Source organism: Crinia signifera, chromosome 4, assembly GCF_055691185.1.
Source record: "Crinia signifera chromosome 4, ASM5569118v1, whole genome shotgun sequence".
Classification (NCBI taxonomy): domain Eukaryota; kingdom Metazoa; phylum Chordata; class Amphibia; order Anura; family Myobatrachidae; genus Crinia; species Crinia signifera.
Window position 1 is genome coordinate 312,522,613 of NC_139220.1, and position 72,089 is coordinate 312,594,701.

The 72,089-nt window shown below is 50.4% G+C and overlaps 2 protein-coding genes across 2 annotated transcripts; one reads left to right on the top strand and one right to left on the bottom strand.

The window, feature by feature from the left end:
* Positions 1–5,309: 5,309 nt before the first annotated feature.
* Positions 5,310–57,279, bottom strand: LOC146075842 (NXPE family member 3-like). Its single transcript, XM_083185483.1, has 5 exons — positions 56,842–57,279; positions 48,174–48,394; positions 9,924–9,994; positions 8,573–8,788; positions 5,310–6,620 (listed from the first exon to the last, which is right to left on the bottom strand). Exons 1-5 carry the CDS (start codon positions 57,277–57,279, stop codon positions 6,088–6,090), a joined length of 1,479 nt encoding a protein of 492 aa, XP_083041609.1. The 3' UTR covers positions 5,310–6,087.
* On the top strand, positions 37,491–39,531 carry LOC146075841 (E3 ubiquitin-protein ligase TRIM11-like). The gene has a single exon (XM_083185482.1). The coding sequence runs from the start codon at positions 37,491–37,493 to the stop codon at positions 39,015–39,017; it is 1,527 nt and encodes a 508-aa protein (XP_083041608.1). The 3' UTR covers positions 39,018–39,531.
* Positions 57,280–72,089: the final 14,810 nt, after the last annotated feature.

A 72,089-nucleotide genomic window follows, 5' to 3' on the forward strand; every position in this document is an offset into this window, starting at 1 on the left:
AAATTGGTAAAAACCCCTGGGGGTTTGAAATGTACACTATACCCCTAGATCAGCGGATCTCAAACTGTGGGTCCTGACCCCAAAGTGGGTCCCGACCTTCTCGGCATGGGGTCGCGACTCCATGTTGCTGACCATCAGGCTGATGACTTTTCTAATCTCAGTCAGTGATTTAAGTAGTCTGAAAAATCTGTTGAATTGTCTGTTACTTTAGGCTCCTCCCATCACTCTGTGCCTCCACAATGCTGCCATGTATGTGCTGTCTGCTGACTACACACGTGATGTGATCACCTTCTGCAGTAACTTGCTGGGGGTCCTGTAATTATTTTTATTGTTTGATGGGGTCCCAGAAATAAATAGTTTGAGGACCCCTGCCCTAGATGAATTCCCTGAGGGGTGTAGTTTGCAAAATGGGGTCACTTGTGGGGGGGTTCCACTGTATTGGTGCTTTGGGGGTCTTGCTAATGCGACATAGCACCCACCAAAATTCCACCAGAATCTGAGCTGCAAAATACAAAAATCACTCCTTCCCTTCTGAGTCCTGCCATGCACCCAAATGGTATTTTTTGGTCACATGTGAGGCATTGCCGTACTCGGGAGAAATTGGGGCACAGATTTTGATGTGCTTTGTCTCCTTCATTCCTTGTGAAAATGAAAAATTTTGAGCCAGAACTGCATTTTTGTGTAAAAAAATGTAATTTTTCATTTGCACAGCCCAGTTGTATCAAAATTGGTAAAACCCCTGGGGGTTTGAAATGTACACTATACCCCTAGATGAATTCCCTGAGGGGTGTACTTTGCAAAATGGGGTCACTTGTGGGGGGCTTCCACTGTATTGGTGCTTTGGGGGTCTTGCTAATGCGACATAGCACCCACCAAAATTCCACCAGAATCTGAGCTGCAAAATACAAAAATCACTCCTTCCCTTCTGAGTCCTGCCATGCACCCAAATGGTATTTTTTGGTCACATGTGAGGCATTGCCGTACTCGGGAGAAATTGGGGCACAGATTTTGGGGTGCTTTGTCTCCTTCATTCCTAGTGAAAATGAAAAATTTTGAGCCAGAACTGCATTTTTGTGTAAAAAATTTAATTTTTCATTTTCACTGCCCAGTTGTACCACAATTGGTGAAACCCCTGGGGGTTTGAAATGTACATTATACCCCAAGATGAATTCCCTGAGGGGTGTAGTTTGCAAAATGGGGTCACTTGTGGGGGGGTTCCTAACTTTTAGCATCTTATGGTGCCTAGAAACCTACATGGTGCCTAAAAAATAATCTCATAAAAAGGAGGCTCCAAAATCAAGTAGGTGCTCCTTCTATTATGAAGCCTGTGGTTTGGTCAACGTGCACACTAGGGCCACATATAGGATATTTATGAAAACAAAAGAATTGGGGGAATCAATTTTTAGTCACATTTCTCTAGTAAAATCTACTGTGTTCCTTAGAAAAATGTATTAAAATTGCAAATCTGCAAAAAAAATGAAATTTTGAAATTTCACCTACACTTTGTTTTAATTCCTGTGAAACACCTAAAGGGTTAACAAACTTCCAAAATGCTGTTTTGAATACTGTGAGGGGTGCAGTTTTTGAAATGGCATCATTTATGGGGGTGTCTCACATACAAGTCCCTCAAAGTCACATCAGAACTGAACTGGTCCCTAAAAAAATCAGTGTTTGAAATTTTCTTGAAAATTTGAGAATTTGCTATTCATATTTTAAGCCTCCTAGTGTCCAAAAAAATTAAAAGGAGGTTGAAATAATGATGGCAACATAAAGTAGACATATGGTCTATGTTAGTTAATAACTATTTTGAGTGGTATGATTATTTGTCTCACAAGCAGAAAATTTAACATTTTGAAAATTGCTAAATTTTCCATTTTTTTACGACATTTTGGTATTTTTCACAAAAAAACACAGACTGTATCGACCCAAATTTACCACTAACTTGAAGTACAATGTGTCACGAGAAAACAATCTCAAAATCACTGGGATAAGTAAAAGCAAAAAAAAGTTATCACCACTTAAGTGATACCTGTCAGATTTGAAAAAAATACACCAGTGTCACCGAGTCAGACCTCGAGGTAACTGGTCTGTGAGATAGATTGTCAGTGTGTATCACAATTAGTACCGATTTCAAGTGTGGAACAAATTTCTCTTATTACACTTGTTGCAATTATTTGTGAATGAGCTGCTTGTACTTTAGTTTTTAGAACAAATAATTAAAAGTTAATTTTTATTGGCATCTAATTCCTATGGTGCATCACACCAAGACACACTTTCTCTTTCTTGTTTATTCAATCTCACCAGAGCCAGGGGAAGGTAGGAGAAGGCGGGAGGAGGGGGAGGGGAGGTGGGTGGCTGCGCGTGTCAGCAACGGGACTGATGACAGTAAGCTGGGGCCGCAGCTGCACCTGTCTTTATTGAACTATTAATAAGGTAATGCAGAATAGTTTTCGGGGGAGGGGGGGGGGGAATGGTATGTTCATATCTTTCCCTTATTCATCCCCCTATTACTCCCATCTCTCCTTCTTCAGGAGCTGAATAGCCCATCTATGTTAGAGGCACGGCTATCCAAACCAGTCCCTATCTGTGGTGAGTACTCATCACTGATGGGCAGGGTTCTCTTCCCTCATGTGCTTTTGTTCTCTTACTTAAACCATCTTCGATGGCACCAAATTCTGCAGTTTACTGCCCCCCTGATACTAAATTCAGTGGCGTCTGCTGCTGCAGCTATGTTTATGTATACTGTACTTGTCCTCCATTGTCTTTAACTGTATATGTGTGTATCTCTGGGGGGCCCAGACATATCAGCATACCGGGCCCCCAAAATCTCTGTTGCCGGCCCTGCCTGCCTATTGTGTCAGTCCCGGGCCCCGCTATTTCTGGTGGCAGCCCTGTCCAGCAGTGTCGCCCCCCCCCCCCCCCCCCCTCCCTGCAGTCTCCAGCTGCTGTAGTACTAGAAGAAGTGATCAGCTGTCTAACCTAACCATTGGTCTGACAGCTCCTATACCTCCTCCCGAGCATCACCTGACCCTCTGTCGTGCACAACTCCTTCCCACCTTGCACACGAGATACCATCCTCGCGATCAGCTGTTTGATTGACAGCTGGTGCGCTAGGGGGCTCTGGAATATTCATTCACTGCCACCAATGCACAGCGTCTATTCACAAGTGACAGGGGGGGGGGCACCCAACTGCCTCCCCCACCGCTGGACACTGCAGGCCCCAGGTGGGACGAGGAAATGTCCCACAAAACTGGGACAGGTGGGAGGTATGAGCAATGTCCAGCAACAGAGACAGTTGGCATGACAACCATGTGTCAGAATGTCAACATCAGTTTAGGCTTTAGGCAGGAGGGTTAGTGTTAGGCTGCAAGGGGGGTATTAGGATTGGGCTATGATGGGGATTAGGGTTAGGCTGTGGGGGTGTTAGGCTGCAAAGGTTAATTAGGGTTAAATGTGAAGAGAAAACCTGAAGGGGTACATAGGCGTGTGACTGAAATTTTGGGGGTATGGCATTGCGGCTGAGCGGGGTGGTCTAGTCTTACAGGTCTTCCGCAAGGCCAGCTGTCTGAGCTGCTGGTCATGCCCCCAGACCTGTGCCTGTCTGAAAATATGCTAGTCTGTGACATGGCAGGTAGGAGCTGATTGGCTGGCTGTTTATCACTCTCCATTTTATCACTTTTGAAGCTTAGTGCATCTGGCCTTATATATCTTAGACTGTATACACGGGGAAGCGGTACATCTGTCAGAACAGACTTAGGTCTACAGTCATTAGGTCGACCCTGGAAGGTTGACTGGCCCCAAGATCGACAGGGTTAAAGGTCGACATGGGTCAAGGTCGACATGACTCAAGGTCGACATGGGTTTAGGCCGACGGTCATTATGTCGACATGAGTTTTCACTTTTTCGACCGAATGTCGACACAGTCGACATGGACACAGTTGGAGATGCACCGCAGCCCCTCGTATCGCTCGCTTCGCTCGCAATGCTTCGGGCACGGTGCCTCGCTGCGCTCGGCACACTATTTTATTCTCCCACCACACCCTAGTGGATGCTAGGGCATGAAATACCTAAATGCCTGTCGGCACATGTCGGCTCAAAAAAAAGTGAAAAACTCATGTCGACCTAATGACTGTTGACCTAAACCCATGTCGACCTTGGCCCATGTTGACCTTAAGTCATGTCGACCTTGACCCATGTCGACCTTTAACCCTGTCGACCTTGGGGCAAGTCGACCTTCCGGGGTCGACCTAATGACTGTAGACCTAAGTCTGATCTGACAGATAACCGCTTCCCATATACGGGGGGGGGTGCTGCCCTGAGACAACCAATTGTATACAAGGAAATGTGGAGAAAAGAGAGGTTGTATAGTTTGGGCACACAATGATCAATTTTAAACTTGACTTTTATTAAATTTGGTTTAAAGCCTCCGTTTGTGTCTCTTTAATTATGGACAACCAAGAGTGGGCAAAAATATATATATTACCATTATGGGGAGTAAAAGCTCCCATACACCAGAATGATATTGTACCCAATCGTACAATCTCGACTGGTTGTATAAGTGATTGTATGCAGATTGTGCGCACATCATGTGCACACAGGCTTGCAATGCGCGCTCCCGCTGTTTGGGGGGTTGGTACTCTGATCTGATGTTCTGCATGTCCAATCAGTTGGGATTGGGAGCAGATTGCATGCAATCTGTCCTTCGATGGGGGAGAAGCTCTGGCTTCTCCCCACCTTCCGCTGCACTGCCCCCGGAGTAGCGGCGTCCCCCATTTGCCCCTGCTGTTGCGTTCCCCATTGGCGGCAGTACCTGGTTCCCCTAGAGGGGTCCCCTGGTGGCGGTGATGTCTTGCTGGGACTTGTAGTTCCACAACATAACACAATAGTTTCATTGATTTTTTATACTTAAAACAGGGACATTGGGCACAGCCCTGGACTTCAGCACGGGCAGGGTTAATTCTGGAGGGAGATATTCCTTCACTGGGAGGTCCCCACTCCCCCAAAATCCCTGCCTGGGCTGAACAGTCAGTGGGATAATGCTTCGGCTAGGTGAACTAGTATAAATAGTTTCCCCCGGCTTTGGCATTACACTGCTGGCTGTTTGGACCCAGTGCTGTTTCTGAAAATATGGGGGGACCCCTACTCAGTTTGTACCCCGTATTTTGGGAACCAGGACCGGCCCTTGAGTCTGGTGCTTGTTGTACAAATTACGGGGAACCCCTATTTGGTTTCAAAATTGAATTTCTATAACCAGAACCAGGTTTTTTATGATTATTTATTTTTAATTTTTCAATTTTTTTTACACCGAATCCTGCACAGATGAGGAGTATTTTCCAGGCACGTTCTCAGGTCAATTACCGGCCATTTTTTTCCCGTACGGCTGGTTTAGTAAATTTGGAATCACCATTTGGAAATAGGAATACAAATGTGGCAGGAATACGAATGCCCATATATCAACCTTTGTAAATTCCAAAAATATACTTTTACTGCTGTATACGGACTGAAATGACTACGAATAGGCCATTTCCCTAGTAAGTTTCCCCCTTAGGGTTTAGCGGTGTGGTGGTGTTAGGTTTAGGTTGTGAAGGAGTTAGGGTAATGCTGCAAGGAGGGGTTAGGGTTAGGCTGTGGTGGGATTGCGGTTAGGCACTAGAGTGAGGGTTGGGTCAAAAAATAGGATTAGGGCACAATTTCTGAAAGACACTAGAGGATTGTAAATTTGACCCAGAAATGATGACCACAATGAATGTCACCATAGGATGCGTTTCATCTACAATACATTAATGTAACTTCAATCCAGTAAAAGCCCCACAACAATGGTCAAAGGGCAATTGGCGCTACAATGCCAGTCTTGAGGTATGAACTGTAGGAGAGTTGTCTTGCAGATATGGTACTAATTCACTTAACACCTCCGTAGTCTGTGAGCCAAATCTGCTTTCTGAGCTGTAACATGGGAACCCGTTTCTGTTGTATCGGTGGCCAATGGCATGCGGTCCTTGTTACTGCCTGATTGTTATCCGAGATTTTTCACTTCAAAGCACAGAATGGTAACAATTGTTCGCTCGTAGACGGATTGTGTCCCATCCCTCATTGTGGACATATGTAGGACAACATGAGGTCCACCTCATTCCTGATGACTGGTGGCCCCGGGTGGATGTTGTCAGGGAGATAGTGACAGGAGGTCATGTCCCAGGCATCCAGGATAGTGACAGCCATTCCCTTGAAGGTTGCCCTCAGTAAGATGTCCAGCTGAAGAGACAACCAATCGCTGCCATAAACTGACTTATAACCCGTGTTGGCTGATTTAATCATCACGGTGGTCTGAGGGCTCCGGAAAAGTAAAGAAGCAATCGCCTTTCGGACACGACCCAACCTTTCTAAGTAGACCCGCACAGGGTAGGTGGTGAAGTGGGCCCATAGGGTCATCACAACCACAGTGTGAGGTCCCCCACCAATCCCAGCCAAGTGGGTTGCCTCATAATGCAGATCAGAAACCATAGTCTTGGTGGTCCTCACAGGAAGTCCATGGGCCCTCCATCTCATGGCCAGACCAGCAGTAGTATCCACAGCTAGCAGAGGTCCCGACTGGTAAGTACCATGTAAGTCTATCCTCTGTAGACCTAGGTGGAAAAAAGGAGCAAACTGTATTTATTGTAATCTGAATGTTCGGCTAGACCACAATTTTCTCTTTTGGTGCTAAACGTTAAGTGTTGCAAGCAAACAAATTTCCAAAATGCCACAAACATTATAACATATACTAAAATGTATAATACATGAGCACCAATAAAGTCAATGGCTTCCTGGTCTTTCCTTACTTGAATACCGTTTTTTTTTTTTTCAAGTTAAGTTGAATAAGGTAACAAATGTTGGTCATATGGGAAGCCATTGTCATTCCAAACGAACTCACTGGCAGTTGGTGTTTCTCCCCTGTTTGAATTTTGAACTGTGCTGCAGCCCCACCCATGCCCCCCCCCCCCACCACCACCACCACCACCACCCCCCCTGGATCCGCCACTGGGTATTCCCCATATTATAAATTATATATACCACTCCAAAGATAGAGGCACACAAACTCCAGTTTCATTGCATCAAAACGTGTATTGGGCAAAGCATCATGGGCAATGCATCAAGAGCTATCGGGGGATGATACACCGTCCTCAGGATAACAGCCCCAACAGACAAGTTAGTGTAGTTATACACTGTTGGGGCTGTTATCCTGAGGATGGGGGTATCATCCCCCAAAAGCGCTTGATGCATTGCCCATGATGCATTGCCCAATACACGTTTTGATGCAATGAAACTGGAGTTTGTGTGCCTCTATCATTGGAGTGATATGATTTTTTTATTGGAGTGCACTGCTGAAGTTGTGATTATATAATTGGAGTGCCGGCATAAAAGGAAAAGTGTGTGTATACATATATGTGTGTGTGTGTGTGTGTGTGTGTGGTATGTTTGCTTTCTTTTCCTGAGTTTCAGAGAGAATAAAAGCATCAAGAAAATTATTCTATTGAAGTGTTAATAGAACAGATCACATTTTTACGAGAACACACAGTGAATATAGATCTCTATCAGTCGCTGTTTTTACCTATGGGCTGCAGGGCTGCAGCCACCCTCAGTTAACATCCGCCACTGTAGTGAAGCCAGATGCAGTCAGTGAGACTACACTGGCTTCACTGTGACTTCCTATTGGAAGTCTGACCTGCCAGTCACCAAGGCAGTCCCATTGGGAGGTGTTCCCTCCCTCCAGGGTGCCTCTCTGCGGGCTGCCGAGCGTAAGCCCCTCAAACCTGGGGATCGCGCATGCTCATGCGCGGTCCCAGTGCTTGTCATCTGTGTTATACAGGCACCAAGACCTAGATTCTCCTTCTATGAGCTTTTGCCGAAGGAGCCCATAGAATCTGTCTGCATGTGCAGTGCAGAAGTTTGTACTGCGTGTGCGCCAGTCCCGGCACCTGTCATCATAGTACAGGCGCTGGGAACGCATTGCCTGAGGCGGGGACCAGGAGAAGCGGCGGCTGCGGAAGGGGGGGGGGGGCGTGCCTGCATCACGGCCAGCAGCAGTCCCTGCCAGAAGGTACAGATGGGGCAGGTCCCATCTTGGCAGGGGATGGCGCTGGCGTCGCCAGCCGCCATCCCCCGCCAGCGCCATGGCGATGGTGAGAAGGGGACGCGCGCGCACGAGAGGCGCGCGCGTCCCCTTCCGACGGCGCTTCCATCCGTTCCCCCCGGGTCCCCGCCGGCTTGCCGGCGCTAACCCGGGGTCCCCGCCGCCTGCCCGCATCCCCCCCTAACCCCCCCTAACCCTGTCCGTCTCCCTGAGGCGGAGACGGACAGGGTTTCCGTCGCGCTGGCGACGGAGACTGAGACGCGCGTGCGCGTGAGACGCACGCGCGTCTCAGTGTATTCGCTGGCGCGGCTGCTGGCGGGTCGCCAGCGCAGACGTTCTGGCGATCCGCCAGCCAGGATGGGACCTGCCCCATCTGTACGAGCCACCAACAATCCCTATATACAATAATAAGCCAAGTACATTGTAAATACACTTTTATAGCATATACAAGTCTATATATCTTACTGGGGATGATTCTCTCCAAATACTCAAACCACTGGCGCAGAGTGGAGTCACCGAACATGTGGACGTCCTTCCCTCTAAGACAGGCAAGAGCATCGGACGGCCGGGGGAAATGGCGCGCCGTACATGTAAAGGATGTCCAGATGTCACCATAATAAAATCCAGAAGGCTGTGTAGGTTCCTGTCCGTGTCTGCAGGCCGAGAGATTGGAGGTGAGTTCTGCAAGAGAGGGTGCTGAGTGAGGAGGAGAGGTGAAAAAGTTATGTTCAAAGCAGTTTAAAGAGTGACGCACCTTCCCCTGGAACTCCCACCCTTTGGGCTGCTTGCACGGAGATCACTAGAGGGTAGGAATGGCCATCGTTGGGTTCTCCATTGATGGTTACCATGGAATGAACCATGGATGGTTAACCTCAATGGGGTGAAACCATTTGCAAGGTTTCATCCCCTGATGGCTAGTGCTTAGTAAATTGTGGGCTAATCAGGGCCTGGGGCGTGGCTTGTCATGTGTGAGGGGCGGAGCTATACTCCAGGTCCCGACACCTGCAGGTAGCTCTATAGCATCGATGGTGGGAAACACTGTCATACTGTATATAGTGATGGTTGAGTGTCTCCCATATCCGAAATTCTTTGGATATTGGATTTTACTGTATTTTGGAATATTTTCAACAATAAGAATGCATGTATGTTTCCTATACACTGCCTGAAATAAGTGTAACACAATGTTTAGAAAAATGTTGTGCATGAAACAACATTTGTGTCCATTTAGGCCTGATTCAGACCTGTGTGCTGGGCTGCAAGATTTTAGAGCCCAGTGAGCAGGTAAAGGCCACTTGCACCTCCACGCATGAGTTAAATCCTGCCCCTTCAGATCCATTCACCATCAAATGGATTCCCCCTTGTTTGCAAGCGCGAGTAAGTCTAAACTTACTCAGTGCTTCGAAGGCCATGGGAAGGGATGACGTCAGCGGCCCTCCCTCCCAACAGCCGGGGAACAACTGCATTTTCTTGGGCACTCCTAGACAACGCTGGGTCACCGCCCTCAAACGGCTGCATGGTGTCAATCACCCTAAAAACAGCCAGCACAGGCTAGCCTTCGCTGGCTGTCTTGGTCCTGATGACTCGCGCATAGCACACCATGCGCATTCACAGTCATCCGATAATCATTTGTGCAGGTCTGAATTATGCCCATTGAACAACCACTGCCAGTCGTGTTGAGCTGCGTTTAGGTGGTTCTATTGACCAATCAGCTGAGCCCAAACAATGTGGAGAAGACACACGATTCTCATCCAGGATAGGATGTTTTATCATTACCCTGCTGACTGCGATATAGAATACAGGTCTTTCGGTAACTCACCCAATGAGCGGATGTCGGTGGTGACGTTGATTGGAGAAACCTTGCCAGGGATGATCTTGTCAGTGACAGGGCTGCGAAAGGGCAATCATGGATTAAATATAAAGGCAATAGGAAATAGAAATGGAAATAAAAATAGATGTAGGTAGTTCTGTAAACTGATGAAGGTCCTTCGTCCAGTTACACTGCCCAGTCTATAAGGTTACGGTATAAAGGGTCAACATTTTCTAGGTCAGCAGTCAACAGCAAATGATCGACAAAAGGTTGACACAAGCAAAATGTCGACTTGGCAATGGTCGGAAAATGAAAAGTTCGACACGGGTTTTTCATGGGTTTTTTTGTATCAATTTGTAGGTTTCATCACACTGTGGCAGGGATAGCATAGTTCCACAGGAAGTTAATGAGGAACAGCAGGATCAGGAGTTAGCACAGTAGCAGCCGGACAGATAATATCCAGTCCAGGTTTTCCTAAGATCTAATGTGAATCAAGTGCCAGACGGTGTCCCGACAGTCAGGATCCCAAAAGGCATTTAACCGATGTCGGGATCCTGACTGTCAAAACACTGACAGACGGTTTCCTGACGGCCACCTGCTATTATCCCTCGTGGGGGTCCACGACCCCCATAGAGGGAGAATAGAATAGGTGGTTAGCGTAGCGAGCCAACCGTCCGCAGCGTGGCGAGCGCAGCAAGCCCGCAAGGGGGTTAGTTGCGCTCTCCATGCTGTCTGGGTCTGACCAGTCGGGATGCCGAAGTCGGGCTAATGACTGTCGGAACCCTGTACCACAACTATGTGAATCATGGTTTGGCTAATTCCTGTTAAATGTCTGTTTCGTTTCCCAATGCCAGGTAGTGGCTGGGCACTAGGCTTGGGCATATGGGAACTACGCTAGGGACCTCTGGAGTATTGTACCCACATTGTATGTTGCCTGATGGAAAACCAGCCATGCTGTAACCTGTGACTTGACAAGCTGTCAACCCCTGTATGCTGTCTGCCTGCTGCCAATAAAGTAACAGACTTGTTGTATCCAGTGTATGTGATCTCTTTAACAGCACAGGCCCCAAATGTGCAGCATCCCCTCAAATGGCTCGCTTGGCTTACTATACTTCCAGCAGGGTTCCCAATTGCAGGCCATGTGGATGGAAAGGTATGAAAAAGTTAAAGAAAAAATAATAATAATTAAAAAAAACACTATTGTCGACTTTTTTTTGTGTCGACCATATGTAGACCATACTTATATTTTGTGTATGACCGGACAGAGGCGTAACTATAGCACCGCAGCCCCCGCGTCCGCGGGGGGGCGCAGTGCATGTGTGGGCGCCGGGGGGCTGTGGTACTATAGTTAGCCCCCTCCCGTCCGCCCATCTGCCGCCCGCCAATCCGCCGCCCGCAGCCTTACCTGACTTCACTGGTCCCGTCCCGGCTCCCTTGCTGGCTTCATTCTTCTGCTAGTGAGACGGACCACAATAAAATGTCCGCCCCATATAGCAGACAGTTCTCTGAAACTGTCTGCTGTATGGGGGCGGGCATTTTGTGTTGGTCCATCTCACTAGCAGAAGAATGAAGCCAGCAAGGGAGCCGGGACGGGACCAGCAAGACAGGTAAGGCTGCGGGCGGGGGGTGCGGCGGGGGGCGCCCCCCATTAACGGCGGGGGGGCGCCCAATTCATAGTTACGCCACTGTGACCGGATGTTTATTTTAATGCCATTGTTTCATTATTTAATCTTTTTAATTAGCATATCACGTAACATACGCATCTACAAGGAATCAATTGTTCAAAAGGAATCACTAAGGGGTTTATTTACTAAGATTTGAGTTCTAGCGAAGATGGGCTGTTGCTATGGGCAACCAATAAGATTCTATTTATTATCTTCTAGAAGGTGCTAAATAAATAAGTAGATTCTGATTGGTTGTTCTGTGTTAATAGCGTTTTGTAACAGGGATTATGATGTCGAAATATTCGAACCAGCGCCCTAACCACTTGGGCAATCAGTTGCAAATAATTGGTTGTTTCTGTTGCCCTGAAAGGAGGAGAAAATTCCCACAATTCTCTAACAGAATCCAAATGCAAACAGGGTCCCCCAATGAAATAGTCAGTGCCACGTCTACTTAATAGCGTACTGAAGATTTGTTCAAGGCATCATGGTGCAGAAGCAGAAAAGATATCAAGATATCGTGGAAAGGCGCTAAGGTATGAGTGCGCTTAAGCCAAGCCGCAGTAAATGGAAAAAGGGGTAGTCGGCCCCAATACAGTAACAAAAAGAACAGGGAGGGGTATAACTGCACTAAGTATTCAGTAGTCAGGTAAGTGGCATGTAAAACTCAACATTTAATAACATTTTAGAATATTAAAAACAGTTCATTGTTGTGTATCCAGAAATGTGATGATAGTTAGGACAGAAACCCATCACTTCTGGTAAATGGAACGCAAAGCACGTCTACGCACTTCCTATTGCCTGGGGACCAGGTTCGCACCCAGTTATGCAAATCTGTACATGGGTGAGGTGGAACCAGGGCCGGTGCTAGGCACCGGAGCGCCCCAGGCGGGGAGTGGGGGTGCCCTGGTGCTCAATCACTTACCCACTTCGGGGGGGCCGCCTGCCGGGTCCAGTGATGCGAAGCACGGTGCCATGACATTCAGGGGGGGCTTGCCGTGCGATGCGGCACTGCCCGCTGCGATTCTCCCCAGGAAGGGGAGGGGGGTGTCCAGTGCCGTGATGTTCCAGGGGGGGGGCTGCCGTACGTTGTGACGTTGGCTATTATTTGGGATGGGGATTCACAGAGAGCACTTCACTTTGTCGAACATCTTAATGCAAATACATATAATTTACACTTCACTCACACTGTGCTCCTTAAATGGATTTCCTACCTGGATGTGACTCTTGAAGCTGTAGGCAACACTATAGTTACCTCTAATTATAACAAAGAGGTAGGCTCTGGAGCAGGGCCATCTTAACAATCTAGTGGGCCCCTGAGCAAAATAATTTTTAGGCCCCTCCCCCTACACCCACCTATGTGCAACAGCAGTGGGGGGAGGGGGGCTGGGAGCTTGAAGTAGTGATCTGAGCAGCGTGTGGCGGAGATCCGGGCACAACTGTCAGCTGCATCCGTCCAGGCAGAGGCGACTCAGTTGTGATCCAGGCAGCGAGGGGGCTGGGAGCTTGATTTAGCTATCCCCGTGTGGCAGGGATCCGGGTAGCTGCTGTCAGCGGCGTCCATCCAGGCAGCTCGCTCAGACCTTGATCCTCGACACACACCGCCCAGATTGCTATATCAAGTCCCCCGCTGCCTGGATCACCGCCGCCACCGCTGAGTTGCTGCTGACAGCTGCTGTCCGGATCCCCGACACAAGCCGCCTGGATTGCTACATCAAGTTCTCCGCTGCCTGAATCACCGCCACCACCGTTGAGTCGCCACTGACAGCCATTGGGGTGGGCCCCTACAATCCTTGGGCAACTGCCCATTAAGCCCAATGGGAAAGACGGCCCTGCTCTGGAACCTACCTTCAGTACAATAGTGCACACCATCTCCCTTGGAAGAAAGGGATATAACCCCTGAGGAAGTCACATTATATGAGAAAAAGGGCCGAAACTTGTCGGCCAAATATATACCTCTCCATCCCCGCTGGCATCTAATCAGATAAGCGATATCTTTTTATTTATTATTTATTTACAGTTTCTTATGTAGTGCAGCATATTCTGTTGCGCTTTACAATTGGAAACAACAGTGATTAAGCAAACTGGGTAGATACAAACCGACATGGAGGTAGGAGGGCCCTGCTCACAAGCTTACAATCTATAGGGATAATAGGAGGGATACATAAGTATATAATTCCATAGCATGGCAGTCCCACCAGATTACAAGACAGTCCTGATAGGATGCAATTAGATATAAATGCTACTGGAAGTTGTGTGGGGGGTCCTGAATATGATAGGCTTGCCTGAAGAGGTGAGTTTTCAGGGAACGCTTGAAATTTTGGAGGCTAGAGGAGAGGCTTAGTGTGCGTGGAAGGGCATTCCATAAGGTGGGGGCAGCCTGACAAAAATCCTGCAAGTTTAAGTGGGAGCGAGTAATGAGTGTGGATGAGAGACGCAGATCTTGTGCAGATCGGAGAGGTCGGTGGGGATATATTTTGAGATAAGACGCGTTTCGTCTCAAGGGGCGGAGACTTTTTCAAGACGGATCCGTCTTGAAAAAGTCTCCGCCCCTTGAGACGAAACGCGTCGACGTCACAGGTCACGTCACGTCTGCAAACCCACGTGATTCTCCCTCTCCAATCGACTTCCATACGGGCTGGTCTGCCGCGGTCTATTACAGCTGATCCACCGTCATCTGGCAGCAGCCGCTGTATACAAGTCAGCGGTCGAGACCGTTCTCCCGCTGTGCGGCGTATCATACAAGCCGAATACAAGGTGGACGTCACACTTCCCACCTTCACCAACAGCAGCACGGGTAGAGCTCTGCTCCCCGCGTCATCAGCACTCTTCAATCGGGTTGAGCCCACTATTCGCTCCCCGTCCTACCATCAATCTACAACTGGGTGAGCCTGTATCCCACCAGAAGCTCCCCAACCCACTACATCTACGGAGGGTGAAGTATTCTAATCTTTCTCTGCACCCAGTGTCTATTCACGGCATCTGACTGCTATACTAACCTTGCCTTGAGTTAACTGACATTGTTACTGGCTGTTTGCCTTTATTCATCTCATCACTCATCCCATTCCGTTTCATTACCTCATCATCATTTACATGACTGTTACTAACCACTAACCATATACTCCGGAGCTCCCACTTAAGTTTGCAAACGTGACCCCCTTTTTCTCTTATGGCCATATAAGCTATATGATTGCTTGTTGCCTTTTTATATTTCATCATTGCTATTTATATATGTTTTTGTATACTTTTTGATTTTATGTATAAAATATTTTCATAATCATTTAAACAGTGTGTCCAGTGTCCTTCTGTCCAGTGGTATATCTAATTGTTCATATCCACCAGCAGCGCAAAGTGGTTTAAAGAACCTACACTCCAGTGTGCTTGTAGAGTAGGATTATTTATTGTGTTCTCAACAGTGATAGAGATATCAGGTTGGTAACTACTCTTGGCTGGTGGGAATAGAATTAATTCAGTTTTGTAAATGTTGAGTTTGAGGTGGCTAGATGACATCCAAGATGAAATGGCAGAAAGACATTCAGAGACACGGAGCAATACTGATGGTGACAATTCCGGTGGGGGATAGATAGATTTGAGTATCATAAGTGTACAGGTGATACTGAAATCCGAAAGAGTTGATTAGTTTCCCAAGTGAGGAGGTATAAATTGAGAAAAGTAGAGGACCTAAGACTGAACCTTGTGGTACTCCAACGGACAGAGGTAGTGAGGAGGAGGCAGAATCAGAGAAGCGAACACTGAAAGAGCGATTAGATAGGTAGGAAGAGAACCAAGAAAGGGCTGTATTCTGAAGACCTAGGGATTGTAGTGTTTGTATGAGAAGAGAGTGGTCAACAGTGTCAAAGGCAGCTGAAAGATCTAGAAGAATAAGACTTGAGAAATGGCCTTTAGATTTAGCAGTGCCTAGATCATTGACTACTTTAGTCAGTGCTGTCTCAGTGAAGTGTTGGGAGCGAAAGCCTGACTGAAGTGGGTCCAATAGGTTGTAGGAGTTAAGAAAGTGTGTGAGGCGAGTGTAGGCAAGTCTATCAAGTAGCTTGGAGAGACAAGGGAGCTGAAAGATAGGACAGTAGTTAGAGAGACAGTTTGGATCAGAATTGTGTTTTTTTAGAATGGGAGTAATAAGTGCATGCTTGAACAGAGAAGGAAAGATACCAGTAGAGAGAGAGAGGTTACAGATTTTAGTTAAGCTTGGGATAAGCACAGGAGACAGAGCTTTACTGACTTGTAAGGATATAGGATCAAGAGGAGAGTTAGTGAAGTAGGAAGATGAGAAGAGTGAGGATACTTCATCCTCACTTGTGGAGTCAAATGAGGAGAAAGTGTCAAAGGGTTCAGGAAAGGAAGTAAGGAAGTCACTGGCTGAGGAAGAGCATGCCATTTCATCTTGAATTTTAGCAATCTTTTCCTTGAAGAAGGAAGCAAGCTCTTGCGCACTGATATTGGCTGGTGGGGAGGGTGAGGGAGTGTAAAGAAGTGATTTAAATGTATTAAAAAGTCACTTGGGGTTGGTGGCATGAGAAGAGATGAGAGATTGAAAATAAGTTTGTTTAGCAGTGTCCAGGGCATTACGATAGGAGGGTAGGTAGTCTTAAATGTGACAGTCACTTAGATTTTGAGATTTACGCCACTGACATTCAAATCTACATGATGGTTTTTGCAGGTGTCTTGTTAATTTAGAGTGCCACGGTTGGCATCTAAGCCTACGTGGATTGTGAGGAGTAGCTGGAGCAGCTTCATCAAGGGCAGTTTGTAGAGTCTGGTTCAGGTGGGTTACAGCTGTCTCAGGACACGCAAGTGTAGAAATGGGTGAGAGCAGTTGTTGCAGAGAGGTAGAAAGTTGTTGAAGATCAATAGCATTAGTATTTCTGCGGGTTAGAGGAGGCTTGCATGATTTAGGTATTATAGAGTTTGGAGAAATGGAGGAGGCTGAGAAGGTGATAAGGTTGTGATCCGAGAGAGGGAATGGGGCGTTAGTGAATTCAGAAACAGGGCATAGCCTAGTGAATACCAGATCAAGGCAGTGGCCCTCATTGTGAGTAGAAAAGTGAGACCATTGGGAGAGGCCGAGAGAGGAGGTAAGAGGCATGAGGAGAAAGTGGGCTGTCAATAGCGATATTGAAATCACCCATGATGATGGTGGAGATGTCATAGGATAAGAAGTGTGGGAGCCAGGCAGAGAAATCTTCCAGAAATTGATGTTTGGGAAGTCCAGGTGGGCGATAGATAGCTGCGACACGCAGAGAGAAAGGGGTTAAAACCCTGATAGAGTGAACTTCAAATTATGTCAATGTGAGTGATGGAACCAGCGGTAGGACTGTGTATAACTGGGACAGTAATATACCAACCCCACCTCCTTTACTGTTACCAGGCCTGGAGGTGTGAGTGAAGTGGAAACCACCATGTGACAGTGCTGCAGGGGAGGCCGTGTCTGATTGTGTGAGCCAGGTTTCTGTAATGGCCAGCAGGTTGAAGTTGCCAGAGATGAAGAGGTCGTGGACTGATGTGAGTTTATTGCAAACAGAGAGCATGCATTGAATAAGGCACATTTTAGTGACTTGGAGGGTGATGGGATACATGTGACCATAGGTGCCGATTTATGTTTCTGCTGGTGAGTGCTCAAGCCAAAAAGATAGTGCAGTGGCTTCATGGGGAAGAGGCGTGTCCACGAAATAATACCAATTCATATTACGCAGCACAGTTGTCTCTAATATTTAAATTACAGCAGCAGAATGCCAAATACATAAATGCCCCCACAGTGCCAAATACAGTACATAAATGCATTTATTCCCTGGTTGCTGTAATACAAGCTCTGGTTTTATAAATGGCCAGCTATTATTTTGGGTCCAGTAGACACACCATAATGCATATTACACCACATGTCGTAATGCCCATTACACTTTATACCAAACACCATAATGCCTATTACATGGTATACCAAACACTGTAATGCCCAATACACGCTATACCAAACCCCGTAATGCCCAATACACGCTATACCAAACACTGTAATGCCCAATACACGCTATACCAAACCCCGTAATGCCCAATACACGCTATACCAAACCCCGTAATGCCCAATACACACTATACCAAACACCGTAATGTCCAATACAATCTATGCCAAACCCCGTAATGCTGATTACACTCTATACCAAACACTGTAATGCCCAATACACGTTATACCAAAACCGTAATGCCCATTATATAATAACACACGCCGTACTGCCTATTACATATTATGCCACATAAGTGCCACTTACCTGCATGCTATAGGGTTTCATGCTTGATGCCAGGGGTTTCATGCACCCAAATCTAATTCTCTCTGCACAAGTTACATCTGCCCCACCTGCAGTGCACATGGTTTTGTCCATCTAAGAAGGATTTTGTCAGAAAGAGTGAACTAGAATAAGGCCCTGAGTGCAATGAATATTAACAACCACAAGGTGGCATAGTTCACCCACTTCTCAATATTATGCACAAGCACTTTTACGTGTGGAATTTAGCACTTTATTTTATATATATATATATATATATATATATTTATATATATATATATTATAAGGGCACTGTCGTGTCCTTAAATTAAGGTTGAATCGATCCAACAGAATATTCCCATTGAGATTGGGGCATGGTGTTTGAGGGGCTACACCTCAAAAGTGACTAGATGTACTGAGCTGAAATTTGCCAAGGACGCGTAGAATCGTCAACCGGTGCTGCATGCCAAGGGCATTTCAGGTCCCAGTGTAGTGCCTTTTGGGGTTATGGTTTTTCAGATAATTACAGTTTTTTTTTATTTAGTGAAACATGCCCCATTATAAAGATAGGGCTTTTCAACTTGTTGCGCATGCACAGTGGCCTCCAGCAGGGGGAGTACTTAGATAGGGTTCATTTGGGTGTACCAAGATGACAGACGGTGAAGCGTTGTGCTGCGGTCAGAGCCTGGGGGGTGCGAATTGCGGGAGGGGGGGCCCGTGAATCTCAGGAGGGGGGGCCCGTGAATCACAGGGGGGGCCTCTGTACTTTTAATGGTGTGGGACATAAATCAAGCACTAAAGTTTATTTTTTTTCATTAAAAGTTTAGCTGCTGCTGACATTCCCATACCCCTGCACCCTTGGCTTCACCTGTAGTGTGTAACCCGCAGCTATAAGGAACCCTCATCCTACAACTTATGTCACATTGGGGATGGGCGATGTGCGGCATACCTCCCAACATGACCCTCTCCAGGAGGGACACATTGCACTGCTCCTGGACTTCCCTCTTAATTTATGATTACCATCACCTGTGGTGAAGTACCTTTCTTATTAGATATCCTGTTCAAAACAGGTGATGGTAATCATGCATTCAGAGGGAAGTCCAGAAGCAGAGCATTGTGTCCCTTCTGGAGAGGGTCATGTTGGGAGGTATGGTGTGGTGTGATGTGGGTGCCAGGGACATGTGAGGTGTGATGTGGGTGCCAGGGACGTGCGGTGTGATGTGGGTGCCAGGGACGTGCGGTGTGATGTAGGTGACCAGGATGTGCAGTGGGATGTAGGTGATGGGGATGTGCTGTGTGATATAGGGGACTTTGCAGTGTGATGTAGGTGACATGGACGTGCGGTGTGATGTAGGTGACTGGGACATGCTGTGTGATGCAGGTGACAGGGATGTACAGTGTCATGCTGGTGCCAGGGACGTGCGGTGTGATGTAGGTGACGGGACGAGCGGTGTGATGTAGGGGACCTGCAGTGTGATGTAGGTGACCAGGATGTGCAGTGGGATGTAGGTGATGGGGACGTGCTGTGTGATATAGGGGACTTTGCAGTGTGATATAGGTGACATGGACGTGTGGTGTGATGTGAGTGCCAGGGACGTGCAGTGTGATGCGGGTGCCAGGGAGGTGTAAGCCCCAGCACAGTAGGGGTTAATGTGGACGCCAGGCATGGCCCGCCCTGAGAGGGTTAAAGTGGGAGGGGGCAGGAGCAATCCTTGACAGACAGGTCAGCGCGACCTGGGATAGGCTGGAAAAAGGAGGACCGGAAGGTGAAGGGAGAGCTGGGAAGAGGACTCACGTGTGTGCAGAGTGAGCAGCAGCGTGGGAAGTGCTGGGACGCGGCGTTGTGAGGAGAAAGACAGCAGAAGAATCCCCCTGTCGAGCGGCAGCGTGTGAAGGGAAGAAGCAGAGAGCCAGCAGCGGGACTCCCTGCCGAGCGGAGAAGACGGGAGCGGAGGACGCGGTGGAGCAGTGACGTCATCGCCGGGTGAGCCAGACGCCGGGGACTGCGCGCAGGAGCGACGCCACTACCCAAGGAGAGGAGGGACCGTGACGCTGACCCCCGCCGACTGCCGGGACGACAAGGGAGCGGGTAAGAGGTGAGAGGAGTAAAGCCAACGGCAGCCCAGACCCCCACCAGCCCCAGGTCCCTAACGGCTTCCCCAGCAGCATCAGGCCACAAGCAGCCCCAGGCCCCACCAGCACCAGGCCACTAACGGCTTCCCCAGCAGCATCAGGCCACAAGCAGCCGCAGGTCCCATCAGCACCAGGCCACTAACGGCTTCCCCAGCAGCCACAAGCAGCCCCAGGCCACTAAAGGCCCCCCACCAGCATCAGGCCACCAGCAGAACGCTGTAGGGCCACACCAGGCCACCAACAAGCCTCCCCACTAGGTGCCCGTACAGTGGGAGAACCGAGTGAGCGGTAGAGAGAACTGCAGAGCCCAGCAGCATTGCAGCCATACAGAGGACCCGACAGCAGCCGGGGCGCAGTGTAGCGGAGTGTGGCAACGCCTAGCGCCCACACTAGCAATCCCGTCGGGGTGCACTGCGACCGGTGAATATTTGCCCATACCCAGCGGGAGCTGGCACCATCCACAGGTACTTTACCCCTGCCCTTTAAAAGTTAACCCCCACTTTCCAAATCCAAGGAAAAGGTTGCTGGACCAATATTGCCATCCGGTGGCCAAAGGATAAAAGAACAGGGACCTATAGACATAATTAAATCCTATGCATAGGTTCTTATTGAGGACTGACCGGTCTTAGCTAACGATAGTACCCGGGTACATAGGTTTAAGTGATGCAAGTAATATTTCATGATATATGTGTTAGCGATAATCGTAAATAATTGTCGTTACCGTTCTAGAGCTACTGTACTGTTGTATTCCAAATGATGTTTGCACTTTGATATTGCATTATATTGTTACGTGCTGTTCACCCCATTTCAAGGTGCGAAATCAGCTGGCGCCCCTAGTTGCAGGCCCAGAATAAAGCATCAATTGAGAAAGTGTGTCGATTGATTTGTGTACCCATCCTATAGTAGGAGAAGACTCCAGACCGTGAACCGAAGGAGACTAGTGGGACCGATTCCAGGCGTATCAAGTAAGGTAATTCCCCTAGCGGTGTCTACATCTTTCCTGGCGTCACGAACAGGATCGCGGTCAACTCGGAGTATAATCTAAACCCAGGATGGAGGCACCACAGGCCGGGGGTGGGCAGGCACCCACCGTGCCCCCCAACGTTGATCAACAAGTCGTAATCCTAGTGGTAGCACCCGCCCCAGTGGCGACACCTCGTGCTCCCATCACACTACTACTTCGGGGCCCCATGGATGCTGACCCATGGATGCTGACCTACAGTGGGGACCCCAACAAGGGCGCCACGTTCACGGCGTTCAAGAACCAACTGAAGTCCATGTCCCAACTCTACACCCCGAGTGAAGAACAGAGGGTACAAATCCTAATCGGCCAGCTTACGGGCTCCGCCCTCAGTGAAGTCGAATCATGGGCGGATGACCAAAAGACGGGCATTGACCAGATCTTGGATCGGCTGGCCACGATCTTCGAGACCGCCACCCTCCCGGAGTTGAAGATGCAGCTCTACGGACGGAAACAGCGGCCGGGCGAGAGCCTCCGGGATTTCGCCCTGAGTCTGCAGAAGACCCTGAAGCTCATCCAAGCGGCCGATAAGGATGAGATTCGTAACAGCGACGAGACGCTCACTATCCAATTCATGGAGGGAGCGTCGAACCCTAACATCAAGACCCAGCTGCGGATCCTCAAGATGCAAATGCCGGGTAAACCCTTCGCAGATTTTAAAAACACCGCCATCTTAACCATTGGGAACCATTCGGACCCCGAGGCGGAGTATCCGGAGATGACGGGGTCTCGAGGTCCCATAGCGACGACTTCCGAACAAGTGGCGCGGCCAAAGGACCGGCCCACCCAGAGTGTCCAGCAGCCAACGGGAAACTCGGACCAATCACTCCAACGTCAGGTAGAAGACCTGACCATCGGAATGGCTGCGATGCAGCGTGATCTGCGCCAACTAGCCCGGCAAACCGCGCCGAACAGCGGAGGTAATAGATGGAGGACAGAGAGGCAACAGTCAAGCCGGAACCGTTGGGACCCGCCTCGAGAATACGGGAGGCGAGCGACCGATCAGTTGGACCATCAGGGCTGACCCATCTGTCGACGCTGTCAAGAAGCCGGGCACGTCGAAAGAAGCTGTCCCTCTTCCGACCGTTTAAACTCCAATGCCCCGAGGGGGAGGGCCGAACCTCGGGGGGGAGTCGCTGGAATAGACCCAGATCCAGACAAATGGTGGCCCCAATACATCGGAAGATGTCCCACCCTACCAGTAACCATCAACGGAGTGGAAACCGTAGCAATGGTGGACACCGGATCTCAGATCACCACGATCCAACTGCCGACCCTTCAACGCTACTGGGGAAGCCACCAGCTGTTGTCTCCACCCCCCACATGGCTCCATCTGATCGCCAGTAACGGACTGGAAATCGCCTGCGAAGGGTACTGGGAGGCCGACATACAAATCGGAGACACGCTACTGCCAAAACAAGGGTGTCTGGTGACCACCACAGATGAAACAAAGGTGGCGCCCATAATCCTGGGGATGAACGTCCTGCAACGCTGCCCCAACGAACTTGTGGCGACGCTGAAGAATCGACTCCCGGCGGCAGAACCACCGAGCCAGCGGGCCTTACAGAAGACCATCAAAGTTCTCCAGGGACACCAGAAGTTTGTGAGGGGCACCGGAGAAATTGGGAACATCCGCTTGACCGACGGAAGGCCCGTCAAACTCCGCCCCAACACCGAGACGATACTCTGGGGGAAGGCCCGCTGTGGTCCAAGTGGCGATAAGTATGAAGCACTGGTCGAGGCCTACCCCGTAACCGCACAACAAGAGGTAGTGGTCGCCAGTGCCTTAGTGACGGTTGTTCACGGTCGAGTCCCAGTGCGTGTCCTGAACCCTCACAATCACACGGTCAAGCTGTATCGACACCAACCCATAGCAACGCTGAGCTGGACTACATTCCAAGACGTGATTCATCCCGAACAGGCCCGACAACAGAGCGTGGCAGCCAAACAGGGGGAGGGGCCGGGCCCGGCCAGTATCTGGTGGAAAGAAATCCACATTGGAGACACAGCTACCCCCGAAGGACAGAAGAACGGAGTCCTGCAGGTGGTGATCGATAACGGGGAGGCTTTCAGCAAAGACCCCACTGAACTGGGATTGGTTGAGGACATCCGGCATGGAATCCCCACCGGCACGGCCCACCCGGTGAAGGAGAGGCACTGGCCGGTAACCCCGGCACTGCACCAACCCGTTCGGCGGATGTTTAAGGAGATGAAAGCGAGCGGAGTGATACGGGAGAGTCACAGCCCGTGGGCTGCGCCGATGGTCCTGGTCCGAAAGAAAGACGGCCAATTGCGGTTCTGCGTGGACTACAGGAAGCTCAACAGCCTGACACATCGGGATGCGTACCCCCTGCCCAGGATCGAGGAGTCCCTAACGGCCCTGCGGGCGGCCCGGTACTTTTCAACCCTCGACCTAACCAGCGGGTATTGGCAGGTCCAAGTGGAGGAGGGCGACAAAGAGAAGACGACGTTCACCACGCCCATGGGGCTCTTTGAGTTCAACCGCATGCCTTTCGGACTGTGTAATGCCCCAGCGACATTCCAGAGGGTGATGGAGCACTGCCTCGGGCACCGAAATTTTGACATCGTGCTCCTATACCTCGACGATGTAATTATATTTTCGGAAACATATGCGGATCACCTGGGCCACCTGCAAGAAGTGTTTCAGCGACTCATCCATTTCGGGCTGAAGTTGAAACCCAGTAAGTGCCACCTCCTGAAACCCGAGGTACAGTACCTGGGCCACATTGTTAATGCCCATGGGGTATCCGCCGACCCAGAAAAAGTCAGCGCCGTAAAGGGATGGCCCGTTCCACAAGCGGTGAAAGATGTCTGACGGTTCCTTGGCTTCGTGGGGTACTACCGAAGGTTCGTCCGAGACTTCGCCAAGGTCGCAGCGCCACTGACTGAACTGATAAGAGGGATTCCCAAAGAGTATAGCAAGAGAATCCCGGTGGTGTGGACAGAAAGTCGACAGGAGGCATTCGACCGGCTCAAAACGGTGTTGACAGAAGCCCCTCTGTTGGCGTACCCAGACTACAGTGTCCCCTTCCGTTTGTACACCGATGCTAGCAAACAGGGCCTCGGGGCCGTGTTGGCGCAAGTCCAAGATGGGAAGGAACGGACCATCGCCTACACCAGTCGCAGCCTGACGAAGACCGAACGAAACGATGCGAACTACAGTTCCTTCAAACTGGAGTTCCTGGCGTTGGTGTGGGCAGTGACAGAGAAGTTTAGGGACTACTTGGCTGCCACTCCCTTCGTAGCCGTCACTGACTGCAACCCACTGGCCCATCAAGCAACGGCCCGCCTGGGCGCCCTGGAACAGCGTTGGGCCTCCCGGCTGGCCAACTACCAGTATAGCATCGAATACAGGAGCGGACGCAGTAACGCGAACGCAGATGCACTCTCACGTCTGCCTAGCCCCGAAGGGGAAGAGGAAGAAGAATCCGACGTAAGGGAGCTAGAAGAGCTGCCCCAGTTTACCAACCGACCCAAGCGGCCCACACCACTCTGCACCAGCGCGACCATCGTCAGCACCGACCGGAGGGAGGGGGAGGAGAACTGGGCCCAGCGGCAGAAGCAATGCCCGCACATCCAACAAGTCAAAAGCTACTTAGAGTCCCGACACTTTCCAACGCGAGAAGAGCGGAATCGGGCGCCCACTGAGGTGCTCCGACTATGGCGACAGAAGGAACGACTAGAGTTGCATCAAGGCGTGCTCTACAGGAAGTATGTGGACCCAAAGACCCACGTCGTTAGTAAACAACTGATCATGCCTAAAGAAGCAATAGAGGAAGTGCTGCGAGTCTACCATGACCACTCCGGTCATTTCGGGAGCCAGAAGATGGAGTCAAATCTACGGACCCAAGTATACTGGCCCAACTTGAGGTTGGACGTGGAGGACTGGTGCAAGGCTTGCACCAACTGCGCCATGCGGCGACCAGCGACATCGATGGAGAAGGCCCCCCTCCACCCTATCGTGTCATCATATCCCTTGGAGTTGGTCACCATGGACCACGTGAAGTTGGAGCCGAGCCCCACCGGATACCAGTATGCCCTGGTCATCGTAGACCATTATACTAAATTCGCGGTGGCCCTACCAGTCCGAGACCTGACAGCCAGAACGACCCCTGAAGTTTTCTGGAAGGCGTTCGTCCGACCCTACGGATTCCCAGGTCAAATATTGTCCGACCAGGGCCCGACGTTTGAGTCACAGCTCTTCACCGAACTCTGCAAATTGTACGGCTGCAAGAAGTTACGCACCACGCCCTATCACCCCCAGGGGAACGGGGTGTGCGAGCGTATGAACCGTACCCTCATTAACATGTTGCGGGCGATGCCCCATGAGCAAAGACGGGACTGGCCCTCCCTGCTAGCAGAGCTTGTCTTCATATACAATAACACTTGCCATACATCAACGGGATATACTCCGTACTACCTACTGTTTGGGAGAACGGGGCGACTCCCCGCGGACCTGCAGCTCCAACTGTCACCCCCGGACCCCCAGACCCGGACCCCGTGGATTCAAGAACATCAAAACCGCCTTAGCGAAGCTCGGTCCATCGTGGACCAGCGAATGGAACAAGTAAGGGAACAACAGAAGAGAAATTACGATCTAGACGCTCGAGCTGACCCCCTGTTGGTAGGCAGCCTCGTATTCAAGAGGAATAACAGACCGCAAAGCAAACTTGACCCCAAGTGGGAACCCTACCCGTACGTAGTCACCAGGGAGCCAGAATCGACTCTCCCAGTGTACCAGGTTCAACGACAAGATGGGGGCCGCCTGCAGTGGACCCACCGGAATCAACTCAAACCCTGTACCAGCCGGGTTGCGGAACCCGAAACTGTTGACAGGGAAGAACCACCCCGGAAGACGCCGGAAACGGAACCTGCACTGGGGTCCAACATTCTACAAAACCCTTTTGAACTCTTGTTGTATGCAAGCTGCCTCACCACCCCTCGGGCGTCCGCCATTCTCCAGACCGACCCCGGCACCCTGAACGACTACCCTGCAACCACGGAGCCAGCCCTGGAACCTGAGCCCAGGCGTTCGGCCAGAAGCACTAGGGGTGTCCTGCCAGCCCGGTACCGAGAGTAAGATATAAGTACTGTATAACCGAATCGTACCACTGTTTGTGTACAATGTTTCTGTATTCAGTTTACCAGTTATAATGTTTATGACGCAGTTAATGACTGTTATGGCCCCCACATACAGCACGATATTCAGGCATTTTCTGAGCGATTCTAACAAATCGCTCAGAAAATGCCTGAAGATGCATGTAAATCGCTGTGTATATAGCCCACACAGCGATTTACATGCGCGCACCCGCCGTTCTGAATCTGTCCAAGATTCAGAACGGACGGGCTGTACAATTCAGAGCAGTCGCTCAGAAAGCTCCTGCTCATCTCCCGCATGTGTGGCTGCGGGCAGATGAGCAGGACTGAGCGACTGCGGACGCCGCAGACCCGCCGCACCCCGCACCGCAGAACCGCCGCACCCCGCACCGCCGCCACCCCTGACCTCCCTCCCCCACCAGCAGGAGCACCCATCGCCACCCCCACCTCACCTCTCCTCTCGGCGGCAGCGCGGCGGCATCGGGACGGGTCACGGAGATGTAAAAAAAAAAAAAAAAAAAAAATTCAAATTTCAAAATGGCCGCGGCCAGCCAATCACGGCTCGCCGCGTCATTGCCCCGCCCCCTAGAGCTGGCTATATTAGCCAGCTCGAGACAGGGTCGGGGCAGTCAGTCCGACGGCGGAGGAGGAGTGAAGAGCTCCTGAAGTCCTGGGAGGCGCGGCCAATGCAAAAGAGCTTAAAAGGCCGCCGCCCCCCAGGTGAAGAACACAGATGAAGAGGCAGAAGCCCTGGGAGGCGGCGGCCATGCAAAAGAGCTTAAAAGGCTGCCGCCCCCCAGGTGAAGAACACAGATGAAGAGGCAGAAGCCCTGGGAGGCGGCGGCCATGCAAAAGAGCTTAGGGGGCCGCTGCCCCCAGGTGAAGACCAGATGCAGTTTAATAAAATACTAAAAACTCTGTGTTTGTGTTTTTATTAAATAAAACATTTAAAACCAGTGTTTGTTGTTTTATTTTAATATTTCCTTTACAGGGGGGCTATAGGTACCGGCGGGCCTTTAATGCCCCACATGCTGGTACCTGTGGTTCTGCCAAGTGCCAGCATGTGGGGCAGGCTTGCTGGGACCTGTAGTCCTACTGTAAAAGACAATATTACTGTTAAATAAGCTATCAACCCTGCACCCACCGCCCAGGGGTGCAGGGGATAGCCCCGGGCTGCAGCCCAGGCCTGGGGTGCCCTGGAGAGGGGGGACCCCCTTATTTGGGGGGTCCCCACCTCCCCAAAAACTCCCGGCCTGGGCTGACTAGTTAGGGTGGGTAATGCTTTGGCCACGGGACACCATCAAGCGTGTCCCCTGGCTATGGCATTACACCCCTTGCTAGTTGAGCCTGGTGCTGGTCTCCAAAATATGGGGAACCCCTATTCATTTTGTCCCCCGTATTTTGGAAACCAGGGCCAGCTCAAGAGCCTGGTGCTGGTCCCCAAAATCAGGGGGACCCCACGCACTTTGTCCTCTGGATTTTGGGAACCAGGACCACTCAAAAAGCCCGGGGCTGGTCATGCCTGGGGGGGGGGACCCCATGCCATTTTTTTTTTTACAAAATTATTGTCTGTATGACAGAGGATGAGACGCTGGACCCCGGACTTGGTAAGTATTTTTTTGTCAGCTCCCACTGTACCACCAACGTTTAATAGTTTGCATATGGGTTTGCATTCGGTTCAGGGGGAACCACTAGCCACCATGATTTATTTATTTTTTTTGGGGGGGGGTAGCATATTAGGGGAGGTGAAAGAATACTTATTAAAGAAGACATAAAGTTATGTGCTAGATGTGTTCAGTAATAATAACATTTTTGTGATGAAGTGCAGTGTTTTTACTTCACTTTCTGTGACAGATTTGAAATCTCCCGTGCTGAATCTCCCATTATGAATCTCTGACACAAATCTCTCTGTATGTGGCTCATTGTCTGAAATGAGTCACAAGAGTGAAATCTCTTGTGCTGAATCTCCCGTTATGTATCTCTGGCACACATCTCTGCGTATGTAGGGGCCTTTAGTAGGCTGTTCTTCGTAGCTAGCATATTAGGGCTCACCAAATGGATCTTGTGTTTCAGGGCTGTGTGACTGTCCTAGACTTGTGACTGAAGTGGTGTGGCGCGAGGACACGCCCACAAAAAAGTATGGGCGGATGTAAGCCCCAGCACAGTAGGGGTTAATGTGGACGCCAGGCATGGCCCGCCCTGAGAGGGTTAAAGTGGGAGGGGGCAGGAGCAATCCTTGACAGACAGGTCAGCGCGACCTGGGATTGGCTGGAAAAAGGAGGACCGGAAGGTGAAGGGAGAGCTGGGAAGAGGACTCACGTGTGTGCAGAGTAAGCAGCAGCGTGGGAAGTGCTGGGACGCGGCGTTGTGAGGAGAAAGACAGCAGAAGAATCCCCCTGTCGAGCGGCAGCGTGTGAAGGGAAGAAGCAGAGAGCCAGCAGCGGGACTCCCTGCCGAGCGGAGAAGACGGGAGCGGAGGACGCAGCGGAGCAGTGACGTCATCGCCGGGTGAGCCAGACGCCGGGAGCCGTGGACTGCGCGCAGGAGCGACGCCACTACCCAAGGAGAGGAGGGACCGTGACGCTGACCCCCGCCGACTGCCGGGACGACAAGGGAGCGGGTAAGAGGTGAGAGGAGTAAAGCCAACGGCAGCCCAGACCCCCACCAGCCCCAGGTCCCTAACGGCTTCCCCAGCAGCATCAGGCCACAAGCAGCCGCAGGTCCCATCAGCACCAGGCCACTAACGGCTTCCCCAGCAGCCACAAGCAGCCCCAGGCCACTAAAGGCCCCCCACCAGCATCAGGCCACCAGCAGAACGCTGTAGGGCCACACCAGGCTACCAACAAGCCTCCCCACTAGGTGCCCGTACAGTGGGAGAACCGAGTGAGCGGTAGAGAGAACTGCAGAGCCCAGCAGCATTGCAGCCAGACAGAGGACCCGACAGCAGCCGGGGCGCAGTGTAGCGGAGTGTGGCAACGCCTAGCGCCCACACTAGCAATCCCGTCGGGGTGCACTGCGACCGGTGAATATTTGCCCATACCCAGCGGGAGCTGGCACCGTCCACAGGTACTTTACCCCTGCCCTTTAAAAGTTAACCCCCACTTTCCAAATCCAAGGAAAAGGTTGCTGGACCAATATTGCCACCCGGTGGCCAAAGGATAAAAGAACAGGGACCCATAGACATAATTAAATCCAATGCATAGGTTCTTATTGAGGACTGACCGGTCTTAGCTAACGACAGTACCCGGGTACATAGGTTTAAGTGATGCAAGTAATATTTCATGATATATGTGTTAGCGATAATCGTAAATAATTGCCGTTACCGTTCTAGAGCTACTGTACTGTTGTATTCCAAATGATGTTTGCACTTTGATATTGCATTATATTGTTACGTGCTGTTCACCCCATTTCAAGGTGCGAAATCAGCTGGCGCCTCTAGTTGCAGGCCCAGAATAAAGCATCAATTGAGAAAGTGTGTCGATTGATTTGTGTACCCATCCTATAGTAAGAGAAGACTCCAGACCGTGAACCGAAGGAGACTAGTGGGACCGATTCCAGGCGTATCAAGTGAGGTAATTCCCCTAGCGGTGTCTACAGAGGTGCTGTGTGATTTAGGGGACAGGGACGTGCAGTGGGATGTAGGGGACAGGGACGTGGGGTGTGATGTAGCACGGGGATGTGCGGTGTGATGTAGGGGATGTGCTGCGTGATGTAGGTGCCAGGGACGTACAGCGTCATGCGGGCACCAGGGACGTGTGGTGTAATGTGGGTGCCAGGGACGTGCGATGTGATGTGGGTGACAGGGAAGTGCAGTGTGATGTGGTTGCCATAGAGGTGCGGTGTGATGTGGGTGCCAGGGAGGGATGCGGTCATTCGTCAGACTGCATTTAGGTCTACAGTCATTAGGTTGACCCCACTAGGTCGACTGGCAGGAAGGTCGACCTGACTTAAGGTCGACATGGGCCAAGGTCGACATGACTTAAGGTCGAATTTGCATAAAGGTCGACATGAGGAAGGTCGACTGGTCATAAGGTCGACATGGGTTTTTCACTGTTTCTGGAGCCGACATGTGCCGACAGGCGGTATTTCATGCCCTACCATCCACTAGGGCGTGGTGGGAGAATAAAATAGTGTGCCGAGCGCAGCGAGGCACCGTGCCCGAAGCATTGCGAGCGAAGCGAGCGATTCGAGGGTCCGATTCTCATTGCCAACTGTGTCCATGTCGGATCAAAAAACAGTGAAAAACCCATGTCGACCTTATGACCAGTCGACCTTCCTCATGTCGACCTTTATGCAAATTCGACCTTAAGTCATGTCGACCTTGGCCCATGTCGACCTTAAGTCAGGTCGACCTTCCTGCCAGTCGACCTAGTGGGGTCGACCTAATGACTGTAGACCTAAATGCAGTCTGACGAATGATCCCATTCCGCCAGGGAGGTGCGGTGTGATGTAGGTGACGGGAACATGCTGTGTGATATAGGGGACTTTGCAGTGTGATGTAGGTGATGGGAAGTGTGGTGTGATGTAGGTGACTGGGACATGCTGTGTGATGCAGATGACAGGGACGTATAGTGTCATTCGGGTGCCAGGGACATGTGGTGTAATGTGGGTGGCAGGGAGGTGCGGTGTGATGTAGGGGACAGGGACGTGCGGTGTGATGTAGGGGACAGGGACGTGCAGTGTAATGTAGGGGACAGGGACATGCGGTGTGATGTAGGGGACAGGGACGTGTGGTGTGATGTAGGGGACAGGGACGTGCAGTGTAATGTAGGGGACAGGGACATGCGGTGTGATGTAGGGGACAGGGACGTGGGGTGTGATGTAGGGGACAGGGACGTGGGGTGTGATTTAGCACAGGGACGTGGGGTGTGATAGCCAGGGAGAGCTTGCAGTGTGTCCAGATCCTGGCGCTACAGATCCTGCAAAGCAGGGAGACGCTGGGTTGAAGGGGCGCCCTCCCAGGCAGCTCTGCAATACTGCTCTAGTTGACTGTCCTTAGAGGCGGCTGTGAGGACCCCGTCCATGCTCTCTGCACCGCACTCGGCTCTTTGAATTGCCCGCTCCTCCTGCCAGTGAGCTCCATGTGCCGGAGCAGGGCCTGTTTCAGCTCCATAGGAGAGCCAGCTCAGACACCGCGGGTTAAGGGGAATGGAGACGCCATCAAATTGCGCACGCCGGCCAGATGCACACGGCTGTGTGGAAGCGGCAGCGTGCTTGCTTGTGAGTGACAGACACCACGGGACCCCGGTATACCTCTGGCAGCTTGAAGCGGCAGTTACAGGCTTCTGAGTGACAGACGCCGCGGGACCCCAGCTACCTTCTGGCAGTGGGAAGCGGCGACGAGGGACCGATCCCACAATGTGGGACCATGCCAGGACTTGGTGACCACAGATACTCAGAGGTAACACCAGGGGTTCTGTGCACTGCAGGGAGTCGGGACGCCAGCTCCCTGCACCACAGTTCCCCTATATACAGCCACTCACCATCCTGACTGTCTGGATCATTTCTTTTTGCCCCATTATTCCCCCCTTTATCCTTTGCCATGTGTACAGGTATATTGACATTGCAGCAACAACTTGTGGTTTGATAACAATTGTATGCCATTATTCACTTTGTGTGTGCAAACATTTGAATAAATGCTATAATCTGACCACATATATCTTTTTATCCTCTTCATATATTGACCACTACACGCCATCTAGTGGCCCACATATATATTGGACATTTACACATATAAATAGCATATTTCCATTACACATACATTTAGGGGGAAATTTACCAATATGAAAAACCTAGTTTTTCGTATTGGTATTTCCCCTACGGCTGCATACGACTGTTTAAGTCGTATGCAAAGTCGTGTTCCGGAGGGGAAATTACAAAGCAGTCAGATACGACTGCTTTGTAACCCTCCGATGGTGTAACCAATCGTATTAGCTGGCCATATATACGGCCGCTAATACAAATTTTTCCAGCAGTCTGCACGGATCAGTCAGATCCGTGCAGGCAGCAATGTGTAAAAAAAAAATAGAAAAATAAATAAATTTAAAAAAAAAACGGCGTGGGGTCCCCCCCACAGCTGTAACCAGCACCAGGCTGAAGGAGCCGGGGCCGGTAATTAAAAATCAGGGAACCCGACAAATAGGGGTTCCCCGATTTTTAACAACCAGCCCCAGGTCCGGGGCTGGTTCCCAAAATATGGGGGACAAAATGACTAGGGGTCCCCCGTATTTCAAGAACCAGCCCCAGGCACAACCAGCCAGCAGGGTAATGTCACAGCCGGGGGACACTTATGATATAAGGTCCCGCGGCCAAAACATTAACCCCCTGACCGGTCAGCCTGGCCAGGGGCCCTGGGGGAGTGGGGACCCCCCCATTGAAGGGGTCCCCCCCCTCCAGGACTTACCTGACCAGGCTGAAGCCTGGTACTGTCCCCGATGCCCCTGGGCGGTGGGCATCGGGCTGATTATGGTGTAAAAAAAAAGATGAAACTATTGTTTTTTACTGTGGCACTACAAGTGCCAGCAAGCCTCCCCAGCAAGCTGGGACTTGGAGAACCACAAGTCCCAGCCTGCTGGGCATTAAAGGGCCCGCTGGCACTTGTAGTTCCACAGTTAAAAAATAGTACACAAAACACACTGACACACATTTAAAATAAAACTTTAATACATACAAAGCCCACACATACTAATACTTACCTATCTTCTTTCCGTAGGTAGCCCTGGTCCTGATGTCCTGTGTCGTCTTCGGGATCCATGTCGACGTCCTTCTTCATGTCGACGTCGCTGTCGGCGATGGCGTCCCCGTCCGGATCCGACGAAATCCATGGAGGAAGCTGTGGAAGGAAACCATACTCACCTGTCCCAGCGCGACGTAGTCCAGGTAAGTGTCTTGGCAAAAAAACAAACCGACACCCCGAAACCAGCCGGACAGAGAGCCGCACAGTGTTTGTTTACATCGTGCGGCTCCGCCTCCCGAATGCCGCTATTGGCCGCCTTGCGGCCTAGCGGCTCCTGATTGGCCGCAAGGCGGCCAATAGCGGCATTCGGGAGGCGGAGCCGCACGATGTACACAGAGTACCGTGCGGCTCCCTCTGTCCGGTCTGGTTTCGGGGTGTCGGTTTGTTTTTTTGCCAAGACACGTACCTGGACTACGTCGCGCGTGGAAAGGTGAGTATGGTTTCCTTCCACAGCTTCCACATGGATTTCGTCGGATCCGGACGGGGACGCCATCGCCGACAGCGACGTCGACATGAAGAAGGACGTCGACATGGATCCCAAAGACGACACAGGACATCAGGACCAGGGCTACCTACGGGAAGAAGATAGGTAAGTATTAGTATGTGTGGGCTTTGTATGTATTAAAGTTTTATTTTAAATGTGTGTCAGTGTGTTTTGTGTACTATTTTTTTAACTGTGGAACTACAAGTGCCAGCGGGCCCTTTAATGCCCAGCAGGCTGGGACTTGTGGTTCTCCAAGTCCCAGCTTGCTGCGGAGGCTTGCTGGCACTTGTAGTGCCACAGTAAAAAACAATAGTTTCATCTTTTTTTTTACACCATAATCAGCCCGATGCCCACCGCCCAGGGGCATCGGGGACAGTACCAGGCTTCAGCCTGGTCAGGTAAGTCCTGGAGGGGGGGGACCCCTTCTTTGGGGGGGTCCCCACTCCCCCAGGGTCCCTGGCCAGGCTGACCGGTCAGGGGGTTAATGTTTTGGCCGCGGGACCTTATATCATAAGGGTCCCCCGGCTGTGACATTACCCTGCTGGCTGGTTGTGCCTGGGGCTGGTTCTTAAAATACGGGGGACCCCTAGTCATTTTGTCCCCCGTATTTTGGGAACCAGCCCCGGACCTGGAGCCTGGGGCTGGTTGTTAAAAATCGGGGAACCCCTATTTGTCGGGTTCCCTGATTTTTAATTACCGGCCCCGGCTCCTTCAGCCTGGTGCTGGTTTCGGCTGTGGGGGGGACCCCACGCCATTTTTTTTTTTTATTTATTTAATTTTTCTATTTTTTTACACTAAAGCCTGCACGGATCTGACTGATCCGTGCAGGCTTAAAGCAAATACGACAGGAAAATGGTGTTCTATTTTTCTGTCGTATTTGCGTGGGTGTTTCACACCACTTAGCAGCCGTATTATCAGTACGGCTGCTTAGTACATCAGGAACCACCATTCTTTTGAATGGTGATTTCTGTCGTATCCTATCGATGGTGTAGGACATTCGTATTTGTAAATACAAATACGAATGTTCCATCTTTAGGACTACGAATTGTTGTATTTTTGGGATTGTAAATCCCGAAAATACAAATTCGTAAAAAAAAGGTGTATTTCTCCCTACGAATACACCTTTTTTCTACGAATCCATTTTGGTAAATGTCCCCCTTAGTGCCTGAGTGCTGGTCACCTGTTATTGTATTATATTCACATATTCTAAACTTGGACAACTCGACCCAGCAGCTCATCAGGGGTTAAGCGCCAAACACTATTTTCACCTGTATACATGGCAGAAACCTGACCTGCTGCTGCTTCTACGGTCTACCCCTGAAACATGTATGAGAGGCTCCTACCCCTGACACATGTATGAGAGGCTCCTACCCCTGACAGATGTATGAGAGGCTCCTACCCCTGACACATGTATGAGAGGCTCCTACCCCTGACACATGTATGAGAGGCTCCTACCCCTGACACATGTGTAAGAGGCTCCTACCCCTGACACATGTATGAGAGGCTCCTACCCCTGACACATGTATGAGAGGCTCCTACCCCTGACACATGTATGAGAGGCTCCTACCCCTGACACATGTATGAGAGGCTCCTACCCCTGACACATGTATGAGAGGCTCCTACCCCTGACACATGTATGAGAGGCTCCTACCCCTGACACATGTATGAGAGGCTCCTACCCCTGACACATGTATGAGAGGCTTCCACCCATGACACATGTATGAGAGGCTCCTACCCCTGACACATGTATGAGAGGCTTCCACCCATGACACATGTATGAGAGGATCCTACCCCTGACACATGTATAAGAGGCTCCTACCCATGACACATGTATGAGAGGCTCTTACCCCTGACACATGTATAAGAGGCTCCTACCCCTGACAAGTTACACACACACACACACACACACACACATACATACATACATGTGATATGTGTCATTACAGTGTGTCATACTGTATAAGGGGTACTATGCTGAGTAGCATATAGTGTAAGGTGCATTATGGAGGGGTGTAAGTGGCACTTATGTGTCCAGTGTGTAATGGGCATTATGGTTTGTTATATAGTATGTAATGGGCATTATGGTTTGTTATATAGTATGTGACGGGCATCACGGTGTGTTATATAGTATGTACTGGGCATTGCGGTGTGTTATATAGTATGTAATAGGCATTATGGTGTGTTATATAGTATGTAATGGGCATTATGGTTTGTTATATAGTATGTAACGGGCATCACGGTGTGTTATATAGTATGTAATGGTCATTATGGTGTGGGGTATAATGTTAGGCCATGCCCCCTTTTTGCCGCGCGAAACATGCCCTTGCTCCGGGCACATGGCTCCTAGCTACACCACTGCTGGGACATGCTGTGTGATGCAGGTGACAGGGATGTACAGTGTCATGCGGGTGCCAGGGAGGTGTGGTGTGATATAAGGGACAGGGATGTGTGGTGTGATGTGAGTGCCAGGGACGTGCGGTGTGATATAGGGGACAGGGATGTGTGGTGTGATGTGGGTGCCAGGGAGGTGCGGTGTGATATAGGGGACAGGGATGTGTGGTGTGCTGTGAGTGCCAGGGACGTGCGGTGTGATGTGGGCGCCAGGGAGGTGTGGTGTGATGTAGGGAACAGGTACCTGTGGTGTGATGAATTATAAACCTTATTTTGAACATACTGTATTACACTATTATATTTTGTATATCTTGTCATGTTTTAATATTTTTGTGGCCAACCAAGGGGGAAAATACATACAAAAGGGAAATACCGTATATACTCGAGTATAAGTCGACCCGAATATAAGCCGAGGCACCTAATTTTACAACAAAAATACTGGGAAAACTTATTGACTCAAGTGGGACCCTCACTCGAGTATAAGCCGAGGGGGTCCTTTTCAGCATAAAAAATGTTCTGAAAAAGTAGGCTTATACTCGAGTATATATGGTACCTTTCTTACCCCTTTTTACCGTCACTTTATAAACCCTTTGCGCACAGTCTCCATTTACACCTCCCTATATTTCTAAAAGTTTTGGCTATTCAAAAGAGGTATAGTGTAGAGAGGAGATGTGCAGCATTGGGGGGACTGTAAACATCAGTGTCAATAACAGAACACTGCCCTTTATCACTAAGAGATTTAATAGTGTCTTGTGTGAGATAGGGTCGTATTTTGGATATGTATTTTTGATGCATGTAACATGATTTGGAGACAGATTGAATGTGGGGAAGAAAGGACAGTTCAGAGTCGGGGATGACCCCTAAGCAACGAGCTTGTGGGGTAGGGTAGATTGTCGAATTGTCAACAGTGATGGAGATATCAGGATGGTAACTGTTCTTAGTGGGTGGGAATATAAGTAATTCCGTTTTGGAAACATTGAGTTTGAGTTGGCGAGAAGACATCCAAGATGAGATGGCAGAGAGACAATCAGAGACTCGACCCAAAACCACTGGTGACAACTCTGGGGTTGATAGATAGATTTGAGTATCATCAGAGGCAGAACTCTGGGAGGCAATGGAGTCATCTGCCGCCGGGCTCCTACTCTCAAGGGGGCACCTCTCATCCCCTGGGAGTTTAAATCCATAATTGAAGGCCATCAAAATTGCTTCTGTGGCTGAGTTCTGAAATATATATGTGTTACCTCTCTCTCTCTGTCTGTCTCTCTCTCTCACCCCCCATAACAAAGGGGGGCACGAATATACATCTTGCCTCCGGGCAGCTGGAACAAACTTACGCCACTGAGTATCATCCACATACAAGTGATACTGAAAAGCTGATTCATTTTCCAAGAGATGAGGTATAAACTGAGAAAAGCAGAGATCACATACAGTCAGATCACATACAGTCAGATCACAGACAATCAGATCATCTGATCTGTGTGAATTGCGCACAGATCTCAGTACAACAGAGCACCTTTGGGATGCAGGGAAGAAAGATTCACAGCATGACAGGGAAGCCGTCACATCTGCCACAACTGTGTATTGCTATTTTGTCACCATGGGCCAGAGGAATGTTTCTCTCCCCCGGCTGTAACCAGTTCTGCACGTAGAGGAAAGTCCTACTATGTTTTCACTGAGTATATGTCACAGCCATTCCCAGCATCGCCTTTTATCACTTTTACTGCTCGGCCTCACCCTTTGTGAAAGTTTAGTTTCCTAGAATGGCGTCTGCAGACCTGGGAGCGGAGCTGAGCTGCTCCATCTGCCTGAGCACTTATACCGACCCCGTATCCCTGAGATGTGGCCACAACTTCTGCCAGGACTGCATTGTGCAGGTGCTGGATACACAGGAGGGGGCCGGGGGCTATTCCTGTCCGGAGTGCAGAGCAGAGTATCAGGAGCGTCCGGTGCTGGAGAAGAACAGGAAGCTGAGGAACATTGTGGAGAGATTCCTATGTAACCTGCCAGAGCCGGAGGAGACCCCGATCTTCTGTACTTACTGTGACCGTCCTGTGCCAGCAGCTAAAACATGTCTGCAGTGTGACGTTTCATTTTGTGACAAACACCTAAGCAAACACAGCAAGTCTGCTGAACATGTTTTAACCGAGCCCTTCTCTGAGGACTCCACCACTATCTGTACAGCCCGCTGGGTGGCTGGAGACCACCGGTGTCACCACATGGGAATTCTGACTGTTGCCTCTGAGAAGAAAAAGGAGAAAGTCAGATCTGTCACTAAGATCCTGAAGTCTGAGAGAGAGGAAACTGAGAAGAGAGTCCAACATCTTCAGGGTTACAGAAGAGAGGAAAAGGAGAAAGCCACCAGGGTTACCAAGAGAGTCACTGATCTGTTTAGAGACATCAGGGAGAAGTTAGACAGCCTGGAGAGGGAAGTTCTGAGTGACATCTCCAGACAGGAGGAGCAGATGTCTCTCTCAGTCTCTGATCTGATCACACAGCTGGAGAAACAGAAGGACGAGCTGTCCAAGAAGATTAGTAGCATTGAGGAGAATTTGAACATCACTAAACCAGTAACCAGCTTGAAGAAAGAACCAGGAGGTGATGACAGCAGTCACTGGAGCTGTGATGTCACCAGTGATGTAAAAGTGGCTGGATGTGTAAATGAGGGAATAATCTCAGAGATGTTAGACAGGGGACTTTCCCATGTGGCTGATAGTCTGATGGATCTACAGATAAAGAGACAGCTCTCAGGGATGGAGAAAGCAGATGTATTACTGGATATACAGACAGCCTCTAATTGGATTATTATATCAGAGGATCGCAGATCTGCATCTAATAGTAATGTATATCAGCGCAGACCAGATGGACCAGAGAGGTTTATAGTTGGGCAGGTGTTAAGTTCCCGTCGTTTCTCATCTGGGAGACATTACTGGCAAGTGGATGTGAGAGCGGCAGAGAAATGGCTGATAGGGGTGGCCGGTCACAGTATGGAGAGAAAAATTAATGGTAATGAATCATTCATTGGTTACAATAACAAGTCCTGGAGCCTGAGCTATGTGAACTATCTTGGAGTATGTCACAACAATATACATAAACAGATACAGGTAAGAGATCCAGGTTCTCGTGTGCAGACAGTGGGGATATACCTGGACTATGAGGCCGGGTGTCTGTCCTTCTACCAGCTGTGTGACCCCGTCAGACACCTGTACACCTTCTCCACCACCTTCACTGAGCCCCTGCACGCCGCCTTCTGTGTCAATATGAAGTCCTGCATCAAACTCATAAAGTAAATAGGGTAACGAGATACTCAGCTATAAATAATGTAATAGATTTCTTTAGTGTAGAAAATGAATATCTGAATATTACTAAATGTATTTCTTTGGATTTTTTTTATTATTTTTCTTTTAAATTAACAACTATCATAACAGGATAATCACTGATGACTTAAAAGCATTGTAGAGGTGAGATTTATGTGGTATATCATTAATATGTGTTCATCAAACACCTTGGGGTTGACTAAGTTATAATTGTGTAGGATATCTCAGTCATGAAGTTCTCAGGAGGGAGGCATAAACACCACCATCATAACCTTCTATGTGTGGGAGAGGCCTCCCTTGTAGCAGAGAACAGAGCTGAAGTTAGCATTAAAGGCTACAGTGACACCTGCTGTAGAGGAGGGATGTTACACCCTTAATGAGCAGGACTTCATAGCTTACAGTATTATAACTTGCTCACCTCTAAGTTCTTGGAGCAGTTCAGTAAGAATAATGCCAGAGATTCCTATAATTTTTACTATATCTATAGCATCTGTATAATATACATTACAATCTGATAGAATGTTTATAAACCATTGTCACCCATGACATGTAACATATTTATTTTTAAAAGAATCCACCACAAAGGTCAGGGTGACGTACCACATGTGGCGGTATACAATCACCGCAGAAGATAAAGCATAAAATCGTATAAAACTGGTGCGCAGCACCGGGTTACCACTGCCGGAGCGTGGTAACGCTGGACTTCGTCAGAGGGCTGGCCTAGCTACGCTCAGTCTCCTCATTCATTGCCACCACTCAGGTGTTGTGGGTTGGTGCTAATGACCTCAGTAAAACTCGTCAGAGTGTTTTCAGTGTTGAATAGACACCTGTGGTTGCTGCTAGCAACATAAACATTTTGTATATACATTCTCATTATTTCGAATGAACATACATTACTAATGAACATACAAACCCACAACACCTGAGTGGTGGCTATGAATGAGGAGACTGAGCGTAGCTAGGCCAGCCCTCTGACGAAGTCCAGCGTGACGAAACGCGTAGGGGCGTGGCCTAGCGACGTTCAGACTGTGGAGCCCAGGCGAGAGCGACCGCTCCGGCAGTGGTAACCCGGTGCTGCGCACCAGTTTTATCCGATTTTATGCTTTATCTTCTGCGGTGATTGTATACCGCCACATGTGGTACGTCACCCTGACCTTTGTGGTGGATTATTTTAAAAATAAATATCTTTTTTACATCTGATAATCGCACTATGGAGCACCCGTTATTTCTGTTGTAGACACCCTTTGTGGGTTGAAGACAGAGCAGCCGGTTTTCTAAAGAACTGAGTGCATTCTATTGACTGGACAATTTTGTTCATTACTGTCCGTTTCCTTCTGAAAAAGTGGAAGTGACTTGGAGTGGAAACTTGTGTGATCAAGCTCTCACTGTCAGAGACTATTTATAATTAATTGACCATTTGCGCACTGTTATTTGTTTTTGTTTCATATATATATATATATATATATATATATATATATATATATATATATATATATATACCCAAAGTAGTGTCCAGCGTGCCCTAAATGCAATATGTAATGTCCATAAAATGATTCAATAAAATATGAATAAAAGAAACAATATGCTTGTAGCTTCTTATTTTCCGGGATAATTTTCCTTTTATTTTAAAGGATTATGATCAAGACCCAACACGTTTTGTTCCGGTTAGGAACTTCATCAGGGGTTTTGTTTTTTTGTATTATAGCCTATCATAGACTGGATTTTTTTTTTTTAGCTTCTTCTAATTTATAGCGGTAATGTAAGGAGAATCCTTTTCCTGGAATGGTTCAATTGAATCTTAGCCTGGTAATAACCTCACTATGATAGGCTATAATACCTCTGAGATAAAACCCTGATGAAGTTCCTAACTGGAACAAAACACGTTGGGTCAATCATAATCGTTGAAAATAAAAGGAAAATTATCCCAGGATACACCTTGACAAAGGGGTATTCACTCCCCGAAACGTCGGACACCTTTAATAAATATTTTCCGGGAGGGAGGGCCCGTGAAACGCGGGGGGGGGGGGGGGGGGCGTGAATCGTGGGGGGGTCCGCGAATCGCAGGCAGTGGCGCACTGGGCTGGAGGCAGGCCTCTGTACATTTAATGGTGTGGAACATACTTCAAGCACTAAAGTTTATTTTAATTTTTTTTCACTAAAAGTGGAGCTGCTGCTGACATTCCCATACCCGTGCTCCCTTGGCTTCACCTGCAGTGTGTAACCCGCAGCTATAAGGTATCCTCATCCTACAACTTATTTCACATCGGGGATGGGCAATGTGCGGCATACCTCCCAACATGACCCTCTCCAGGAGGGACACATTGCTCTGCTCCTGGATGTCCCTCTTAATTTATGATTACCATTACCTGTGTTGAAGTACCTTTCTTATTAGATATCCTGTTCAAAACAGGTGATGGTAATCATGCATTAAGAGGGAAGTCCAGAAGCAGAGCTTTGTGTCCCTCCTGAAGAGGGTCATGTTGGGAGGTATGGTGCGGTGTGATGTGGGTGACAGGGACATGTGAGGTGTGATGTGGGTGATAGGAACCTGCTGTGTCATGTGGGTGATAGGGACGTGTGGTGTGATGTGGGTGACAGGTATGTGCGGTGTGATGTGGGTGACAGGAACCTGCTGTGTGATGTGGGTGACAGGGACGTGTGGTGTAATGTGGGTGACAGGGACGTGCGGTGTGATGTGGGTGACAGCGATGTGCGGTGTGATGTGGGTGACATCACTGCTTCTGCCAGCATCCCCTGTTTCCCTCCCTGCACCAGCTTCTTCTATCAACGCTCATCTGCTCCTGCCAGCATCCCCTCTCCCCATCTCCGCTCCTGCCAGCAGCCCCCCTCCCCATCTCTGTTCCTGCCAGCATCCCCTCTCCCCATCTCTGCTCCTGCCAGCATCCCCTCTCCCCATCTCCACTCCTGCCAGCAGCCCCCTCTCCATCTCTGTTCCTGCCAGCATCCCCTGTCCCCATCTCCGCTCCTGCCAGCAGCTTCTCTCCCCATCTCCACTCCTGCCAGCAGCTCCTCTCCCCATCTCCGCTCCTGCCAGCAGCCCCCTCCCCATCTCTGCTCCTGCCAGCATCCCCCCTCCCCATCTCTGCTCCTGTCAGCATCCCCCCTCCCCATCTCCGCTCCTGACAGCATCCCCCCTTCCCATCTCTGCTCCTGCCAGCACCCCCCTCCCCATCTCCACTCCTGCCAGCAGCCCCCTACCCACCTTGCACTTCCATTTGCTGCATCTCTGCTCCTGCCCCCTTCCATCTAACACATCTCTGCTCCTGCCACATTCTTACTTCTTTAATCTGCCTTGCCTGCATCCCCCAACCCCCATCAAAAAATAAATTGAAGAAAAGCTATGAAATTCCATAGACAGAAAACCTCACAGTTTCACATGTCCCATTAAGGCTTCTTACACATGATCTGGAATTTCAGAAACCTGTCGTAACTTTGCCACTCAAACGCCAAAAAGCAATGAAATTCCAATCAATAAGGCTGAACCTTTAATGGACGTGTTCCTTGCGCAATACAGATATGATATGCCATCACAGCCTGTGGGTAAGTGCAGATTCAGCACTCTCACAGAGTGAGATTGCTGTCACTCACACAATGGATGGATGCACTTTGCGTTCCATCTACCGGAAGTGACGGAAGTGACGGTTTACCGGACTTTCGGAAACGGAGCTTCTCTCCGTGTAATTTAAAATCACTTTTTTTAGCATCTATTTATATTAATTCCTAAGTAGACTAATAAGTAAGTCTGTCTCCAACCTATAAAATATATTTTTATGTATGGTTTTTATAATTGTGTAATTTAATTGAATTTCAATCACAGTGGTCAGGTGTGTGGCATAGTGGCATAGTGACAATCTACAGGGTATTTAAACCCTGACTTTGCAAAGAGTAAGTCACCTTTGAAATAGCAGCGAAATGCGTAAGGTGTTACAGTTGTAACAGAGAGCTGCAATTCAGATCACCCTCCGCCTATTGGGGACTTGCAACAAAGAGTCACTTCATTTATTTTGGGATCCATTCGTATCATCCTCCATAGCCAAAAGTCTCTACACCCACCATTTCCATCCCTGGGAGTCTACATTCTCTACAAAACATCTAGTCCCCAATTCTCTGTGGCACAAGACATCTTTTGGAGGAACGCAACCTCCTTAAAGGCCCGGTCAACCTAAGACATTTCCATCCAATATCGTATCATTATCCCAGAAATGGGTGGATTATAATTATGGCTGTTTGTGGACCGGCGGCTAATAAGGGCGACTAACTGTCCTAATTATCATCACATTTCTGGATACACAACAATGAATTGTTTTTAATATTTTAAAGTGTTATTCAATTTTGAGTTTTACATGCCACTTACCCGACTACTGAATAATTAGCGCAGTTATCTTCCTTCCTGCTCTTTTTCTCATGATGCAGAATGTTATCAGCTGCATAAACTTTGTTACGCGTTTCACCTGACTGCTGCGCCCTTCTTCAGGCAGTTATTGCCCTTTTTATGATGTTTTTGATGACCCCATTGCTAGAATCAGACTAACCATGTGTTTTATCATTGCAGAGTGCCAGTATCTATCTGGTCTCACTGTAAGAAGTGGGCAGCAGTCATGTGAAACGCGTAATAAAGTGTATGTGTAACAGAGTGGTTAAGGGGGGGTTACCTTTTTTCTTGATGTTGGATGCCTTCTCTCTCCGCAGGTTCTTGGCCGCGCCGGCTGGGAAAACCACACCTCCGCAAGAAACTAGAGTGAGGCGCCCGGTCTGATACAACTGTAATATTTTATTTAGTGCAAAAGGAATACCAATACGTGATATGCACTTAACAACAGGGAGCACCTTCGACAACTTACTTATCTAGGAAACAATTTCCCAAAAACAATCTCCAGTATACTGGGAGTAGACAAACTGACCCCGCTAACCGTCAACTGGGCCAGAGCGGGAGACAGTGGTTCCACTCAATTATGCAATTAATCAACAGTTTATGCTAGCACCTATTATCTAACTTTATGCGTACTTAACATCACATATACAAGTAATAACACATAACGTACGGTCCCCGTGGACACCGTCAAAACAATATCAAAGGGCGCGTCCTCCTGGTACCTATCCTAACACCGTGTTCCTGAATTTAAGGTAAACTCAGTCACATTGATAAGAAGCTCAGATTAGTCAATAATTACTTTTGTCCACAAGATGGCAGCGTCCCCCACAAAGGAACTAGTGTAACCAGAAAGAAAGTGCCTCACACTTGTAAGTTTCCTGGCGGCAGTCTGCAGGATTAATAGGAGGGTGTCCCTATTCAGAGGGAATTAAAATAAACCTTCCCTGGCGCTGCAGGTGCTGGGAGGGTTTCCTTAGCTGTTCAATCACAACCCCTTATTCCTCTATTTCCCAATTGGAGTGAGGAGAAAGCAAGAGCAAGTTAAACAGAGGAGTGGGTAGAAGGAGGCTAGGGAGTTCACGGGCAGACACACAGGACACTGGTATCACTTACAGTGCCGTTTGGGAGGCAGTGGTGGCATCGAGAGGGGACTGAGCTTGAAATCTGCTCCCCCAATATCCTTACTGCCGGTCAGGGCTTGCGTTGGTGACAGGGAGTGGTGATGGGAGCCAGCCTGGAGGCATCAGCGCAGCAGGTACCTGTTAGCTGCAGCAGTTGCAGGCTCCTGCCCGTCCCGATCTCCACTCCGGCTCTTCGGGTAACTGGCGCTGGTCTCCTCTTTCCCGGCTGCAGGAGGGCACTCTAGTGTGGGCGCTGCTATTGCAGCGTTGCCGCACTCAGCCGCGCCACTCCCGTTGTCCCGCTCCACGCCGAGGGTCTTCTCCTCCTGTCCTGGTTCGCAGGCGTCTTCAGCTCCTGCCCGGGTCACTCGCTCCCGGCCGGTCACTGTCAGGCAGCGTCAGCGTCTCCTCACCGGCTTCTTCTTCTTCCCCCGACACGCCGTTCTCCTCGTGCTCCTGTAGGCTCTTGACTCCTCCTCCACATCCGGCCGGCCTCTCACTGGCTCCTCTGGCTGTCAGTCAGCTTGTCCCCGCTCCTTGGCGCGCTCTCACCTTTTAACCCCTTGACTCCCAGGGTCCTTCGGAGTCCTCCCTCCCGGACGCACAGGTGGGGTAATTCTAACGGGGCACTCCTAGCTGGGGTGCCACACATGCAGCTTATCAAATGCTGTACCAGATGATCAAGACACATTACTATGGTTTCCAGACTACAAATCTTCAATAAACTATGTCTAAGAAGTGGTACAGATAATTAAATTGGGAGAAATTGGGCCAGAATGCACATGGTTTGCAAAGGGACAGTGGTGACATGAAAATAATTTGGGACGAAATGTAACAGAGGTTGATTTTTTAAAAATTGGCCGAAATTGCACGTTTTCCGAAAATCGCACATGTAATAGGGTGCAATTTGCAGTAAATAAATCACACTTTTTGCCACGAAATCAAACATTTTGAATTCGCTTTTTAGTCACACTTCAATTCGCATCCAGATGTTTTCCCATTATAAAGTATACAAATCGCACATGTAATAGGGTGCGATTTTTGGTAAACGTTACCAAAAATCGCCAAAAAATTTGACCAGGTTCTGGCTGGCGAATTTGACAGAACCCTGCATAGATCACTGAGATCTGTGCAGGGTTCTGTCTTTAAAAATGTGTAAAATTAAAAATATTTTTAAAAAATGGCGTGGGGTTCCCCCCTCCTGAGCATAACCAACCCGGGCTCATTGAGCCGGACCTGGTTCCAAAAATACAGGGGACAAAAAGCATAGGGGTCCCCCATATTTCTGAAACCAGCCACGGACTCTTGGACCGGTCCTGGTTCCAAAAATACGGGGGACAAAAAATCTGGGGGTGATGTCTCAGCCGGGGGATACTTTTTACATAAGTCCCCCAGCCATACTATGAGCACCGTGAGTGGTCAGCCTTGGACGTGGTACTTGGGGGAGTGGGGACCCCCCCAATGAAGGGGTCCCCCCCCAGGCTTCACCCATCCAGGGCTGAAGCCCAGGGCTGTCACCGGCGTCCGTGGGCTTTGAACGCCAGCCTGATAGGGATAAATTATTCATACATAGCATTGCTTTATAAAGGTGACCTACAAGTGCCAGCAGGCCTCCCCCGCATGCTGGGACTTGGCGAACCACAATTCCCAGCATGCGGGGCATTAATGGGCCCGCTGTAGTCCATGTTAAAACAAAACACACACAAACAGAAAAGTTTTTTACACATACACCTCACTTTTATACCAACATACTTACCAAACCAGGGTCCAGCGCTGCCTCCCTCCTCCACAGCCAGCTCACCCCGCTGTAGGACCTGGTTCAAAAAATACAGGGGACAAAAAGCATAGGGGTCCCCCATATTTCAGAAACCAGCCACGGATTCTTGGACCGGTCCTGGTTCCAAAAATACGAGGGGACAAAAAATCTGGGGGTCATGTCTCAGCCGGGGGACACTTTTTACATAAGTCCCCCAGCCATACTATGAGCATCGTGGGTGGCCAGCCTTGGACGTGGTACCTGGGGGAGTGGGGACCCCCCCAATGAAGGGGTCCCCCCCCCCCCAGGCTTCACCCATCCAGGGCTGAAGCCCAGGGCTGTCACCGGCGTCCGTGGGCTTTGAACGCCAGCCTGACAGGGATAAATTATTCATACATAGCATTGCTTTATAAAGGTGACCTACAAGTGCCAGCAGGCCTCCCCCGCATGCTGGGACTTGGCGAACCACAATTCTCAGCATGCGGGGCATTAATGGACCCGCTGTAGTCCATGTTAAAACAAAACACACACAAACAGAAAAGTTTTTTTACACACACACCTCACTTATATACCAACATAATTACCGAACCAGGGTCCAGCGCTGCCTCCCTCCTCCACAGCCAGCTCACCCCGCACCTACAGCGGGGTGAGCCGGCTGCCTGTGGTGCTGCTAACAGCTTCTATAGCGCTGTCCCAGCACTATAGAGGCTGTTAGTATGGTTGGCTTGATGAGTCTCCATGGAGACTCTTTCAGCCAATCAGAGCTGAGCTATGCTTCTCCATGGAGACGCACAGAGCCAACGACACTAGCAGCCTCTATAGTGCGGGGACAGCGCTATAGAAGCTGTTACCAGCGCCGGAGGAAGCTGGCTCACCCCTCTGTCAGTGCGGGGTGAGCTGGCTATGGAGGAGGAAGGCAGTGCTGGACCCTCGTTCGGTAAGTATGTTGGTATAAAAGTGAGGTGTGTGTGTAATAAAGTTGTACTTTTCTGTGTGTGCGTGTTTTATTTTAACATTCTTTTTACAGGTGGACTACAAGTCCCAGTGGGCCCATTAATGCCCCGCATGCGGGGGAGGCCTGCTAGCATTTGTAGTTCACCTGTATAAAGCAATGTTATGTATGAATGATTTAACCCTATCAGGCCAGCGTCCAAAGCCCGCGGACGCCGGTGACAGCCCCGGGCTTGAGCCCTGGACGGGTGAAGCCTGGGTGGGGGCTTTATTGGGGGGGTTCCCACTCCCCCAGGTACCCCATCCAAGGCTGACCAACCACGGTGCTCATGGTATGGCCGGGGGACCTTATGTAAAAAGTGTCCCCCGGCTGTGGCATGACACCGCGGGCTGTTGGAGCCCGGTGCTGGTTTCAAAATACGGGGGACCCCCAGATTTTTTGTCCCTCGGATTTTTGGAACCAGGACTGGTCCAAGAGTCTGGGGCTGGTTTCAGAAATACGGGGGACCCCTATGCTTCTTGTCCCCCATATTTTTGGAACCAGGTCCAACACAATGAGCCCAGGGCTGGTTATGCTCAGGAGGGGGGACGCTACGCCATTTTTGTTTTTTGTTTTTTTATTTCATTTTTTTACACAAAATCGCACATTTTATCAAATTCTCACATTTTCATGACTACAAATTGCACTTTAACATTACTAAAATTCGCTCAAAATTGTATGTGAAGTGAAATCGCAATCCAAAAATGGCTCCCGATTACATTTGCGAATTTAACACAAAATGTGCAATTTCTGCACATGCGATTTGATGCGATTTTTAAAGATGACGAAAAATCGCACCCTATTACATTTCGCCCTTGGTGTCTGTATCAAACCCAGTAACTCTTTTCTAGCGACCCGCCTCACTCACCCACTCAGCAGAGAGTCCTCCAGGTTATCAGTCACCTTGCGGTAACCGCCCATGGAGTGATGGACCCAGGAGTCACACGGTAGCTTCCGCGGCCGCACACACTGCCACGTGTCACCGGACACGGGGTCCCTGTATGTGCACACGTCCTTTCCCGGCAGTTCCAGGTTACACTCCATCACCTCACTGCTGCCGTTATATTGGAAATATCCATGGAAATAGACCTGCAGGGTAAGAGCACATATTGGACCTTATTCTGGTTTATTCGGACCCCTGTACATTCGGAGGTAGATGGGGACTGGGAGTGGGGGTGGAGAGTTTGTGGGCTAAAAACTGTCACAGCTGAAAGTGAAAAGAAAAACTGTCACAACTCAAAGTGAAAGTACATTGCAGAAGCCGTAAATTTTGACGGGCTTTTAACTAATATATAGAAAGAGAGAGATATTGGTGGCCCCTCGTTCGCACCCTACGGAGCTCCATTTGGGACATACTGTACACACACACAGACTGGGCATGAGTCAGATTTGCTCGCTGGGGTATGTGTGTTTGGAGCTCAGTGATCAGGTTAGTGCTGCCCCGCCGAATGCACGCAGCCCGCCAGCCAAGCCTATGTGTACACATCCGTTCGCTATCACCTGCACTGAGGAGAAATCACCATGGAATGATTTCTCCTCATCTGCCCGGTACTCGTAGCTGCCAAGTGACCCAGGAGTCTATAATCCCTACCATATGTACATGTGACAAACGGGGGATGAACAAGCCGGTAACCCTTTTACCTTGCATTCTGGGAAGCTCTTCCTCCTCTTCTGGTCTTCTTGGAAGTAGGGCAAGAATCAGGCCAAGGAAACGGTTCAAGGGTGTTTATTGTGAGATACCTGAGGTCGGGTTGTAGAAGTACGCCCCGGTGCAGTAACACCGGGGCGGAAGGGGCAGTGCCGCCGCCGGGTGGCGCCGCCATCTGCAGCCAGGGCCAGCGTACTCGTGCGTTCACTGGCCCTGCTGCTGGTTGGTGCCTGCTCCCTTGCCTGGGGTGGTCTGACGCCACCCTAGGGAGCCGGAAGCAGACCCTCTAATGAAGCCGGGTGTGGGGACAGCGGCGAGCCTTCGCCGCTGATCCCCACGAACAAAGGTAATTCAAATGTGGCGCCAAGGGAGAGCCAATCATGTCTCTCGCTCGGGCGCCCAATGGGAAGTGGCGGCGGTGAGCCAATCCTGGCTCGCTACGTCAAAAGCCCCGCCCCCGGGCGCTGGTTTGAACTAACCGGCGCCGGGAGCGAGGTTGTCAGTTCGGCGAGAAGGGAGAAAGAGAGAAGAGAGTCCAGGAAGGAAGAGGAGCATACGCCGGAAGCCCCGGGAGGGGGCAGCTGTGTGCGCAGGACTGCTACACGCTGCCGCCCGCCGGGCGAAGTGCACAGTTCCGGGAACAGCCAGCAAGGATGGAGGAAGCCCGGGTGCGGCGGGGTGCAACGCAAAAGAGCTTGCCCCGGCCCCTGCTGCCCCGGTGAAGACTCCAGGAAGCCCGGAGGTGGTGGGAAGCATCCCACCTCCGGCGAAGACGGACCACCCACATGGCTGGACCAGGCTTGGTCCAGCGGAAGGCTCTAGGACGGGTAAGTCCACATGCGGGTCCCCTCCCTAGACCACCAGGTGTTCGGGCAGTAGGCCCGTGGGCCCAATTCAGGCACCAGGCCTGCGGGACCATAGTCGGGCTCTAGGCCCGTGGGGGCCTCAGGTTGGTGGCGTTGGGCATTAGGCCCCTTTGTGTGTGTTGGGCATTAGGCCCAGTTGTGCTCTGGGCTTTAGGCCCATATAGTCGGCCCTTAGGCCCAATTGTGTTTGCTGGGCACCAGGCCCATCTGTATTGCTGGGCACCAGGCCCATCTGTGTTTGCTGGCACCAGGCCCATCTGTGTTGCTGGGCACCAGGCTCATCTGCTGCTGGGCGGGAGGCCCTGGTTGTGCACCGGCCCAGACCCTCCTAGGGCCGAGGCCTCCGAAGAAGTAACAATCCTGCATCGACAGGCCGCGAATTCAGGTATCGCCACAAGGGTCATTGTGGTATGGCTAGGAGCAGCCAGAGGGAGGTAGGCCCTCGTTAGGTGTTGGTGTAGTGTTGTCTATTTACATTGTACTGTTTTATTTGACACCGTGTGCTGTATGCTGCACTTGGGTTCACCCAATTGTGGCCCTGTGCAGATTGTGTTCTTTTCAGGTTGTGCGTGCGACAGGCCGCAGGTTGCGCGACGCTAGGCCGTGGCATCGGAAGATCCGGCGCTAGGTCGCAGGTTGCTGTGGCGTTAGGCACCAGGTTGTGTGATGCTAGGCCGTGGCATTGGAAGATCCGGCGCTAGGTCGCAGGGTGCGCGGGCATTAGGTGCCAGGTTGCGCGACGCTAGGCTGTGGCATCTAAGGATCCAGCGCTAGGTCGCAAGTTACGTAAGACGGCTTCAGGCCGCAGGTTGCGCGGGCGTTAAGCCGCAGCCGCGTTGGTGTATTGCCCTGCCCTAGGGAGCAGGAGGTTACGTGAGTTCATTTTCAGGTGCCGGTATCCGCATTGGAAGCGTGACGGCGGACCAGTAAACGACTGGTGGGTAGAAATTGTATTGCATCTGTTGTCGTGTTGTTTGTGCTTCTTCCCCTCCCCGGAGCGTTCCCCCACCCGAGTTACACCTGCCGTGTTCCACAAGCGGGTGTAACCAGTCTAAGGCCAATAGTGCCTGTGATGAGCATCCCCTCCCCCCCCCCCCTTAGGGTATTTCCCACAGGTGCAGTCACTTCCGGAAACCAGTGGAGCAAGAGGACGGTACCGGGACCATTATAGGCCCGAAGGTGAGAGACGGAGCGCAGCGAGGTGGGTCCGCGCAGCGAGCATTAGCGTTAGGTCGCGCACCCCGCACCTCCCACAGGGTAGCAGACCGGACTACCTATTGCATGTATTACACAAAAGCATGTGAACCTTCACAAAGCTCAATATATGCAGTATAACAGGGTAAGGCACGTCTGGGCATGTAAACACTTGTTCTGCGACAGAATCTAACCGACCGGTTATAACCAATGAAACAGTTCAGCGGTAAGGCTATAGTGGCTATAGAAACCTCATTATAAGCACACCCCTGTACATTACACACCAGTGACCTTATTATAAGCACACCCCTGTACATTACACACCAGTGACCTTATTATAAGCACACCCCTGTACATTACACACCAGTGACATCATTATAAGCACACCCCTGTACATTACACACCAGTGACCTTATTATAAGCACACCCCTGTACATTACACACCAGTGATATCATGACAGGGTATTGTCTAATCGCTGTGCCCAACTACCCCCCCACAAATGACATAACTCTCTTGTTGGATAAAATTGGCCACAGCAGCCATCTTTATTGAACAATACAATTTTAAACAATAATCCAAAAACATTCCCACGGAAGGTGGTCCCCGAGGCCCTCAATAAATATATATCCACACCTCTAAGCACTTCCAGGAGCTCTTACCCCCAGCCGATAGCGATTGGCTCGAGGGCACCAATTGTACACACCCAGTGCTCATTAATTAACCTCACCCAGGGGAGTCCAGCCCCCTCATGGGGCCCTCCCCGCCGCATAATTAAGCCTCAATGCCACCAACCTCGAGGACCCCCCTCCGCACAGGCCACTGTGACAAAAAGACATCCTAGCAAATATTCTACCTAAACTATAAAAAATAGGGAAGGGTGGGTGGGAGCTGTTGAGAAAATCTCCCAGTGACCCCTATTTCCTGCCTGAACCCTGCTTATAAACCCCTCCAACACCCCGTTAAGCCCCTCCCCCTATGACCCTCTCCTTAAGCACTCCTCCTATGACTAACTGCTAGTCAGCTCCCTACAAACCCTGTCAGGGGAGCCTACCCCCAGGCTTTGCCTCCAGTCCGGCTCCTACATGACAGGGTATTGTCTAATCGCTGTGCCCAACTACCCCCCCACAAATGACATAACTCTCTTGTTGGATAAAATTGGCCACAGCAGCCATCTTTATTGAACAATACAATTTTAAACAATAATCCAAAAACATTCCCACGGAAGGTGGTCCCCGAGGCCCTCAATAAATATATATCCACACCTCTAAGCACTTCCAGGAGCTCTTACCCCCAGCCGATAGCGATTGGCTCGAGGGCACCAATTGTACACACCCAGTGCTCATTAATTAACCTCACCCAGGGGAGTCCAGCCCCCTCATGGGGCCCTCCCCGCCGCATAATTAAGCCTCAATGCCACCAACCTCGAGGACCCCCCTCCGCCACAAAGCACGAGGTTAAACCCTTAACCCCGTGCGCCCCCCCCACATCCGGAACGCTGTTTCTATTCCCTCTTGTAGTCCCAAAGACCAAACATCTATCCCCACAGCATTCAGGTGCACACCGTCACCTCTCCAAAATGCCCCGGCACCAGACTCAAGTTCCCTGTGCCTCACCACAACAGCCCCGTTCCTGGCCATAAAACGCCCAATCGCCCTGTTAACTTTAATCCGTGCCTTATTGAGCTTGTCAGCCGACCTCGCATCCCTCCAATAATGGCGTGGCACGATGTCTGACCAAACCGTGATTAATTCCGGAAACATTGCCCATAACCGTAGGAGATCAAACTTGATATCCCGTATCAACTCCCTAAATGGTCTGCTCCCAAGGTCATTCCCGCCCACATGCAGAACTAATATGTCGGGAACCCTATCGAGCCGAACAAAACGGTGAAATTCCTGCAGCACTCCATACCATACCGCGTTTTCCCAGCCAGCGAACCACTGCCTCCTCTCTATCCAAACCCAGCTGGCGGCCGTTCGGTCTGACATCAGCCCGTAAAGCTCCCCAAAAGACATATGAATGTCCTAAAATCCAAATCAGGCACGGAGGCTGCCCTAAAACAGAAAAAACACGGTCAACCTCAACAATCCCCTAAACGAACATAAGACCGAAAGCGAGACGATTCCCACCGCCCAATACGCTTAATCAACTCATCCCCAAATCCCATTCTAGCAGCCTCAGTTGCGGCCCCAATGCGGAAAGAGTGACCCGCGTATTCCTCCCCCTTGGGGCCCAACGTCCGCAGGACTGCTCTAAACACACTTGTGAACTGAAACCGTGATAAAAAGGATCCATTCGCATGCATCAGCAAAGGATCCCTTTCCCTGCCCACTCTGACCTCCTTAAATATCCTCAGCCGTGCCACCGGGCACATATCTGAGCCTGGTACAGAGAAGAGAACTACCTTCTTCCCTCTCCCTAACTGATCCGTCTTAGACCTCCTCACCACTAGCTCCACCCTATCCGAGTATAAATCCACATCCTCTCCTAACAAACCTCCCGGCCTGGACACGCTTGGACTCACAAGCTCCCCAATCCGCAGTGCCCCGAAGAAGGCAAGCGAAAAAGCTACCCCAAACAACCTTTCCTCGAAATTGGAACTACAGACCTCCCCTAACTTCATGCCCATATTCTGTAACAACTGGAAAGACACCGGCCTTCTCTGATCCTGTACGACATGACCTCTCCTCCAACCTTTTAAAGCCTGCGCAATCAGGAAATTCTTAGTGACGTCAGGCCTGCCGCCTGCACGAAACCCAAAAGCCAAGCCCGCCATGCAGCGCGTGATTTTTGCCACTGACCAACCAATCTCCTTACAATGGCCTATATATAGCAAGACAGCCAACTCGTCATCATCCTCCTTCAGACCTACTACCTCACGCCATTCTAACCAGCTCCGCCATTCCTGATTGTATGCCGACCATGTATTCGGGGCCAAGGATTCCCTGATGAGCTGATCGACTACCCGTCCAGCAGAGCCCAGAGCCGACTCGGGAACCCGGTCCCCTCCCTGTCCGCCTCTGGTGCCAACTCCCGAAAACGCTCCCACTGTGAACGAGATAAAGCATCCGCAATGCCGTTAGAGACACCGGGAACGTGCCTAGCCACAACCCACAAATTCAAAGCCAGACATTCCAATACTAACTGCTGCAAAATAGTGACCACTGACGGTGAAGATGCCGACAATTGGTTAATAGCCATGACAACCCCCAAATTATCGCAGTGAAAACAAATCTTCCTATTGCGGAATAGCTCCCCCCCAAACAACTACTGCTACCAAGATAGGAAACAACTCCAACAATGCCAAGTTTTTAACCATGCCTCTCTGCACCCAAGACTCCGGCCACCGGCCTACACACCAATGTCCCTGGCAATATGCCCCGAACCCACCACTCCCGGCCGCGTCTGTGAAAAGGTCTAGCTCAGTAGCGACGCATGTGTCTGACATCCACAAAGCTCTGCCGTTAAAAGCTTCCAAAAAAGTTGCCCACACCCGCAAGTCCCCTTTCAACTCACTACCTAATCTGACAAAATGATGAGGAAGAACCACCCCTGCTGTCGCTGCTGCCAGCCTCCTCTGCAAAACCACTCAATAATTCAGTAAAACCTCTACTCATTTCCCCTTGGAGGGCTAACCCTCCCCCCCCCTGACTCTGCGCTAAAGCATTAACAGACATAGAGACAGACTCACCAGGCTGCCTGGGGGCTGTGAACCCAGCAGCCGCAGGTCCAGTGTCCTGACGAACTCCAGCCAATGAGGAAGGACCAGGTATTTCTCCATCATCTGCTGACGCTACCATCTCTCTTCTCCTGTCATCCCGACCCTCAGGTACAGCACCAGCCGGCGTGACCTCGTTGGAGGCGGAGCCAGCTGTGCGCCTCTCGCTCCGTGTACCAGGCCTGCGGTCCTCAGCCTGTACTTCTGCCCCCCTGGCACGACTCACCCCGCGCTGGGCAGCAGCATGCCCCGCATGCCCCACCGCACCAGGTCCAGTACCACGCAACGCCGGATCTTCTTGCACGTGGGGGGGATCCCCCCCCGCGCGGAGGGTTCCACCTGCTGGTTGGATTCCTCCCAGACCTGGTCCTGCGGGCGGAAGGTGCCCGGCCCGCAGCCTGGCCTGGAGGGTCCCTAACGGGGCTCCGTGAACGGCGCTGAACCCTGGGGGACACAGATGGGCTAAAGCGCTCCGGAGGCCTGGACCTCCGAGGCCGTGCACCCGCTGGAGCAGCCTCCTGCGTTGCTGCTCCCAGTCCCCCCAGCAGACCTGACATCTGCTGCTGCAGCCACTCAGTCCCTCTGATGCCAGCTGCCTCCCTGAGGGCAGCAAGCGCAGCGGATACCTCCGCATCAGCGTTGCCTGGGGAAGCCATGGGAGATGTCACGCTGCTTAGCTGTTGAGAAAATCTCCCAGTGACCCCTATTTCCTGCCTGAACCCTGCTTATAAACCCCTCCAACACCCCGTTAAGCCCCTCCCCCTATGACCCTCTCCTTAAGCACTCCTCCTATGACTAACTGCTAGTCAGCTCCCTACAAACCCTGTCAGGGGAGCCTACCCCCAGGCTTTGCCTCCAGTCCGGCTCCTACATTATAAGCACGCCCCTGTACATTACACACCAGTGATATCATTATAAGCACACCCCTGTACATTACACACCAGTGACATTATAAGCACACCCCTGTACATTACACACCAATGACCTCATTATAAGCACACCCCTGTACATTACACACCAGTGACATTATTTATAAGCACACCCCTGTACATTACTCACCAGTGACATCATTATAAGCGCACCCCTCCATGGGCTGCCTTTGGCATATTCAGGTTCCCGGGTCCAGCGCATGCGCAGTATCGTCCGCGGTAATACATATGCGCAGAACCCATTTTTGACGGCTGCCCCGCAGATGCGCACAGAGAGGCATGCTGAAGGGGGGGACACCTCCCATTGGGACTGCCTTGAGTGACTGGCAGGTTGGACTTCCAATAGGAAGTCTCACAGACTGCATCTGGCTTCACTTAGGCAGAGAACAGTGGTGGATTTTACTTGGGGGGGGGGGGGCAGCAGCCCCGCAGGGCAGGCCATAGGTAAAAACCACCACTGCTCTAAGGCATACCTCCCAACTTTCTAAATATGGGAAGCTGGACTCCACCCACACACCAATACCCACTTTCTAGAACGTCAGGTAAAAAAGAGAAAAAGGAAAAATGGTTCAGGGGATTGCCTTGGGGCCCCCCAAGCCGCAGGGCCCCATAGCAGCTGTACCCTCTGTAGTTGCGTCAATGGGTGATGTATTTAAACTCATTTCCATTTGGACTGAGTTATTATTTGGAGTCATCTTGACTTATACTCTATGGGCCCGATTCAGGATCACTCGTTGCGATCCGCGTGGCAATGCCTGCTGGGGGAGGGCGGCTCACGTCACATGACATCAGCGACCATCAAATTATTTCTCTCCCCTTTGGCCGCATGTGAGGGCACATGTTTGCATTTACATCCCCTCGCATGGTACAAAGGGATTTGGCGGTGTGGGGGGGGGGGGGGGGGGGGGGGCGGGGGGCGGCATTCAGCCGGGCAGCAGGCGGTGTTTAATGGCTCATTATGGCAGCGAATGTAGACTGCCTAGTAAAACCAATCTGAATCAGGCCCATTGTCTGGAGCCAATGAATTTACTATACGTATCTATATACAATACCTCTTTATGCCAAATGTTAAATAGTTTTATTTAATTTTAATTCATTTATCTATAATAAATGAGATTTGTACTTTTCCAATTGGTCCAATGTTTTATTCATGAATATATAGCACTACCCTTTACCATACCTTCTCTGGATGGTTCTCCCTCTTCTTCTTCATAACAGCCACGGCCTCGCTGGAGTGAATGAGACGGACTTGTACCTCCGCTATCCCCGGCCATGGGAGGAGGAACGTGGCCAGGTAGCTGCCATTACCGTGGTCTGTTACGTGTCCGGTCACACCAGCCTTCAGTGCCGGAGAGTGCAGCTTGGCCCGGAAGTAGTCTCCACCGTATCCCTTTGGCCGACCATGGTGGTCCCGAGCTGTGATGAGAACCTCCAGTGTCTCCCCAGTCCGGTACATGTCTCGTGCATTCAGCAGATGGTAATCACTGTGTTCGGGGCTGGTAGATAGATTATACTGTGTCACAGGGGACGGTGGCTCAGGCCAGTCAATCAGACTTAAGAGTCCTTCAAAGTTGGAATCAATGGTTTGGGGTAAAACAGTCAGTGGAGCCGTGTGCATCTTCTGGGAGGGTGGTTTAGACTTTTTCAAAGAATAGACTTTGTGGAACCTGTAGACAAACTAAAAATACCAAAAATTACTAATTACTTGAAAAATTAGGAAAGCAAAATGTGCATAAATAACCAAATCACCAAGCTACGTACACTACATGAGTAGGTGGAGGTTCCTTCCTGGCAGTGGCGCCGGAACGGGGGGGGGGGGCGAGGGGGCAGCTTGCCCCCCCCCCCAAAATTACTTAGGCGCTAAAGTACCGTTGTCTGGGGGCGCTGTCAGGGCCGGCGACAGGGGGGGTCAAGGGGGACATGTGTGATGGGCCCCGGCGATCTGAAGGGCCCCAGAGCCCGGCCGGGGCCCGTCTGTGTCTTGATGTATGTGTGAGGTCTTTTCTACACTCACATATCCTGCAGTGCTATGCGCGCTGGCGCCGCTGCGCCGGGTCTCTCCATCCGTCCTCCTGTCAGACTCAGTCCCCTCCCTGCCGGCCGCCCTGCCCAGCGGTGTTTGATTGACACTTACAGTGTCCGACGCCGCGGCCGCCCGCCCCCTGCTGCTTCAGCGACGAGCGTCGCATGGGCATGGCATCCAGCATCCAGGTCCCCAGCGCGCTCCAACCCCATCCTGCTGCGGCCAGCGTGTCTGCCCTGCTGTGTATGGGAGGGACCCAGGCAGCAAAACAAAAAAAGTAAGTTGAGGAGATCTCTAAACTTGCTCACAATTTGAGTTAATGTACATTGGGGATGTATTAAGTTATGGGGAGTGTGTGAACAATTGATGTTCTGGGCATATGAGTGGTGTGGGGACATGTTCTGGGCAAATGAGGGTTATAGGGACATGTGCTGCACATATGAGGGATGTGGGGACATGTGCTGGGCATATGAGGGATGTGGGGGCATGTGCTGGACATATGAGGGATGTGGGGGCATGTGCTGGACATATGAGGGATGTGGGGGCATGTGCTGGACATATGAGGGTTATAGGGACATGTGCTGGACATATGAGGGATGTGGGGACATGTGCTGGACATATGAGGGATGTAGGGGCATGTGCTGGGCATATGAGGGATGTGGGGGCATGTGCTGGACAAATGAGGGATGTGGGGGCATGTGCTGGGCATATAAGGGATGTGGGGGCATGTGCTGGGCATATGAGGGATGTGGGGGCATGTGCTGGACATATGAGGGATGTGGGGGCATGTGCTGGGCATATGAGGGATGTGGGGGCATGTGCTGGACATATGAGGGATGTAGGGGCATGTGCTGGGCATATGAGGGATGTGGGGGCATGTGCTGGACATATGAGGGATGTGGGGGCATGTGCTGGGCATATGAGGGATGTGGGGGCATGTGCTGGGCATATGAGGGATGTGGGGGCATGTGCTGGACATATGAGGGATGTGAGGGCATGTGCTGGACATATGAGGGTTATAGGGACATGTGCTGGACATATGAGGGATGTGGGGACATGTGCTGGACATATGAGGGATGTAGGGGCATGTGCTGGGCATATGAGGGATGTGGGGGCATGTGCTGGACATATGAGGGATGTGGGGGCATGTGCTGGGCATATGAGGGATGTGGGGGCATGTGCTGGACATATGAGGGATGTAGGGGCATGTGCTGGGCATATGAGGGATGTGGGGGCATGTGCTGGACATATGAGGGATGTGGGGGCATGTGCTGGGCATATGAGGGATGTGGGGGCATGTGCTGGGCATATGAGGGATGTGGGGGCATGTGCTGGACATATGAGGGATGTGGGGGCATGTGCTGGGCATATGAGGGATGTGGGGGCATGTGCTGGACATATGAGGGATGTAGGGGCATGTGCTGGGCATATGAGGGATGTGGGGGCATGTGCTGGACATATGAGGGATGTGGGGGCATGTGCTGGACATATGAGGGATGTGGGTGCATGTGCTGGGCATATGAGGGATGTGGGGGCATGTGCTGGACATATGAGGGATGTGAGGGCATGTGCTGGACATATGAGGGTTATAGGGACATGTGCTGGACATATGAGGGATGTGGGGACATGTGCTGGACATATGAGGGATGTAGGGGCATGTGCTGGGCATATGAGGGATGTGGGGGCATGTGCTGGACATATGAGGGATGTGGGGGCATGTGCTGGACATATGAGGGATGTGGGGGCATGTGCTGGACATATGAGGGATGTGAGGGCATGTGCTGGACATATGAGGGATGTGGGGGCATGTGCTGGACATATGAGGGATGTGGGGCATGTGCTGGACATATGAGGGATGTGGGGGCATGTGCTGGACATATGAGGGATGTGGGGGCATGTGCTGGGCATATGAGGGATGTGGGGGCATGTGCTGGACATATGAGGGTTATAGGGACATGTTCTGGGCATATGAGGGATGTGGGGGCATGTGCTGGACATATGAGGGATGTGAGGGCATGTGCTGGACATATGAGGGTTATAGGGACATGTGCTGGGCATATGAGGGTTATAGGGACATGTGCTGGACAAATGAGTGGTGTGGGGACATGTGCTGGACAATATAGCAATTTAGGGGGCGCCAAAATGAGATTATATCTTGCCACCCCCCAACCTAAAAACGTTCCAGCGCCCCTGCTCCCTGGGGACACGTGGCATTTATGGGGAACAGATGCACTATTGCTACTTTGGGCACCTGCATGGGATAAGGATGAGGTGCTGTGACTAGGGGTGCTCATCGGAAGCTTGCCATGAAATGATGGCTGGGCATTCGAAATAGAGCCTTTCGATGCCATGTATCAAGGATTCAATAGAAAACAAATTCATATTATTGGCGCGTACGCAAAAATTATTTTTTATGCACACGCGCAAACATCTTCTGTCTGGCCGCCCAATTCTATACGTAAAGCACAAGTGGAATGCGGGAGTTGGCATGGAGGCGTGGTGAACACACACTCAACACCACATATTGTGTGCCTAGAATACACAGTAAAAATACTAAGCTGACATATAAATAAGATAAAAAAGCGTAACTATCATGTTTGTACGCAGCAACATATTATTACAGCACAGAGGAGACTAGGAATTTTTAAAGCATTTTTAAAGCATTATGCAGCACAAACAGGGACAAGACCTGGACGATAAATACCGCTATCAACAGAGTGTCAAAAAGATGTTGGGGGGGGGGGGGGGAATTACCCGTGAACTCAGGCAGAGCGAACATCCTTAGTGGGAAAAAAAAAATAACTCAATGAGAAAATGACAACAATATATGTAACAATACACGCAGAAAATGTGACACTTGAATCCTTACAACAAGGATGTAATATAGTATGCAGGATATCATGGCACTGGAGATCCACTGAAGATACCAACTAATCGATATACAATAAAGCTGGTGAAAAAAGGGAGGAAAGAGGAGGGGAGCGCCACATCCTATAGTGCTACAAAAAGCAACTAAGGGGGAGGCATAGGCAGAAAAATCTGGCGATGCCCCATAGAAGCCTATGGGCTTCTAATGCAACCCCCTGCCTCCCCGCACCGACCCACCGCTGCCCCACCCGGACCCCCGCTGTGCTGCCTGGACCTGTGACCTCCTCCTTCTCCCTGCACTGACCCTCTTCCGGCTGCAGGGAGGAGGAGAGCCAGCCCCCCCGCCGCAGCAGCCAGGTAAAGGTGGGAGGGGGGACCGCCGGGTCCCGATGGGACCTGCTGACTCTCACCGCAAAGGACAGCTCTTAACGCAAGAGCTGTCCTTTGCCATAATTATTGCATATGTTACAGCATATGCAATAATTATGTATGCAATGTGCAGCGATAGGGGGCGGTAAGGGGGCGCGGATGTTAGAGCATCCCCCTAAATGAGAGACTCTCATTTAGGCCAGCAGGAGCCGCCGTGTAAAGCCGGTGGATCCAGCGAGCCGCCAATTTCAATAATTTTTTGTGACGGTCACCACCTCTCACTGAATGCGGCACATGGTCATATGGCTTATACCTCAAAGTGGCTAGAGTATGGTGTGCCTCTTTGAAATGGCGCGCAACCGGCTGGTCACACTCCTTGCCTTCTAACACCATCCGTATTGCCGAGCGGTGTTTAGTCACGCTCCTTGAAGCTACAGTAGTAAGCAGAGGCGTAACTCTGGGAGGAAATGGAGTTATCTGCCGCCAGGCCCCTGCTCCCAAGGGGGCACCTCTACTACCCTGCAAGTTTTAATCAGTTAATTGAAATCCGTCAATATCACTTCTGTGGCTGACTCCTCCTAATAACAGGACAATATCATGCTTTCTTTATTTTAAACAAAACATACATACATACATACATGCATTATATTTATATAAGGTGGTGTATGAACGTGTATGTGGGGTGACATCAATATTTATCTTGCCTCCGGGCAACTGGGACAAACTTACGCCACTGGTGGTAAGTACGTCATTTATCTAATACACTGTCCCTGCGGTTTAGTCTACATCGGCAAAACCATCTGTAGCTTCAAGGAGCGTTTGACTCAACACCGCTCGGCAATACAGATGGCGTTAGAAGGCAAGGAGTGTGACCAGCCGGTCGCACGCCATTTCGAAGAGGAACACCATACTCTAGCCACTTTGAGGTATAAGCCATTTGACCATGTGCCGCATTCAGGGGTAGATTTATTAAGCTCGGTGAAGTGATAAAGTGTCTGGCTTTTATCACCTTGCCAATCACCTCCTACCTGTCATTTTTTTCAAATCAAGTCTGTAACTTCACAGTTAAGAGCTGATTGGCCGGTGATAAAAAAAAAAAGACACTTTATCACTTCACCGAGCTTAATAAATCTGCCCCTCAGTGAGAGGTGGTGACCGTCACCAAACAGTATTGAAATTTGAGGCTCGCTGGAACCACCGGCTTTACACGGCGGCTCCTGCTGGCCTAAATGAGAATCTCTCATTTAGCTGCTTTTTGTAGCGCTATAGGATGTGGCGCTCCCCTCCTCTTTCCCCCCGTTTTTCACCAGCTTTATTGTATATCGTTTAGTTGGTATCTTCCGTGGATCTCCAGTACCATGATATCCAGCATACTATATTACATCCTTGTTGTGAGGATTCAAGTGCCGCATTTTCTGCGTGTATTTTCTCATTCGTTTATATATTTTTTTCCACTAGGGACGTTCGCTCTGCCTGAGTTCATGGGTTATTGTTTCCCCCCAACATCTTTTTGACACTCGATTGATAGCGATATTTATCGTCCAGGTCTTGTGCTTGTTTGTGCTGCATAATGCTTTAAAAATGCTTTAAAAATTCTTATGGCCAGATGTATCAAGCATCAAAAGTGATAAAATGGAGAGTGATAAACAACCAGCCAATCCGCTCCTGTCTGTTATTTTTCAAACCCAGCCTGTAACATAACAGGTAGGAGCTGATTGGCTGGCTGTTTATCACTCCCCGTTGTATCACTTTTTGAAGCTTGATACATCTGGCACTTAGGGCCTTATTCTAGTTCACTCTTTCTGTATAAATCCTTCTTAGATGGACAAAACCATGTGCACTGCACGGGGGCAGATGTAAAATGTGCAGAGAGAATTAGATTTGGGTGGTGTTTTACTTCAAAGGGAGATCTATATTGCAGTGTAAAAATAAAGCAGACAGTATTGACCCTGCACAGAAACAACATAACTCACCCAAATCTAATTCTCTCTGCACAAGTTACATCTTCCCCACCTGCGGTGCACATGGTTTTGTCCATCTAAGAAGGATTTTGTCAGAAAGAGTTAACTAGAATAAGGCCCCTAGTCTCCTCTGGGCTGTAACAATATGTTGCTGCGTAGTTACGCTTTTTTTATCTTTACATGTCAGCTTAGTATTTTTATTGTGTGTTCACCGCACCTCCCTGCCCACTGCCGCATTCCACTTGTGCTTTACGTATAGAATTGATCCATGTTGAACTTCACCATGGTATCTGTCGGCTCTTTTGATAGCAGCAGCCACTTTACACATACGTACATTATCCGGCCTGTTGCCGGTTACTTAGCAACTAGAATCTCCCGCAGCAACGTCATGACTAGGCGCACCCAGGGACGGATTTCCCACTTGGCACGTGAGGCGTGTGCCTATGGGCGGCACCTGCTGGGGGTGGCACGGCATCCACCTTGTCGCGGGGGTCCTCAAACACGGGAGGGGGGTCGTGGGGTGGGGGGGTCCGCGAATCACGGAAGGGGGGGTCGCGGGGTCTGCGAAACACGGAGGGCTGCTGCTCCATAGTCCAGCAGCACTATGGCAGCGGCTGTGGAAGTGACTGGAGCACCGGCTGCAGTGGCAGCAGTGACATCTCCAGCACTGGGGAGGAGGAGAGGACAGGACTCCGAGTCCTCCAGACCAGGGACTGTGACAGCTACATCAGCAGGAGGGGGGGGCATCAGCAGGTACACGGGGGGGGGGGCACCAGCAGGTACACAGGTGGTGTCCATTTGTGTGTCTCCGAATCACTGGAGAAAAGCAGCGAGGGAACTACATCTCTTTCTATCTCACACATGCCCAAACACAGAGGCAATCACAAGGTAGCAGAGTAGGTTTCGAAGCATCTGCTTCGAGCAGGTTTACTAGTATGTATATATAGAGAGAGAGAGAGAATGTGTGCAAGTGTTCTTGTTAAAAGTCTAAACGACTGAAACGTCGAACAAGAGTCCACTGTGGGGTTGTGATTTCTTTTTTGCAGTCCTGCGAATGTATATCTCTTATATATTTAGCCAGATCTGTCACTCATCCCCTGTGTATATAACGTTCCCGCCCAGCAGGACACACAAACCCACCCCCCCTAGGGAAAAGTGTTCTATGTGTATAACATTCTACACATCCCACCCTCTTGACATCACCTCCCCTCGCCCAGCCAGGGCTACAGTACACGCCCACCATCCCTCCACAGCCACCATCCACCATTACTCCCGCACCCCCCCCCCCTCTGCCAGCAACCCCCCCCCCCCCCCGGACACCCACGACGACCCCCCTCCAGCGATTCGCGGCACCTCCCCTCCTCCCCCCATTCACGGCGGGACCCCCGCGACCCCCCCTCCCGTGATTCGCGGGACCCCCGCGACCACCCCCTCCCCCCATTCGCGGCGGGACCCCCGCGACCCCCCTCCCGTGATTCGCAGGACCCTCGCGACCCCCCCTCCCCCCATTTGCGGGACCCCTGCGACCCCCTCTCCCGCGATTCGCGGGACCCCGTGACCCCCCCTCCCGCGATTCGCGCCCCGCCCCCCCAGAATTTGCAGACCCCCTCCCGCAATTCACGCACCCCCTCCTGCGATTTGCGGACCCCCTCCCGCGATTCACGGAACCCCACAGCACCTCCGGTGCCCCCTCCCGTGATTCGCGACCCCCCGTGACACACCCCCCGCGATTCCACACACCCCTCCCACGATTCACGGCACCCCCTGCACCCCCCCCTCCTGCGATTTGCGGCCCCCACGACCCCCCCCTCCCGCGATTCATGACCCCCCGCGCCCCCCTCCCGCGATTGGCGGACCCCCTGCGCCCCCTCCCTTTATTCATGGCACCCCGTGCACCCCTCTCTCGATTCACGGACCCCCACAACCCCCACACCCGCAATTCACTGACCCCCACAACCCCCTCCCCCGCAATTTGCGGACCCCCCTTCCAGCAATTCAAGGCCCCCCCGCGCCCCCTCCCGCAATTGCAGACCCCGCCCCCTCCCGCTAATCGCAGATATCCGCACACACCACCCCCCCTCCCGCACATGGTCAAATGGCTTATACCTCAAAGTGGCTAGAGTATGGTGTGCCTCTTTGAAATGGCGCGCAACCGGCTGGTCACACTCCTTGCCTTCTAACACCATCCGTATTGCCGAGCGGTGTTTAGTCACACGCTCCTTGAAGCTACAGTAGTAAGCAGAGGCGTAACTCTGGGAGGAAATTGTGTTATCTGCCGCCAGGCCCCTGCTCCCAAGGGGGCACCTCTACTACCCTGCAAGTTTGAATCAGTTAATTGAAATCCGTCTATATCACTTCTGTGGCTGACTCCTCCTACTAACAGGACAATATCATGCTTTCTTTATTTTAAAACAAAACATACATACATACATACATGCATTATATTTATATAGGTGGTGTATGAACGTGTATGTGGGGTGACAGCAATATTTATCTTGCCTCCGGGCAACTGGGACAAACTTACGCCACTGGTGGTAAGTACGTTATTTGTCTAATACACTGTCCTTGCGGTTTAGTCTGCATCGGCAAAACCATCTGTAGCTTCAAGGAGCGTTTGACTCAACACCGCTCGGCAATACGGATGGCGTTAGAAGGCAAGGAGTGTGAAGAGGAACACCATACTCTAGCCACTTTGAGGTATAAGCCATTTGACCATGGTGCCGCATTCAGGGGTAGATTTATTAAGCTCGGTGAAGTGATAAAGTGTCTGGCTTTTATCACCTGGCCAATCACCTCCTACCTGTCATTTTTCAAATCAAGTCTGTAACTTCACAGTTAAGAGTTGATTGGCCGGAGATAAAAAAAAAAAGACACTTTATCACTTCACCGAGCTTAATAAATCTGCCCTCAGTGAGAGGTGGTGACCGTCACCAAAAAGTATTGAAATTGGAGGCTCGCTGGATCCACCGGCTTTACACAGCGGCTCCTGCTGGCCTAAATGAGAATCTCTCATTTAGCTGCTTTTTGTAGCGCTATAGGATGTGGCGCTTCCCTCCCCCCCCCCGTTTTTCACCAGCTTTATTGTATATCGATTAGTTGGTATCTTCCGTGGATCTCCAGTACCATGATATCCAGCATACTATATTACATCCTTGTTGTGAGGATTCAAGTGCCGCATTTTCTGTGTGTATTTTCTCATTCGTTTATATATTTTTTCCCACTAGGGACGTTCGCTCTGCCTGAGTTCATGGGTTATTGTTTTCCCCTAACATCTTTTTGACACTTGATTGATAGTGATATTTATCGTCCAGGCCTTGTGCCTGTTTGTGCTGCATAATGCTTTAAAACGCTTTAAAAATTCTTATGGCCAGATGTATCAAGCATCAAAAGTGATAAAATGGAGAGTGATAAACAACCAGCCAATCCGCTCCTGTCTGTTATTTTTCAAACCCAGCCTGTAACATAACAGGTAGGAGCTGATTGGCTGGCTGTTTATCACTCCCCATTGTATCACTTTTTGAAGCTTGATACATCTGGCCTTTAGGGCCTTATTCTAGTTCACTCTTTCTGACAAAATCCTTCTTAGATGGACAAAACCATGTGCACTGCAGGTGGGGCAGATGTAAAATGTGCAGAGAGAATTAGATTTGGGTGGTGTTTACTTCAAAGGGAGATCTATATTGCAGTGTAAAAATAAAGCAGCCAGTATTGACCCTGCACAGAAACAACATAACTCACCCAAATCTAATTCTCTCTGCACAAGTTACATCTGCCCCACCTGCAGTGCACATGGTTTTGTCCATCTAAGAAGGATTTTGTCAGAAAATGTGAACTAGAATAAGGCCCCTAGTCTCCTCTGTGCTGTAATAATATGTTGCTGCGTAGTTACACTTTTTTATCTTTACATGTCAGCTTAGTATTTTTACTGTGTATTCTCGGCAACACAATATGTGGTGTTGCGTGTGTGTTCACCGCGCCTCCCTGCCCACTCCCACATTCCACTTGTGCTTTACGTATAGAATTGATCCATGTTGAAGTTCACCATGGTATCTGTCGGCTCTTTTGATAGCAGCAGCCATCTTTACACATACGTACATTATCCGGCCTGTTGCCGGTTACTTAGCAACTAGAATCTCCCGCAGCAACGTCATGACTAGGCGCACCCAGGGACGGATTTCCCACTTGGCACGTTGAGGCGTGTGCCTATGGGCGGCACCTGCTGGGGGTGGCACGGCATCCACCTTGTCGCGGGGGTCCTCAAAACACGGGAGGGGGGGACGTGGGTTGGGGGGTCCGCGAATCGCGGGAGGGGGGGTCGCGGGGTCTGCGAAACACGGAGGGCTGCTGCTCCATAGTCCAGCAGCACTATGGCAGCGGCTGTGGAAGTGACTGGAGCACCGGCTGCAGTGGCAGCAGTGACATCTCCAGCACTGGGGAGGAGGAGAGGACAGGACTCCTCCTCCAGACCAGGGACTGTGACAGCTACATCAGCAGGTGGGGGGGGGGCATCAGCAGGTACACGGGGGGGGGGGGGCACCAGCAGGTACACAGGTGGTGTCCATTTGTGTGTCCTCCGATCACTGGAGAAAAGCAGCGAGGGAACTACATCTCTTTCTATTTCACACATGCACAAACACAGAGGCAATCACAAGGTAGCAGAGTAGGTTTCGAAGCATCTGCTTCGAGCAGGTTTACTAGTATGTATATATAGAGAGAGTGCAAGTGTTCTTGTTAAAAGTCTAAACGACTGAAACGTCGAACAAGAGTCCACTGTGGGGTTGTGATTTCTTTTTTGCAGTCCTGCGAATGTATATCTCTTATATATTTAGCCAGATCTGTCACTCTTCCCTGTGTATATAACGTTCCCACCCAGCAGGACACACAAACCCACCCCCCCTAGGGAAAAGTGTTCTATGTGTATAACATTCTACACATCCCACACCCTTGACTCCCCTCGCCCAGCCAGGGCTACAGTACACGCCCACCATCCACTATTACTCCACAGCCACCATCCACCATTACTTCCCGCACCCCCCCCCCCCCCCCCTCTGCCAGCAAACCCCCCCCCGGACACCCACGACCCCCCTCCCGCGATTAGCGGCACCCCCTCGACCCCCCCTCCCGCCATCTTCGGCGGGACCCCTGCGACCCCCCCTCCCGCGATTTGCGGGACCCCCGCGACCACCCCCTCCCCCATTCGCGGGACCCAATGCCCATCCCTACTCTGCAACCACCCCTCATGCCCACACACCTCTATCACTGCCCTGCCTCCTGTTCTCCTGCCCCATAACTTCCGCCAGTGGGGACCCGCTCACCCTGTGTTGCCCACATTCCCCTATCATGCTTTACCACCCAGCCTCCTGCTCTCATGCACCCTAACTCCCACCCAGTAGGGAGGAGACACTGACTCAGGGCCACCGTCCTGTACTCCTGTGCTGCCACGCTGGACCCTCACCCACTGGCAGAAGCTGCACAGTGTCCCCCACCATACTCTTTAGTCCCCCGTATGCCCACACACCCCTATCACTACCAGCCTCCTGTTTTCCCTGTGTTGTGACCTCCGCCAGTGGGGAGCCGCTGATTCAAAAACACCCTACTATACTATTGCACACACACACACCTAAACAACACGCACACACAGCCCCTCCCCCACACCCACAAATGTCACTGTACCATCCACACTATCAATGTACATCTTACTCTGTAACCGCTTTTTAATTAAACAAAACAAAACAATACACACCCCCTTCCACATCATATGCTCTCTATTTAACACATTTCACCTATAACTCAAGTTGCAATACAGGCATCTTACATACAATTCTAACCATATTTCTCATATAGGGCCAGATGTATCAAGCTTCAAAAGTGATAAAATAGAGAGTGATAAACAGCCAGCCAATAAGCTCCTGCCTGCCATGTCACAGACGGTGTTTGAAAAATGTCTGGCAGGAGCTGATTGGCTGGCTGTTTATCACTCACCATTTTATCACTTTTGAAGCTAGTCTTCTGAGTGCCGCTGGACATTATTACCCACTTTTGAAGCTTGATACATCTGGCCCATACAAACGTTCACAAATTAAGGGGGCGCAGCCCCTTACGACGGTGTGAAGAGCACCCGTAGGGCACGATGAATCACCTAGTATATATATATATATATATATATATATATATATATATATATATATATATATATATATATATATATATATATATATATATATATATGGATTGTGATTGGCTAGAGTTCCATGTGTGGACGAATTACGTATTTTATTGTGAACAGTGATTGGATGCTTTGACCTATTTAAGGGGCTTTGATGTGTATTTGTCACACACTGTACAGTGTACTCATCAGTCCAGAGACTGCAGGGAGGTGACTCACCTGACAAGCAGCCTGGTATTATCGTCTTCGCCCTCATTGACGTTTCCTCATAGTGTCACCTAGATTCCTGAGTTTATGTGCGTATGGAACTGTATGTATTTTACTGTCATTAAACTGTATGATGCTTTTTTATGTTTTCTGGTTTTATGTGCATGTACCCGTGTTCATGAGATAACAAGGAGCAAGCTTCACTATACACCTAACTGCCTCCCTCTACCAAGGGTGGAGGCGGTGTATCGCATATGGGGCCCTAGTTGTTCAAAGGGCCTGCAGCTCCCTCTGCACCCAGTCGCTGTCTGCCCCGGGTCTGGATCATTGGTTCAACAGGCCTTAGGTCGACAAAAGAAAAAGGTCAACATTCCTAAGGTCGCCAGGCGAAAAAAGGTCATTTTTTTGGTCCCGAATGTCAGCAAGTTGGCTCCAAAAAAAACATGAAAAACCCATGTCAACATTTTGACTGTCAACCTTCCCAATGTCGACCTAATGCTTACGTCGACCTTTTGACCCCGTCGGCCTTTGATGACATTTTGTATGTTTTTATGTTGTCCTTAATAGTGTTGACCTAACAACTGTATACTGTCTGCCCCATGCTTTTTGCTCTCCCCTTTCCTCTACCTGCAGGAAAGAGAAACTGCAACCATAGCCCCCAGTCCCCTGCAATAAGCTGCAGGAATGGAGGATGTAGCAGCCCTCCCAGCAATCCAGTGGCGTAGCTACTTATGTGGCAGATCCCGTGGCGGCTTGGGGGAGCGGCGCCAGCGGGGTCTGTAGTGGGCGCCGCTGACTGAACTGATAGCACTGAGTGGTCCCCGCCCTGTACATATCTAATGAGCGGGGACCCAGTACAGTGCATACTGAATGAGCGGGTCCCCACCCCGTGCATATCTAATGAGCGGGGACCCAGTACAGTACATATTAAATGAGCAGGTCCCCACCCCGAGTATATCTAATGAGCAGGGACCCAGTGCAATGGATATTCAATAAGCAGGTCCCCACCCCATGCATATGTAATGAGCGGGTCCCGCTCATTACAAATGCACGGGGCGAGAACCCGCTCATTACATATGCACTGTGCTGTATCATTAGATATGTATGGGGTGGGGACCAGCGGGAGGCAGCCAGGCTGTCTGTGAGTCAGAGTCAGGCCAGCCATCACGGGGTACTGTAGTACTGTGTACACGGGCCCTGGTGTCAGTGGTGTGCATTGCCAGCGGGTAGCATTGCAGAGAATGACAGCCCTGGTGGCATTTACAAACTGAACGTGCAGTGCTGGAGCTGTGCCGGTCATTGCTCCAAGGGAGCAATAACCTGGCCCATCCGCTGCCTGACACTCAGGATACAGATGGGGACCGTCCTACATGCAAGCTGCTGTGATCACACTGCTGTGCTCCGCCACTGCTGTGAGAGCAGGATGCTGGGGTCACAAACCGGAAGCTGTCAGCTGCTCTGGCTAGCAGCCATTTCCTTCCTTGTGCCAGGCCGCTACCAGAAGGAACACTGTGATAGAACATAGAAGAAGCCACGCAGCGTTGCCTCTGGGGGGGAATCTTACTGCTTGGAGCAGATGAGTGAACGGCAGGGCCACACAACACACTGAGGGGCACATTTGTGTACTTAACCCCTGATTCCTTTTGTATAACTGTTTTATGAGAAGTTTATTCGTCTTTGGGACACATTTTTTCTTTTTAATATGATAATATTCGGGTGCCATGGCTGGATCTGTCAGTAACAATAATATCTCCTGAGCATAACCAGCCTCGGGCTCATTAAGCCGGACCTGGATCCAAAAATACAGGGGACAAAAAATCTGGGGGTCCCCATGTTTTAAAACCAGCACCGGGCTCCAACAGCCCGCGGTGTCATGCCACAGCCGGGGCACACTTTTTATATAAGGTCCCTGGCCGAAGCATGAGCAACGTGGCTAGTCAGCCTTGGACGGGGCACCTGGAGGAGTGGGCACCCCCTCTCCTGGCTTCCCCCATCCAGGGCTGAAGCCCGGGGCTGTCACCGGTGTCCGTGGCCAGTGGACGCCGGGGTGATAGGGTTAAATCTCACATACCTAACATTGCTTTATGCAGGAGAACTACAAGTGCCAGCAGACCTCCCCGGCATGCTGGGACTTGGAGAACCGCAAGTACCTTCATGCATGGCATTAATGGGCCCGCTGGGACTTGTAGTCCACCTGTAAAAAGAATGTTAAAATAAAACACACACACACACAGAAAAGTATAACTTTATTTCACACACAAACAAACAACATGTTTCGGTGGTCCCATCCGCCTTTTTCAAGCATCCTTGAAAAAGGCGCCTGGGACCGCCGAAACATGTTGGAAGATAAGTGAGTTTTCATTGTTTTTGCTTTTATTCTGTAATTGTAGCTTATGGCCGTTGGGCCACACTACAGGTATTTTATAATTAAACTTTTTTATTGAGACATAGGGGGTTATTTTGGTTCACTCTTTCTGACGTGCCTCAAGGAAATGGCGAGCCACAGGCTGGTCACTATGGGCCTTATTCTAGTTCACTCTTTCTGACAAAATCCTTCTTAGATGGACAAAACCATGTGCACTGCAGGGGGGCAGATGTAAAATGTGCAGAGAGAATTCGATTTGGGTGAGTTATTTTGTTTCTGTGCAGGGAAAATACTGGCTGCTTTATTTTTACACTGCAATATAGATCTCACTTGAAGTAAAACCCCACCCAAATCTAATTATATCTGCACAAGTTACATCTGCCCCACCTGCAGTGCACATGGTTTTGTCCATCTAAGAAGGAATTTGTCAGAAAGAGTGAACCAAAAATAACCCCCATAGTTACATAGT

Coding starts and splice junctions, on each gene's coding strand:
- LOC146075842 (XM_083185483.1), bottom strand. CDS start 57,279: ATGCACACGGCTCCACTGACTGTTTTACCCCAAACCATTGATTCCAAC. Junction 48,395..56,841: donor GGGAGAACCATCCAGAGAAG/GTATGGTAAAGG, acceptor CTTACCCTGCAG/GTCTATTTCCATGGATATTT. Junction 8,789..9,923: donor CACCGACATCCGCTCATTGG/GTGAGTTACCGA, acceptor CCTCTCTTGCAG/AACTCACCTCCAATCTCTCG.
- LOC146075841 (XM_083185482.1), top strand. CDS start 37,491: ATGGCGTCTGCAGACCTGGGAGCGGAGCTGAGCTGCTCCATCTGCCTG.